The 72,089-nt window shown below is 38.4% G+C and overlaps 2 protein-coding genes and 1 long non-coding RNA gene across 3 annotated transcripts; 1 reads left to right on the forward strand and 2 right to left on the reverse strand.

The window, feature by feature from the left end:
• The first annotated feature begins 27,068 nt into the window (after positions 1-27,068).
• On the forward strand, positions 27,069-28,206 carry LOC132605246 (auxin-induced protein 15A-like). The gene has a single exon (XM_060318454.1). The coding sequence runs from the start codon at positions 27,655-27,657 to the stop codon at positions 27,979-27,981; it is 327 nt and encodes a 108-aa protein (XP_060174437.1). The 5' UTR covers positions 27,069-27,654; the 3' UTR covers positions 27,982-28,206.
• Positions 28,207-35,145: 6,939 nt separating this feature from the next.
• On the reverse strand, positions 35,146-39,209 carry LOC132606607 (uncharacterized). The gene is made up of 3 exons (XR_009569996.1): positions 39,022-39,209; positions 38,607-38,663; positions 35,146-37,534 (listed from the first exon to the last, which is right to left on the reverse strand). It is a non-coding gene; the product is annotated as an uncharacterized LOC132606607 (long non-coding RNA).
• A 5,407-nt stretch (positions 39,210-44,616) lies between these two features.
• LOC132606608 (probable carboxylesterase 18) lies at positions 44,617-50,994 on the reverse strand. Its single transcript, XM_060320182.1, has 4 exons — positions 50,499-50,994; positions 49,905-50,094; positions 45,428-45,563; positions 44,617-45,246 (listed from the first exon to the last, which is right to left on the reverse strand). Exons 1-4 carry the CDS (start codon positions 50,900-50,902, stop codon positions 44,957-44,959), a joined length of 1,020 nt encoding a protein of 339 aa, XP_060176165.1. The 5' UTR covers positions 50,903-50,994; the 3' UTR covers positions 44,617-44,956.
• Positions 50,995-72,089: the final 21,095 nt, after the last annotated feature.

Below are 72,089 nucleotides of genomic sequence, written 5' to 3' on the forward strand. Positions count from 1 at the left end.
ACAATGTTCCTAATTATTCCTGCTTTCTCATAGTAAATCCTGCTTTCTCATAGTAAATCCTGCTTCTGTACTAAAGTTAAATTGTCAGTCAGTAAAATATAGTTTAATATTTCTACACGGGTGTAGCAATGCATGGTCCTAGGACAAAGACCTGATTTGCTAAGTTGTGGAAGGTCATGACTCCTTTCGACAATACCATTTATCGGTACTTCAAAGACTTATCAAAACATTTCGATAACTATCAAAACCACATATTAACTGACTCAATATTGTGGTTGTATGACTCAGCAAGGGCTGAACACTGGCACAAAAGAAAGTAGAGAAGCAGCTGGGAAAAGCCTTGTTGCTTTCACCCACTACAACCAAACAAAAAAGCCCCCAGAAATGCCTCATGGGTCCATGTCGCCCCAAACATACCTCATGGGTCCATGTCCTTCACTTTGAAGACTGAAAAGATACAGTAGCAAACAGCAATAGATTATCAAATAGAAAAGAAATATTTATAGAAGAAACCGAGTCGACATTGGAGTACACTGTTTCGAGCTCATGGAAATTATGTGCTATTCCAATGTTCCATTAATGTGTTATTAATTAAAAAATTCTTCTATCTTACAGCAACAGGTTAGGGTGCAAATAGAGCTCTCTGCCACAATAATGTAAGGCAATAGATTCCACTATCATGCTTTGTTAGGGTTAAGTTTGGTCCCACGCTGTTGGGTTACTATGTATCAAGTAACTCCTCCAACCGATCCCTATTTATAAATATGTAAGTCAGAGAACTCATTTGCAAAAACCATAAGCCTCCTTCACGGTACATATCACTTACATCTTGTTTTCAATTTCTTGCAGCATTCTTACCAGCTAAAAGTTGAAAAGAAGTTCATCGATCATGAGGATTCATCAATCAAGACAATCTTTCATCATGCTAAACGCAATATTCTTCTCCATCAAAGATCAACTACAACCATGTCATCAGCATCAGCAAAATTAGCAGATGTTCCAAAGGGTCACATGGAAGTTTATGCTGGAGAGAGCATAATAACAAGCATATATTTGTGGTTCCGATCTTTTGCTTGAAGGATCCTTTGTTTCAAGACTTGTTGAGGCATGCAGAGGAGGAATACAGATTTGTTATCCAATGGGAGCCCTTACTATCCCATGCAGTGAGACTGCATTTCACTGTGTTGCTTCTCACTTGACTATTTTTTTTAAATCAATTACCCAGATAAGCTATGAGTCGTGTTGTATTAGCAAAAAATGAGCAGAGGGGGGCTAGATCTGACCTCGATACAACACAGCCAAAGGTGATTAATCACCCCAAGGAGACCAGAAGGCTTACAAAACAATATATTAGAGTGCCTTCTGGTATATCACTAATCAAACCAATTTAGCTAACAAAAAAATTGGTTTTGTCATATTTACACCTAAGACTGGGCAGTTGCCACTTATCTAACTGAAAAGAGCCTCTTCTTGTCTAGGAAAATGAAGGCGAGACTGAGTGAGGAGATTCTGAATAGATGTGGAAGCAATTTTGCTAAGAGATCTGCAACGTGATTCCCTTCTCTGAAGCAGTGGCTCACTTGAATCCCAACTCTGTTCTTGATACTTCGGATGGTGTCCAGAACTTGTTAGTATTGTTGTTGATTTGGCCGGGTAAAATTCCCGGATTGATGTTGTCGATTTGGGGCCGAGCCATATTCTCGGGAATGGTGTATTTACAGGGGAGATGCTGCCGAAATTTCGGCAGAATATAAATGAATGTGCTTGAGAGGTTAAGGCAAGTATATGACCAAGGATCTAAATGAATGCATGAACTCTTTTGAATGTAGACTAGCAAGTTTGGACGGGTGAGCGTAACAAGTTGGTCGCGGCACAGGTATGTTACATACACCACTATAGTGGGCAGCTTGTCCTATGTGCGTATGTATATGAAGAAACGCCCATATGATCTTATTCTACGTTCTCATAATGTTGTCCTTCGTTGATAGTCTCATCTTATAATGATTGTTCCTTCAAGGTGAGACAAGCGACCATGATTATTCCATAATGTAATCGGAGGTTACCGACCTTACGTCACTCCGATAGAGTCGTAGCTTTCACTTGGGCTCTCATGCATGCTTTATAATTATGTGTTTTTTTTAAAATATAACACCGTGCCGTCCAATGGGCGGCCGGGCAGACACACCACTATAGTGGGCAGTTTATACCCCGGACGCGGGAGGCCCGGAAGCGGGCTTATACACCGTTCCTATTTGGACGGGCAACATTACACCGTACCTATATGGTCGGGCAGTTTACTTACAGATATTTATATATTTTTATAGAAAGCTAGCATGCATGGTATCCGCCCTAAGGGGCACTCAGATGTACAGATTACTTTTATCTCACGATATGTTTAGGTAGCGTTACACCGTACCTATATGGTCGGGCATTTTACCTATAATTACTTATATGTTGTTTCAAAGGTAAAGTTAGCTTACATGATATCTGCCTTAAGAGGCAAATAGAGGTACAAATTATTTTCTTACTTTATGTCATGCTTTATGTCCCTTACCATGATCTTATGTTATTACTCTTGCCTTACATACTCAGTACATTGCTCGTACTGACCCCTCTTCTTCGGGGGCTGCGTTCCATGCCGCGCAGGTACACCCAGATGAGTTGAAGCTATTATAGAAGGTGTTCCAGCGAAGTTGGCGAGCTCCATTTGGCCCTGGAGTGTAGCCGAGTCAGCGTACTATGCTATGATGTCTTGTTCGAAGTTAGATACTTTGCAGACAGAGTTGTGGTTATGGGTTGTCAGTTCAGTAAGCGGCTCCACCGGCCGATGTGTCATACGTGTTATGAAATGAGTTTCATACAATTACAGATTTTGTTTGAATTGAGTACAAAAGATTTTTTTTTTTTGAAGGTTTTACTACGTTTTCATTTCTTATTAATGTAAGAGTCTAAGGAAATTAAGTACCTAATAAGAGTCAGCGGGTTCGCTCGGCTCCGGATATGGGGTCGGGTGCCCATCACACCCTAGTAAAGTCGGGGTGTGACAAATTGGTATCAGAGCAGGTCGGTCTAAGGGTTGTCTGCAAAGTCGTGTCCGGTAGAGTCCTGTTTATGGGTGTGAAGCCGGCCACATTTATAAACAGGAGGCTGCGGGGCATTTAGGAAATGTTGACCTTCTTTCTATCTTAAATCGTGCGATAGAGCCAAGTCATAGGAAATAAGATTCCGTAAACTAACCGTCAATCTTCGCAGACGCTTAGTGGTGACGAAAGAAGACAAGTGACGAGATGGCAAGTTACAAAGGTAAGCCTGGATAATTGTTCTGTTACCTGAACTGAAAGTACTGGATGGCGGGGATGTGCCATATAGTCGTATGTTCCGTGAGACATTGATGACATTGGCCGTGTACATATTTTGAATAATAGGGACGGTAAAGGAGGTTCTGCCAGAATGGGTACGCCCCACAAGGAGAAGCATGGAAAAGAAATATTGTGAATAGGTAATAAGTGAAATGCGTTGGTTCAGAAAGGTTATGGATTTGGGCGTGGCAACAAAGGTAAGGTCGCTACCATCGGGAATCTGGAAGCCCAAGATAGGAGGTAATCATACACACAGGTGAAAGGTGAACATCGGGAACCAAAAGGGTAAAACGGTAATTATAAAAGAAAGGACGTGTTATGAAAATGTTTCGGAGCCTGTAAGACTTCGACTTGCCCAGAACAGGTAATAAAGGTCATGAGAGGGAGCTGACGCAAAAATATCAGCATTAAGGCACCGAATTTCAGTGAAGCTTTTGGGTTAAGCGTGCTCAGCTGGGAGCAATTCCATGATGGGTGACCCCCTGGGAAGTTTATAAGGAATTTTACATATTCTGACATAAAAGATAAATGGAAAACTAGAATAGCCTACGTGAAACTATGGCATATAAGGTGGCTGGAGACCATAAGAAGACGCGTGAAACAGGGCAGACTAGCTCGGTAAAGAGACAGAAAATGCATCATAGCCCTGGAATTAGGATAGGCTTGAGCAACGCTTGGAAGTATTTTGTGAACCAGTTGATAGTGAATATGTATGTATATATGAATGTGTAAGATATCCCGTATATGATTGTATCGGTGGCGTGTGAGTTCCAGCAACCGAAGCTACGGTATAAAAGGCGGTAATAGAGTAAAGGTACCGAAGTCCAAGGGATAGCAAGAGTAAATGGTACAAGTGCTGCGAGTGAGCTGTTATTATTTTACTATAGGTTGAGGTTGGAAATTCTAGTATAACGATACTCGGAAAAGAAAGAGGGTGAGTAGATGAAAGATAGAAAGCCTAAATGTTGGAAAAAGGTGAGAGTTAAGAAAACCTTAGTGAGTGAAACCACCGCGAGAAATTGATGATAAAAGTACGAGACCACTAGGATGAAAATTCAAGTAGGCATGTGAGACGAGATAGAGTGAGGTAAAAGGAAACAAGGAGAAATGTGGAGAGGTTGAGAGTTGATTTCAACAAGTAGGTCTAAGAGAATGGTGACCAGGGTAGAGGAGTGTAAAGTAAGAGAAAGAATGCCCAGGATGGTGATGGTGTTGAGGTGAAAGATCTGAAAAAGGACAAGTATGTAGCTATGGTAATATGCTTAGAGGCTTGATAGACAGGGATAGGGAGAATGAAAGTTGTAAGGGTTCTGTGCTGAGAGCAAAACTAGCGGAACGCCTAAGAAATATGTACACACAGCTATAATATAAACACGTAGAAGGAATTACGAGCAAGAGAGCTAAGCAAGTGAAAGGACGAATAAAGGATAGAAAGGTATGGAAATGTGGACAAATGAGGACCTAGACAGGAAGAAAAAGAAAAGCTTAAGATAAGGAGTTTTCGATATGTTAGGCACAAAGCTGGAAAAGAAGGTGAGGGATAAAGGTACAAGCGAAGACTTCATAAAGGACTATGAGCATATAAGGAACCCCTTAAAGGGGGGGAGGCCATATTAGGTTTACAAGAAGTAACGATGAACGAAATGAGCACCAACACATGAGGTCAAAGACAAGTATGCCTGTATCGAGAGGTACGAGAGGAAAGATTAAAGAGAAGTGTGGTAAGGATCTAAAGATGTGCCTTTTGGTCATGAAACAGTAACAGAAAAGAGATGATCTGAGACAGACAGGGATAAAATGTTGGCCCAGTAGATTAGAAAACCCATGACACAGAATAAGGACCCATACGAGGACGGAAAGGCTCGACTATATGGAATGAGCATGGAGAAAACGGACAACTATAAAAGAAACCCCATCCCAAAACGTTACAAGACCCTATAAGGTCAGTTGAACATTCGAGGACGAATGTTCTAAAGGGGGGGAGGATGTTATAGCCCGCATATTGTACGTTTGGAAATTTCAAAGTCGACGTGGAAAGTTAAGCGCGAGGTTATTTCTTAAGAAATCATTTTCATGTACGGGTTGTTATGAGTATTATTTATGACTATTATTAGTATGAAAATGGTGTAGAAAGCTAAGGGCAAAATGGTAATATTGAGAAAAGTCGAGGGGCAAAACGGTGATCTCACAAGTTGTTCATTAAGGGGGCCATTTGGCCGTGCAAGTGTGTGTGTGTGTGGACATGTGGGTCCCACTCCTTTATGGCCATGTGATGCAAAATGGGAGAAGCTTGTAAAAGAAGACAAATGGTCTTCTTGATTTATTTTCAAGAAAAATAAAGAAAATAGAAGAGTTTTCTAGAGAGGGGCATGTGCCCCTCACATGCTTGGAGGTATATATATATATATATGCAAGTTCATCTTCTAGTTGAAGACAAACAAAAAAAAAAAAAAAAAAAGAAGGGAAAGAAGAAGGAGAGGTCACGGCCAAAGGGGAAAAAATTTAGCCCCTTGAAGTAGTGATCAAAAAAATTATTTCCTCCACTTTTCCTACCTAATGGAAGGTCTTCTACAACATGGAGTGGGTGTTGGAACTAGTAAAGCAATTGTTGTGCAAGTGTGGAGCCTAGTCAAGTAAGAAGAAGTTAAGAAAGAAAGGTATGTATCCAATCTTTTTTCATGTGTTATGGATGGGTGTGAGCATTGTTGTAATGTGTAAAAGTGAATGAAAAGTATGAAATTATGCATGTTGAAGTTGTAGTTGTATATGCATGGTATTGGCCGTAAGTATGAGGTGTTGTGTAAGAAAGAATGAATTAAATTTATGTGGTGTATTGGTTGTTGTTGTAATGTATGAAAATGGATGAAATTCATGTGTGATAGAAGCATGGTGGTGGCGGTGACTTGCATGGTTGTGGCCGTGTATGTTGTGTGTTGAGCCGTGTGTGTGTGGGTTGTGTTATGTCGTGTTGTGTTGTGTTGTATTGCATGGGGAAGAATGAAGGAATTTTATATAGTATGTTGTGTTGTTGTTGTGATATGTAAAGATGGATAAAAATGCATGAAAATATGTAAGAAAATGGTTGTGGTTGAATAGCGGGTGTTTTGGTAGGATAAGGTAAATTGATGTAATTTGATATTCTAGCCGTCGCCGTTATGAATTATGTGATATTGATTGAAGGGTCTCATCGAAGTTAATGTATACGAATGATAAGTAGATGTATGGTTGGGATTGACGTTGAAGGTTTCAGATGAAATAGTATGTTGATTAAGTTGTTGGAACATTGTGTGAATTAAATTGAATTGGATTGAGTTAAATCGAATTAAATTGAATGTTGGAATATTGCTAGAATAATGGTTAGTATTGTTGTTGATTTGGCCGGGTTAAATTCTCGGATTGATGTTGTCGATTTGGGGCCGAGCCATATTCTCGGGGTTGGTGTATTTACAGGGGAGATGCTGCCGAAATTTTGGCAGAATATAAATGAATGTGCTTGAGAGGTTAAGGCAAGTATATGACCAAGGATCTAAATGAATGCACGAACTCTTTTGAATGTAGACTAGCAAGTTTGGACGGGTGAGCGTAACAAGTTGGTCGCGGCACAGGTATGTTAAGGCTCGTCCCTTTCTTTCTATGGCATGATCCCGATGTTATAATTTTGTAATTGTTTCCATATCGTCCTTGTTATGAAAGTTAGATGTCTATGATTCTGAGGTATGCTTACTTCCCCGATAACCCGTCAATGCTTTCCAAAATGTTCGTATTTCTCCAAAATAAAGGTTATGGTGTCGTAAGCCCTTATGGCAATGACGATGGATATGTTTCACGATGACAATGATGATGTCAAGATTGAGAATGTTCTATGATGATTATGATAAGAATGATTTTCCAAGAATGACTTCTGAAATGTTCATAAAAGGGTTCTGAACTTCAAACGCTCCTAACTTTCTTATACTAACTCGGATTGACCCGAAATTCGTTTCTGAGCCTCCAGGTGTCGTAAGTATCTGTGTCCATTGAGTCTTCCATAATATATTTGGGGGCTACCGACCTTACGTTACCCCGATAAAGTACATTCATTCTTGTGTCTTTCTACATGTCCTATGCTAAACATATGATGATAGAATTACACCGCACCTATATGAGCGGGCAGTTATATACACCACTATAGTGGGCAGCATGTTCTATGTGCATATGTATATGAAGTGACGATGGTATTACACCGCACCTATACGGGCGGGCAGTTACATACACCACTATAGTGGGCAGCTTGTCCTATGTGCGTATGTATATGAAGAAACGCCCATATGATCTTATTCTACGTTCTCATAATGTTGTCCTTCGTTGATAGTCTCATCTTATAATGATTGTTCCTTCAAGGTGAGACAAGCGACCATGATTATTCCATAATGTAATCGGAGGTTACCGACCTTACGTCACTCCGATAGAGTCGTAGCTTTCACTTGGGCTCTCATGCATGCTTTATAATTATGTGTTTTTTTTTTAAATATAACACCGTGCCGTCCAATGGGCGTCCGGGCAGACACACCACTATAGTGGGCAGTTTATACCCCAGACGCGGGAGGCCCGGACGCGGGCTTATACACCGTTCCTATTTGGACGGGCAGCATTACACCGTACCTATATGGTCGGGCAGTTTACTTACAGATATTTATATATTTTTATAGAAAGCTAGCATGCATGGTATCCGCCCTAAGGGGCACTCAGATGTACAGATTACTTTTATCTCACGATATGTTTAGGTAGCGTTACACCGTACCTATATGGTCGGGCATTTTACCTATAATTACTTATATGTTGTTTCAAAGGTAAAGTTAGCTTACATGATATCTGCCTTAAGAGGCAAATAGAGGTACAGATTATTTTCTTACTCTATGTCATGCTTTATGTCCCTTACCATGATCTTATGTTATTACTCTTGCCTTACATACTCAGTACATTGCTCGTACTGACCCCTCTTCTTCGGGGGCTGCGTTTCATGCCGCGCAGGTACACCCAGATGAGTTGAAGCTATTATAGAAGGTGTTCCAGCGAAGTTGGCGAGCTCCATTTGGCCCTGGAGTGTAGCCGAGTCAGCGTACTATGCTATGATGTCTTGTTCGAAGTTAAAAACTTTGCAAATAGAGTTGTGGTTATGGGTTGTCAGTTCAGTAAGCGGCTCCACCGGCCGATGTGTCATACGTGTTATGAAATGAGTTTCATACAATTACAGATTTTGTTTGAATTGAGTACAAAAGAAAAAAAATTTCTGAAGGTTTTACTACGTTTTCATTTCTTATTAATGTAAGAGTCTAAGGAAATTAAGTACCTAATAAGAGTCAGCCGGTTCGCTCGGCTCCGGATATGGGGTTGGGTGCCCATCACACCCTAGTAAAGTCGGGGTGTGACATGCCTGCCCTGCCACTCTCATGTAAGTAAATACCATCTGTATTGATCTTGATGCTTCCAGGTTGAGAAAAGATCCAGGTAAATTGCTTCACCATATGCACTGGCCTAAGTTTCTCTATTATAAGACAGAAAGTAGGGCAGTGGTTGATATCTTGCAACTTCTGAAAATACTTGGTCAAAACAGCTTTGATATGACCAAAAGCTTGGTAAAACATCCTGCTTTAAAGGAAGTGTCTTTGGCCACCATGTTTGCAAGCACACCACTGCTTCCATAATTCCCAACAAATGAAGTTAGGGGTGATCTTTAGTAGAATCTTGTGAACAGTATTTTCAGATTTTCTACTCCACCAATTGTTGAAGATGTTGACAATAGGCTGATTTGCATGTTGTATTCCAAGGGGGTTTCCCATGTTATTCCACATGTATCTTGCTGCATCTCCTTCTCCAAAAACATGATGCATAGTATAATTTTGTGCAATCCTACAACAAAAGCAATCAGTTTGTGAGTTAATATTAAATCTGATAATAATATCATTAAAAGGCAGCCTCCTTTTAAATATCCTCCATGCCAAAAAGGAAATTTTAAAAGGAACTCTGTTATGCCAAAGATTGTTAAGGAAATTATTTTTTGGCCTATGATTTTTAACAATTTGCCAGGCAGAATCATTTGTAAAGATCCCATTGTCAGAGTGATTCCAGATGGGGTAATTGTTACACCCCGCACTTTCAAAGCAGGAGCATGACGCGTACATCACCGTAGTAATGGAGTATCAAAGACGTCCCATGATGTTTTGAAAGGTACAAGCCATGGGAAGTATGTAACAATGGAGTAAAGGATGAATTACGATTTCGTAAGTCGTAATCGGGAAAGACTATTTTGAAACACGAGAACATGGCCATTATCAAGTATAATAAATGATAAGTATCATGTATGGAGAGCTTTGGAATATTTCGAGATCAAGCAAATTGAAGAAAGTAAGTTTGACGAAAATTTGAGCAATGTTGGGCAGATTTTTTAGTCAACTTTGGAGGGGCATATCTCCTAGTATATTAGGAGTTTTAAGGTGAAACAAAAGCCTAAAATGAAGATCGTCGAGTCTAGTTTCTAATGCAACAAACCTCTCATCAATAGGACATCAGAGTAGAGAATTATAGACGGTACAAACTGAGCTGTCAACGCAGAAACAGGGCTGCTACAGTTCCGCTACAGTTCCGCTACAGTACTGACGACTTTGCCACTTATAAATCGGTCAAAAATCCCTATCTTTGGTAATAAAAACTTTTCAAAATTTCCAGAAAATTCAGAAACCTAGGGGAGCAAAAATACAACACAAATGTGAGAATTTTGAGCAAAATTCAAGCTACGGAATACTAATCGAAGTCCGGACAACGTGTAGACGTGATTATGATTTCAATTTGTGTGGAGTTAGCTTGGGAACAAGTATATATGGAAGATTTTGCTACCTTAGTAAAAATAAGGTATGAATCATTGAATATTTTCTTTATTAATATTGATTAAGGAATATTTGCAAGAATAGAGGTTATAGTTTGTTGTGTTGATGTTGTTGATTTACGGATTGAGTTTGAAGAGAATTTTGGGTGAAAATACATATAATTATCTTGTAGAATGTTAGAGGATATTGTTGTTGATGTTGTTGGTTGTTGAATTGGAATTTCGGGCTAGGCATATAAACAAAGGGAGATGCTGCCCAAATTTCGACAGAATGTAAAAGGATTTTAGTTAAGGGCTTAAGACGAGCGTATGATGATGATTCTAACAAAAGTATGAATGGCTGTATATGTAGATTACGAGGCTACGAATGATTTTAAGTGAATTGCAAGACAAAAAGTAAGTTGGAAGTCGAGAAATTGTCTTCCAGGTATGTTAAGGCTAGTCTCCTTCTTTCTAAAGGCATGATCCTTTCGTTATAAACCTTTGTGTCGTACCCATAATATCATTGGTTCCGCAAATGCTAGAAGCTCACGAATTTCGTGATCCTTATGATGTTATTGAGCTTCTAAAGGCATGATTCTTTTCCTACCAAACCATGCATGAATTCCATAAAAATTTCCATTATCTTTCAAGAATGTTAGAGATTCATGACCCTTAAAGTTTTTATGATGGTAAAGATGGATAATTTCTTTTATTATAACCATGATGATGATTATGAGGGATTTATTTATCCAAGCTCCAAGGCATACAGATTTCATGTTATTATGAGATAATTTTTATTCATAGAGATTTCCATGTACATGAGCTTTATATTATTATTATGAATATGATGAGAACGATTTTATGTTCAAAGGTTCCAAGTTTATGATTTCAATGACGATATGAGAATATTCAGCTATCTTTTGAGCATTCTTAATTTTATTCATTGTTGTTGGCCTCACCTTATAAAAATTGTTCCTTCAAGGTGAGACAAAGCAACGATGATTATTCCATAATATAATCGGAGGTTACCGACTTTACGTCACTCCGATGTACTCATAGCTTTTACTTGGCTCTCATGCATGCTTTATATATATATATATGTATGTATTTTCTCACACCGCGTCGCGCTATAGTCGGCCAGGCAGGCACGTAGATGTGCACACCACTGCAGTGGGCATGTTATGATATTGCCCCGGACGCGGGCTAACGATGATAACACCGAGCCTTAATGGCCGGGCATGATATTATATATATATGACACCGAGCCTTAATGGCCGGGCATGGTACTATGTATATGTATAGAATTTCTTTTTAATAGCTAAGCATGCATGACATCCGCCTTGCGAGGCATTCCGATGTATAGGTTATCTCTCTTATTCCTTATTACATTTCGTATCTATGTTATGTTGTTACTCATGCCTTACATACTCAGTACATTATTCGAACTGACGTCCCTTCTTGTGGACGCTGTGTTTCATGCCACGCAGGTGTATACAGATGAGTAGTGGATATTGCTAAAAGATGTTCCAGCTGGATTGGCGAGCTCCATTTCTTTCCGGAGTGTGCCAAGTCAGAGTTTCTATGTTATGGTATATTGATTTATGTTAGAGACTTTGCAGACAGAGTTACGTATGTAGCATGTCAGTCTTGCAAGCGGCTCTGCAAGTCGATGTATCATTATGCATTATGTTACAAATTTCATATGATTACAGAGTTTACTTGATTTGAGAAAGGAAAAAAGCATGTTTTCGAAAAGCTTCCGTTATGCATTTCATTTCATGACTTAAAAGTCCTGTGAGATTATGAGTATAACGAGGACCAGCGGGTTCGCTTGGCTCTAAGTAAGGGTTGGGTGCCCATCATGCCCTATCAGGATTGGGGTGTGACAGTAATCCGGTTCACTGTTATTACCAATTACAATATTGGAAATCCAATTCACAATGCGATTGGGTATAACAGTGTTTAATTTGTCAATATTCCAAGAATTATCATCAATAAAGGAATTGATAAGAATTTTAGGAGACTTACCTGGGCCTTGTCACAGCTTGTCCAAGACCCCTATACCTGTCCAGTTGTCCCACCAGAAGCTAGAGTTTCCTGCTTGAACTTTCCAGATGATATGAGGTTCAACTTGTGTTTTGATTTTCATCAAGCTTTTCCAAGTATGAGAGTCAGCAGATATGGGAACTTTGCCCACAGGATGTGATCTTTTGCAGTACTTCTTGGTTAAAAATTCTGCCCACAAAGATGGTTGAGTCCTGAACCTCCACCATCTCTTAAGGATCAAGGAATTAGTAATGTCATTCATGCTTCTTAAACCAATACCACCTTCATCTTTTGGAATACAAAGATTTTCCCACTTACTCTAGTGGTATTTTTTCTTACCATCGCTAGTTCCCCAAAGGAAATTAGCAAAATGTTTCTCCATGAGATCAATGATGCCCTTGGGAGGATTGAGAGCAGACAGAGTGTAAATAGGTATGGATTGAAGAACATGCTTAATGAGAGTGATCTTTCCCCGATAGACTAGATGGAGAGCCTGGTGCAAGGTGGGAAGACTGAGTGAGAACTATAAGAAAGCATATTACTTTGCCATCCATTAAGCCTCTTAACAATTTTGGCAAGCATGCCATCAAAGTAACTGATATTTTTCCTGCCACTATATATTGGACAACCCAAGTAAGTGAAGGGAAGACTTTTATCCATGTAGCCAGTCATCCTTCTCATTCTATTGATTCTATAGGGGGCAGTAATGAAAAAACTCTTATCATTATTCACTTTCTGCCTAGAAGCTTTTTCATATCTCCTAATCTGATACTTAATGAGCTTGATGGACTTATTTTTTCCCCCACTGACTATCACTATGTCATCAACATAAGCTAGATGGTTAATGATAGGACCATTGTGATTCATGCTGAAAGGGGTGAAGTTTTCATTGAAGTTGAGATAGTTTAGCATTATAGACAACAATTCAGATCCAATAATGAATAAAGACGGGGAAAGGGGATCACCTTGTTTTAGGCCATGAGAGGAACTAAAAAACCCAACTCTAGCGCCATTAACGAGAATAGAATACCAGACATTGGCAATAATTCTCCAGATCATATCAAGCCAGATACCAGAAAATCCAAACTTTTTCATAACACACATTAAAAATTTCCAAGACATTTTATCATATGCCAATTACAAAGGAGGATTACAAGTCTAGTTCTTCAAGTATATTGTAGGTTAAAAGTTTACTAGTTAATTGTCACACCCCAATCCTGAGAGGGCATGATGGGCACCCGACCCTTACTTAGAGCCAAGCGAACCCGGTGGTCCTCGTTATACTCATAATCTCACAGGACTTTTAAGTCATGAAATGAAATGCATAACAGAAGCTTTTCGAAAACATGCTTTTTGTCTTTCTCAAATCAAGTAAACTCTGTAATCATATGAAATTTGTAACATAATGCATAATGATACATCGACTTGCAGAGCCGCTTGCAAGACTGACATGCTACATACGTGACTCTGTCTGCAAAGTCTGTAACATAAATCAATATACCATAACATAGATACTTTGACTCAGCAACACTCCGGAAGAGAATGGAGCTCGCCAATCCAGCTGGAACATCTTCTAGCCATATCCTTTACTCATCTGTATACACCTGCGTGGCATGTAACACAGCGTCCACAAGAAGGGACATCAGTACGAATAATGTACTGAGTATGTAAGACATGAGTAACAACATAACATAGACATGAAAAGTAACAAGAAATAAGAGAGATAACATGTACATCTGAATGCCTCGTAAGGCGGATGTCATGCATGCTTAGCCTTTTAAAAAAACATTTATATACATATAAATAGTACCATGCCCGGCCATTAAGGCTCAGTGTCATATATGTAATATCATGCCCGGCCATTAAGGCTCGGTGTTATCATCATTAGCCCGCGTCGTGGCCTCCCGCGTCGTGGCCTCCCGCGTCCGGGGCAATATTATAACATGCCCACTGCAGTGGTGTGCACATCTACATGCCATGCCCGGCCGACTATAGCACGGCGCGGTGTGAGAAAATACATACATATATATAAAGCATGCATAAGAGCCCAATCAAAAGCCACAACTATATCGGAGTGACGTAAGGTCGGTAGCCTCCGATTGTATTATGGATCAATCATCATCGTTTATCCCACCTTGAAGGAACAAGGTCATAAGGTGAGAGTACCAACAATGAAAGAAATTAAGAAATTTCAAAATAAGCTCAATCACCTCATAATAATATAAAGCTCATGTACATAGAAATCTCTATGAATGAAAATCATTTCATAAAAGCATTGATCTCATAACTTGAAACTTTTAGCCATAAAATCATCATCATCATAATCATCATAGAAAATATCCTCATCATTGACATCATCATTATTATCGTAAAAACATGTTCATCGTTGTTATCATAAGAGCTTACAGAATCATAAATCTCTGGTTTAGAAAATACGGCATTTTGGGAAAACAACTATGAATTATTAGGAAAGGGATTCTTCCTTAGAGTCATAAACATTTAACTTCAGAAAACGAGGAAGATATGGAAACATTTATGAAGCCATAACATCGAAATCATGCCTTTAGAAGCTCAATAACATTATAAGGATCACGAAATTCGTGGACTTCTAGCATTTGCGGAACCAATGAAATTATGAGTACGACACAAAGGTTTATAACGAAAGGATCATGCCTTTAGAAAGAAGGGGACTAGCCTTAACATACCTGGAAGATAATTTCTCGACTTCCAACTTACTTCCTGTCTTGCAATTCACTTAAGATTATTCGTCGCCTCGTAATCTACATATATAATCATTCATACCATTGTTAGGCTCGTCATCATGCTCATCTCAAAACTTTAATTAAAATCCTTTTAGATTCTGTTGAAATTCGGGTAGCATCTCCCCTGTTTATATGCCTAGACCGAAATCATAATATCAATAACCAATCAACAACAACAATACCAACATCATCAATACCATTATCCATGCCAATATATCTCCTAAAACATCCCACACGATGTTTTCTAAATTTCTCAACTAACCAATTTGTGATACAACTATTTAATAACTTTATTTCCGTAAAGAAGCCGAAATTAATACCAACAACATCAACAACAACATCCTCAACATCCTACAAGATAAATATATGTATTTTCATCCAAAATTCTCTTCAACCCTCAATCCATAAATCAACAACATCAACACAACAAACTATAACCTCTATTCTTGCAAATATTCCTTAATCAAAGTCGATAAAGAAAAGATTCAATGATTCATACCTTATTTTTATGAAGGTAGCAAAATATTCATCATTTTCTTGTCCCCAAGCTAACTTCAACACCAAACGAAATTATAATCGCGTCTACGCGTTGCCCGAACCTCGATTGATATTCCGTAGCTTGAAATTAAGAGCCCTTTTGATGGCTGAAAATTCTGGAACAATGGAGCATTTTTTTGATGATGAAAAATGGGGTTTTAGCCCCTTTAATATTAAGTTGGGTCGGCAGTACTGTAGCGACCTGTTTCTGCGTCGACAACTCAGTTTGTAACGCTCATAATTCTCTATTCTGATGTCCTATCAACGCGAGGTTTGTTGCATTATAAACTAGACTCGACGTAATTCATTTTAGGCTTTTGTTTCACCTTAAAACTCCTAATATGCTAGGAGATATGCCCCTTCAAAGTTGACTAAAAATCTGCCCAACATTTCTCAAATTTTCGTCAAACTTATTTTCTTCAATTTGCTTGATCTCGAAATCTTCCGAAACTCTCCATACATGATATTTATCATTTATTATACATGATAATGGTCATGTTATTGCATTTCAAAATAGTCTTTCCTGATTACGACTTACGAGATCATAATCATCCTTTACTTCATTGTTACATACTTTCCATGACTTGTACCTTCCAAAACATCATGGGACATCTCAGATACTTTATTACTATGATGATGTACGTGGCATGCCCGTGCTCTGAAAGTGCGGGGTGTAACATTAATATATTACAGAAGTCCACTTTACCTAATCATTGAATATATTAACTCTAATATCAATGTTAATACAAATGCGTTCTTGCATTTATTGACTCCTGAAATAAGAAACAGAACCTCTAGACTGCCTTGCTACTATAATGATGTCTATGCATGGTAATTAGGAATGTAGTGTTGAAGCTCTATTGTGAAGTTGATGGAAAAGAACGGAAGAAAAGCCTATATATCATGTACTAAAAAGAATCTGTTGTTTCTTAATAATAAGGAATTGAGGATAGTGAGATGCTATTGACGCAAGAAAGACATGAGAAGGAAGTTAGAAATAAATTGTTTCGTAAGAACTTCACCCTACTGAACAGAAACCAAAGTAAAAATCCTATAGAAGCCTAATTCTGCAGATGTAAACATTAATCAACTGTGTAGGCAGACACTACCTTTTTTGCTTCAATCTTGCAGAGTGTCTCGAACTATCTGAAGCATATAGTTGTTCTTGTTAATAGTGTATGTAATGGCTTTACATTTCCAAGTCATTTCCATGGGATCTGCAACAAAAATCCTGCAGAGTGAAAATGTCACACCCCGACAAGGAGTATGACAGGCTCCGACTCATAAGCCGAAGTCACATGACTTAAATGTTACTTGGACATCACATACCATAACTCAAGAACGTCTACTCGCGGAAAAGGAGACAACATAAAGGTATTCGATAAATCAATACATATATACTGTTACGCGGCGCCTTCCTAAGACTTCTTGGAAGGGCGACGTAAGGCTAAGCAACCGATGATTCCAAGGTTACTGTCCGCCAACCGGGGTTCCCTCCGCACGCTAGACGAGACTGTTAGTGCCGTGCGGGAAAACCAATGTCAAGAGCAATTGAGAGAATAGAAAAGTGAATTGAGAATGAGAAAGAAAGAGAGCTTGTTTGCATTAATGAAAATGATTACAATGAGGGCAAGCGGTGTCGAGGGGGAGAGACACCAGTACAAAGAATTGATTGCTTGCTTGAATGTTTTGATTGCTTGATCCCCCCTAATAATGCTTTAAAAATAAAAACCCAAAGTCATAGAACTAGACATGGATTTGCTAGAGAAACACAACCAAAAATACATAAAGTAAACTACTCTATAATTACAACAAAAGAGACCTAACTAGAGCAGGTCCATGTGCACCCTCGGTCGGGGCACTGTCATGCGCGCAGGGCATGGTGCGCGCGCGCGCTGGGGGCGGGCACTGTAGCAGGGCTACATTGACACTGGGCGCTGGGCACACGTTGGGGCACGGCCAGCGCAGGGGCGCGCACGAGGGACATTGATGGGGTGACATAGGCAGAAGCAAGCTTGTCACTTGGGGCGTCCGAGACCACGGGGCCGTCCATGGCGCTAGGCGCTGAGAGGCTTGCCATGGCGCTATGGGGCGCGCCCAAGGGGTCATGGGGCCTGGCTGGAAAGCCACCCATGACATTCTCCCCCACCTGAGTTGGCGATGTCCTCGGCGCCTTGCTTGCAAGATAGTCATCGATCAGGTGCTTGTAGGCTTTGAGGCTGGTGCCCCTCTCCCATGTATTCTCTTCGGCATCACAACCCAGCCATTTCACTAGGAACTCTTGGTGATCTTTTCTTGAGGCATGTATGACTCGGTCGTTGAGGATGGCTTCTACTACCCTTTTCCCATTTGCTTATAGGCCTCGAATACTGGGTATTGTGAGCTGGCTGCGTGAAGGGTCTTCTGTGTCTTCTCGAAAAGTCTTCAAAAGACTGACATGGAACACAGGATGAATCTTCCACCAAGCTGGGGTATCCACCCGGTATGCTACCTTCCCAATGCGCCTCTCAATGGACAGAGGGCCAATGTATTTTTGCAACAGGCGGGGGTCATGGACCCCTGCAAATAGGTATCTTTTTGGGATCTTCACCATCACCTTGTCCCCAACCTGATATTCCACAAAGCGACGATTCTGATCAGCATGTCTCTTCATCCCCTTTTGTGCCTTCACTAGATAGCTCTGCACTATCTCTAAATTCTGCTTCCATTCTTTCGAGAAGCTAGCTGCTCGTGGAGATTTGGCCATGTTTGGCGCATTCACAGTGTGTGGGAGTAGCGGTTGCTGCCCGCTAACAATTTCAAAAGCGCTCTTGTTTGTGTTAGAGCTCTTTTGAGTTGAAACACAGTTGGGCCGCATCCAATAGCTTCACCCAATTCTTCTGCGAGCCAGTAACAAAGTGCCGCAAGTATTCCTCCAACATGCCATTGAACCGCTCCGTCTGACCATCGGATTGCGGGTGAAAACTCGAGCTGTGACTCAATTTAGACCCCAAGCACTTAAAGAGCTGGGTCCAAAAGTTGCTGGTGAAGCGAGAGTCGCGGTCACTAACAATATCCTTGGGCAGACCCCAATATTTGACAACATGGGTGAAGAAGAGTCGAGCTGTATCCTCTGCTGATATATACTTGGGTGCTGCAATAAAAGTAGCATACTTAGAAAATCGATCAACCACGACCAAGATAGTCGTGAGATCTCCAACCTTGGGCAAGTCGGTGATGAAATCCAATGAGACGTTTTCCCAAGGCCTCTTTGGGACAGGTAATGGCTCCAACAGGCCCGCTTGTGTCAAGCGGCCAGACTTATCATTCTGGCATACTAGGCAAGTCTTCACATACTGAGCGACATCATCTGCCATCTAGGGCCAATAATATGTACGGCGTAGCAATGCCATGGTACGTTCTTCTCCTGGGTGGCCTGCCCATAGAGTATCGTGACATTCCACCAGGAGAGTTTTCCTTAAATCTCCTCCTTTAGGAATGTAAAGGCGGTTTCCTTTTGCCTTCAGGAACCCATCCTCCATGTAGAACTGGCGAGTTTTTCCTTGACCTGCTAAGTCGACCAAATACTGTGCCGAAGGGTCCTTGGTGAGAAGATCCTGGATTTGATCTTTTATGGTGGTAGCCACCTCGCTCCCCCTAAGGGTGGCAAGCAGGCATACCGATGCTAGATCGGCCCTGCGGCTCAGTGCATCCGCAACATGGTTAGTCTTCCCACTTCGGTATTCCAGATTGAAGTGAAATTCCGCTAGAAGTTCTTGCCATCTGGCCTGGCGGCCATTTAGGTTTGGCTGGGTCATGAAATGACTGACAGCCGTGTTATCCGTCTTCACCATGAATGGGGACCCCAGAAGATAGTGCCTCCAAAGGCGCAAGCAATGGACGACAACCAATAATTCTTTCTCGTGAGCCGCATAGCGCTGTTCCGCATCCTTCAATTTTCGACTCTCGTAGGCCACCGGGTGCCCCTCTTGTAGCAAGACTCCGCCTAAGGCGTAATCAGAAGCATCTGTCTCTACTTCGAAGGGTTTGGTCAAGTCGGGCAAGGCCAAAACAAGGCTACTAGACATAGCCACTTTTAGTGAGTTGAAAGCGTCTGCTCTCTTTGGCGACCAGTCCCAAGGTGTGATCTTCTTGAGGAGTTCTATCAGTGGTAATGCAATGAGAGAGTAGTTCTTGACGAACCGTCGATAAAAGTTGCATAGGCGAAGGAACACCCTCAAGGCGTGGATATCCTTGGGTGGTGGCCAATCTGTGACAACCTTGATCTTTTGTTGGTCCATCTTGATGCGACCTTTTTCAACAACATGCCCGAGAAAGTCGATCTGCTTTTGGCCAAAGGAGCATTTGGACAGCTTTACATACAGTTTATGCTCTCGCAACCGAGTTAGGACCTTCCTCAGGTGCTCCAGGTGTTCGCCCAACGTTTTGCTGTACACCACAATGTCATCCAGGTATACTACCACAAATTAGTCAATGTATTCTCGAAAGACCTGGTTCATTAGAGTGTAAAACGTGGTCGGAGCATTGGTCAAGCCGAACGACATGACCAGGAAGTCGAACGAGCCATATCTTGTCACACATGTCGTCTTGGACTCGTCTCCTTCAGCAATGCGGACTTGCCAATAACCTGTCTTCAGGTCTATTTTGGTGAACACTGTGGCACTGTCCAGTCTATCAAACAAGTCCGCCATTAGTGGTATGGGGTACTTGTTCTTCACGGTGATCTTGTTGAGGGCCCGATAGTCAACACAGAGCCTTAGGGTACCATCATGTTTCTTTTGGAATAGCACAGGCGACCCATAAGGTGACTTGGAGGGCACGATGATCCCCGTGTCTAGCATCTCCGCCAATTGTCTCCGAAGCTCGGTGAGTTCGGGTTGTGACATTCTGTAGGGTGCTCAGGCAGGTGGCTTCGCACCCGGCACCAATTCAATTTCATGATTGACCGTCCCCCTAGGCGGGAGTCATTTCGGCATATCTTGCAGCATGACATCTTCATACTCCTTCATGAGCTCTTTCACAGGAAATGGAATGGGGCCTGAAGAACGCTCAATTTCTTCAATGCAAAGAGTAGCTAGGAATGTAGGCTCTTGTCGATGGACTCCCTTCTTCAACTGCAATGCAGAGATATTTCCTGAGGCCATCTTTATGGTTGTGCATGGGATAATGCAGGGTTTGGCCCCGTTTGCTCCCATCATCAGAAGCATATCCGCATAGGGTATGGGAATGATGTTAGTTTGTCTCATGAATTCCAACCCCACTATCAAGTCGAAGTCGTCAATGATCACTACTCGCAAGTCGAACTTGCTTTCATAAGGACCCATCTTTACCGGCACTCCTTTGGCTATCCCACCCACCAATTGGGGTGGAGAGTTGATAGCCTTGACGCGACCCTTACCCTTTCCAACAACTAGGCCAAGGTGTTCTGCTTCTGTGGTAGCCAGATAGTTGTGCGTATCACCCGTGTCTATCATGGCCCTAATAGGTTTGCCATTTACTCTCAAGTCGACAAACATCAAGGTCTTCTCCTTTCTGGGAGGAGGCCCGTTGCCTGCCTTTGTCTTTCCCTTCGTGGCAGTTGAGCTTGGGTCTTTCTTTTTGCATAGGCCGGCACTGGTGCTCTCTGTGGCATTGGAAATGGAACAAACAAGTGCATTGAAGGCACCTATTGGTTCTGTCTGATCCGCATCATCCTCATCATCGTCCGTCCCATCATCCAGAATTTGATGGGCGTTCATCTGTGCCTGTGGGAATTCATTGTTCCAATGTGGTCCGCCGCAATGACGACATCCTGAGGGGGGCTTCCGCCCCCGATCATTATTATGAGACGCAACACTATTGCTGCCTGAGGAGGAACCTTTAGATTTGGTTGCACTACGATCTCCCCCACTTCTGCTGGGCCCAGTAGTATAGGTTTGGCCCCCTTTGAATCCCCCACGGGATGGGGGTTGAGGTCTATCCTTTCGAGCATCCACTTGGTAGTCATTGAGGCATTCCGCCGCTTGGATGGCTTTGGGCAAAGAATCCACCCTTTGTCTTTGTATTTCCATGCGGGCATAGGGTTTCAAACCTTCCATGAACGTGAAAAGTTTGTCCTTGTCGCCCATGTCCCTTATGTTCAGCATGAGTGCAGAGAACTCGCGGACATAATCTCGGACTGACTTCGTTTGCCTGAGTTCCCGAAGTTTCCTCCGTGCATTATACTCGACGTTCTCGGGGAAGAACTGTAAACGAATGGCTGCTTTTAGTTCTTCCCATGTCTCAAGAGCATCCTCACCTGCCTTGATAGCTTCATATTTCACACACCACCAGATTTTGGCGTCACCTTGTAAATACATGGCAACAGTTGCTACCTTCTTGGGCTCTTCCAGTTCTCCCACAGCATCGAAGTACTGCTCGATGTCAAAGATAAAATTTTCCACTTCTTTTGGCGTTTCGAGCACCCTGATAGGGTTTTGGTTCAGGAATCTTGAGTTTCTGGGGTGCCGGGGCAATGTTTGCCGCGCCCCCAATAGGATTGCCCCCTCCTCGGAGTAGGCCTTGTAAGGCAGCATTGACAACATTGAGCTGGTTAGTCAAATTGTCGATGGTTACTTGCATGGCAGTCATTCGATCTGCCTCCTGAGTCCTATGGGCTAGGTCCTCATCTCTTTGTGTGGCAGCCATCTGCGCGGCTACATCAGTGTCAGTAGCAATATTTACAATGTCTTGTTCGGCCTGCCGCATCCTGCGGTCCAGGTCCTCCACTCTCTCAGTCACTGGTCGAAGTCTGTTAACCGTCGTTTCCAAAATCAAGAGGCGGTCTCCATGGTTCACCATGGTCAGAAAATGATGACAATAGCAACGTGTTCCCTCGTCCGATTTCGAGCCTAAGCTCTGATACCAACTGTTACGCGGCGCCTTCCTAAGACTTCTTGGAAGGGCGACGTAAGGCTAAGCAACCGATGATTCCAAGGTTACTGTCCACCAACCGGGGTTCCCTCCGCACGCTAGACGAGACTATAAGTGCCGTACGGGAAAACCAATGTCAAGAGCAATTGAGAGAACAGAAAAGTGAATTGAGAATGAGAAAGAAAGAGAGCTTGTTTGCATTAATGAAAATGATTACAATGAGAGCAAGCGGTGTCGAGGGGGAGAGACACCACTACAGAGAATTGATTGCTTGCTTGAAAGTTTTGATTGCTTGATCCCCCCTAATAATGCTTTAAAAATAAAAACCCCAGTCATAGAACTAGACATGGATTTGCTAGAGAAACACAACCAAAAATACATAAAGTAAACTACTCTATAATTACAACAAAAGAGACCTAACTAGAGCAGGTCCATGTGCACCCTCGGTCGGGGCACTGTCATGCGCGCAGGGCACGGTGCGCGGGCACTGGGCGCTGGGCGCGGGCACTGTAGCAGGGCTGCATTGACACTGGGCGCTGGGCACGCGTTGGGTCACGGCCAGCGCAGGGGCGCGCACGAGGGACATTGATGGGGTGACATAGGCAGAAGCAACCTTGTCACTTGGGGCGTCCGAGACCACGGGGCCGTCCATGGCGCTAGGCGCTGAGAGTCTTGCCATGGCGCCATGGGGCGCGCCAAGGGGTCATAGGGCATGGCTGGAAAGCCGCCCATGACAATACACATGCGGGCCGACAAGGTCGCTACAACATCAAGTATATCTCAAAGCCGACAAGGCCATCAAAACATATCAAGAAGTCAAAACAAGGACGACAAGGCCATACATAATATTTACATATCCCACAATGTCCATGAGCCTCTAGGAGTATACCTATGAACATATATTACACCAAAAGAAAAAATACCAAAAGATAGCAAGCCCGGAGTAGAGGTACTTGCTAGCACCGCTGAAGCTGGGAAATCCTACTGTGGTTGCTCTTCAACAAATCTGTCAGGACTTGCAGCACGAAATGCAGCATCCCGTGCAAAGGGACGTCAGTACGGATAAATGTACTAAGTATGTAAGGCAGGAGGATAACAACACAATTAAGATAAAATGGACATTAGTATAGGCAAAAGAAAAATCCAACATCTGGAAGTAGCACAAAATGCAATGCATGATAAAATCATTTGTATGCTCATATGTATATATATATATATATATATATATATATATATATATATATATATATATATATCTGTATCTAATAAATAGTATCCATGCCCGGCCGTAAGGCTTGGTGTCATATATGTAAAATCATGCCAGGCCATAAAGGCTCGGTGTTATCATCATTAGCCCGCGTCCGGGCCTCCCACGTCCGGGACAATATCATAACATGCCCACTGCAGTGGTGTGCGCATCTACGCGCCATGCCCGGCCGACTATAGCGCGGCACGGTGTAGTAAAATAGTGCAATACATGTATATATAGGTATATACCATTATTGGGCTGAACTGAAAAAAAAAAAAAAAGGACTGCGCAGAGTTCCGCTTTCCTTCCGCGATGCGGAAGGAAAGCACATAGTTCTGAGGGCTTCCGCTTTTCTTCCGCGATGCGGAAGGAAAGCGCAATTCCCTGGAGTTTTCTGCACAGAACTCTGTTTTCCTTCCGTAGCACTGTTCTGAGGCTGGTTTTGAATGAGAAAACCAAGGATCTGATTCCTGGCCTTTCAGGGTGACATAAGGTCGTTAACCCCCGAATAGTTTATGGAATTCATCTCGAGTCCAAAGGAATAATCGATAACGACGAATGAAATAATGTCTTAAAACCAATCAAACAACAAGACCTTGAGATTGAAAATACAAGCATAGGAATGAAGTGGCATTTGTTATGGAACGCTCATAATTATGTACTAATTGGATTTGTGCCAAAGAAAGAGGGAACGAACACCTTACATACCTTATCCGTCGAGCCACCACTTAAGAATTCCTTATATCGACGCTTGCCCTTCACCCGAGCCTATATATATATCGAGAAAGATATCATTAATCACACCTTCATCATAAATCCATCAACTTATAAGTATTAATTGTGGAAGACTAATTTTCCTATTTCCCTCAACTCATAAGCACCCATTTATGGAAGTCCAATTTGGGGTTACAAAAATTTGGACAACATTTCCCCTATATCGTCGACTTCTTCCAAATACCCAAAACAACTCCCAAACAATACCAACAACATCAACAACAACATTCTTAACATTCTACAAGACAAATATATGTATTTTCACTCAAAATCTTCTTCAAACCTCAATCCATAAGCCAACAACATCAATACAAACTACAACTCTTATTCTTGTAACTATTCCTTAATCAAAGTTAATAAGAAAAAGATTCAATGATTCATACCTTATTTTTCACTAAAGTGGCAAGATCTTCAATACCCACTTGTTTCCATTCTAGCTTTAACACAAAACGATATGATACTCGCGACTATACATTGTCCGGACTCCGATTAGCACTCTAGAGCTTAAAGTTTTGCTCAAATCTTCACTTCTATGTGAGATTTAAGAGCCTTTTTGGAGCTGAAATTTCTAGAACATTTTAGAGATTTTTGGATGAGAAAAGTGAGGGTTTGACCCTTTTTATAGGGGCTGGGCCGCAGACTGTAGCAGTGTTGTTTTTGCTTGTTGGCTCAGTTTGTAACGTCTATAATTCTCTACTCCGATGTCCTATCAACGAGTGGTTTGTTGCATTAGAAACTAGACTCGACGAACTTCATCTTAGAATCTTGAAACACCTTAAAACTCCTAATATTCATGGAGATATACCCCTCCAAAGTTGACTAAAAATCCTGTTTCAAATTTTTTCGACACATTTAATTTTCTTAATTTGCTTGGTCCCCGAGTCTTCCATATATTATTATATGAACTCAAACCCTCGTAACCATGAGATGAATGTGCCACGTCTAGACTTAACCAACTAACGCCCAATAGATTCCACGTTCGTGTTTACGAGGTGTAACAGAAAAGCTTGTAAGTAATCATGCAGCATTCACACCAAAAGGAAAAAATATAACAGGAGTTAAATAGTTAAAAAAAAATTACTTCACTCGCCAAATAGTGACTTCATCTCAAGGCGCCTACTCATGCTAACAGAATCGTTGCCTATTTTAAATTTGCCATACCATTGTCTGACTTGGTCAAAACTCAGCCTTTTATGGCCCGTCATCACTACAATCACCTCATTTATATTAATTTACCTACTCTGTAGTACCTGCATAGCACTTAACCAGTTTTACAATTTAAGGTATCGGTGGATTGAAGCTTAAAAGTTTACTATTAATTCTTATTGGTTGTAATTTTTCAAGACAAACATACCATTCTCAGAACTCTAGGCAAGTACATATGTGATTGCACTATAAAATCTAACTATTTGTATACTTGAGAATTTAGTATAATATTGTTCAATAAACTCCAAGCCCGTACATCAGAAAAGCTTAGAAGTAACAGAAGCCTATCTACAGTTAAGTATGGAGGTCAGATGGTGTTTGCATGGTCATTTTGATAGTCGGGTACTCTCATCATATAGTACTGTTATGAATTTATTGTACAGCCAGCTATTTCCGTGACATTAATAATAGTATTAGAATGAGCCATGCAACAACTTTATAGGGATGGGTGATATTATATGCCACTTGACCACTTCTTACTGATACATTCAGACGGAATAGAAAAAGACTGCAATTTTTAAAAAGCTATATGATCAAAGCCATGTGAGACTCCCCCTCCCTCTCCCACCTCACAAGACCCATAGTCCATAACAACAGCAGTAGTTAAACTAGCTCAACCACATAACAGCAAATTAAGGCATCAAGATCTGATGTTTAATCTTAAGACACATTGAAGAATATCTGCTTATTACATTTTTAGTACATAGCAAATCTTTATCACTAAATACAAGATTAAATGATGAATAACAGGTCTTTGAAGTCACATGAGGACATTTAAAAACTTGTTATCAATGGTTGAATAATGAATGCATATAGCAACCTGCACCAGACAGTATCTGGATAAGTAAAAATGACATCATAATCACATGTAGTTGTACCTATGGGACATACCCAAATTGGTAGGGTGGATATGTCAGCATGAACAACTAATAAGTCGTTGTGACAACAGGTAAAGAATCACTCTTGATTTAATCATTGAGGGCCAAGAAGAAACTACTGGCTTCATCGCCAATGTATTCTGAAAGATTAGTCAGGTTCTAGTACAGATTGCGGATGATAGATCAGTAATTTGCAGTTCTGAAGCTACATATATAGACATTTTTGCACATAGTAAAGAGGCGAATGGAAATCCAACCGGGGAGCAGTAACCTCTTATCTACTAAATAGTCCGTTGAGAATGAATCCCCGGTATAATTGAGTGAGCAAAAACAGATTGACTGAAAATGAAATAATTCTTTTCTAAATTTATGGCCTGGGAAATTTTTCTAAATTTATGGCCTGGGAAATTTTTTCTCTAGAAGGCATGTAATAACCATGTTCCTAATTATTACTGCTTTCTCATATTAGTTTAATATTTCAGCAAATGTAGTTTAATGATTCAGCGTGTGGGTTATGATTGTCCCAGGACCAAGATAACTACTGTTGGATTTGCCAAAGATTTATGGAAGGTCAGTATTCCAGTAATCTCATGTGGTTGACTTCCTAAGTCTTTTGGTAACTTTCACAACCCCGTATTAACTTATCAGTAGTTGAGTACATGTATCTTCAGTCTGAACACTGAAAAGATAAGATTAACAAAAACAATGTATTATCAAATACAAAAGAAATAATTTATTAAAAAAAAAAAAAACTTGGTCTACGTAGATGTGGTTTTAAGCAGGAAACTATGTGTTGTGCCATCAATGTATTGCTAAATCAAAAGAAACTTCCTCCATCTTACAGCAACAAGTTGGGGAGCAAATAGATATAGCTGCCACAATAATGTAAAGCAATCAAGTCCACCGGCATGCTTTCTTAGACTGAAATTCGGTCCCACACTGTTGGGATGCTACTACAAATAAATAAACGTACTTCTCTGGCGAATCACTATATATATAAGTCAGAGAACTCATTTACAAAAGCAAGTTTCTTTCTTCACGCTACATTTCACTTGAAGCTTGTTTCAATTACTTGTAGCTCTAAAAGTTGAAGAGAAGTCCATCGATCATGAGGAATCATCTCAAGACAATCTTTCATCATGCTAAACACAATATTCTTCTCCGCCAAGGATCAACTGCAACCACTTCATCAGCATCAACAAAGTTAACAGATGTTCCCAAGGGTCACATGGCAGTTTATGTTGGAGAGAACCACAATAATAAGCATAGGTTTGTGGTTCCGGTCTCTTGCTTGAAGCATCCTTCGTTTCAAGACTTGTTGAGGCATGCAGAAGAGGAATACCGATTTGATTATCCAATGGGAGCACTTACTATCCCATGTAGTGAGACTGCATTTCTCTGTGTCACTTCTCACTTGCATGTCATTACCAATTAATAAAGGCGGAGCAGAAGTATAGTTCTTCACTCTGTAACATCCAGTGGCGGAGCCACACTATGCCGAGGGTGCTAGGTGTGGAATTGGCCAAACAAGTCAATTCTTTTGTTCACATAGTCGTGATGTAAGCGCTTACCTCATCATAGGAAATTCATTCCTATAAATAGGTAGCTTATGGTTCATTTGTAAGATATCATTAAGATCATTTGCTATACACATCCCAAGAGAGAAACAATCTAAGAGAAATACTCTTAGTGAAAGGCCTAAGTAAGAGAAGGTCTTTGAGAGAATTTTCTGTGGTAAAATTCTTGAGTGTAATTGGGATTGGGGTTGTGAGGTTGAGTGTTGTAAACACTTGTAATATTTCTTCTTTAATAAGATCTGCAGCAGCAACGTGGACGTAGCTCTCACATTGAGGGTGAACCACTATAAATTTGTGTGTGCTATTTATTCTTCGCTTACATCACGGCGTAAGTAGGTTCTGTCTAAGGAGGTTGGTATTTAAGTGGTCCAGCTGTGACCCTCCAATCTTTCCTGGGAACCTGCTTACAAAGGTCGGATTTGGGATTTAAATCCTAACAACTGGTATCAGAGCAACAGGTTGTGTTGTGATTTAGAAACGATGAGAGGCGAAGATGGTACGACGCACGGCATCGGTAAATTCGATGGTACAGATTTTGCGTTCTGGAGAATGCAAATTGAAGATTATTTATATGGCAGAAAGCTTCATGAACCTCTGAGTCCGAAACCAGAGGAGATGAAGCAAGCAGATTGGGATCTCCTCGACAGACAAGTTCTGGGAGTCATTCGACTGACGCTGTCGAAGAACGTTGCTCACAACGTGGCAAAGGAGAAGACCACCGCAGATATGATGAAGGTATTGTCTGACATGTATGAAAAACCTTCGGCAAATAATAAGGTATTTCTCATGAAGAAACTATTTCATCTAAAGATGATGGAAAATGCTCATGTTGCTGCACACATAAATGAATTCAATACCATTGTAAATCAATTGTCATCGGTAAAAATTGATTTCGATGATGAAGTACAAGCTCTAATTTTGTTGGCATCCCTACCAAATAGTTGGGAGCCAATGAGAGCAGCGGTTAGTAATTCTGTCGGCAGTGACAAACTAAAGTTCAACGATGTTAGGGATCGTATCCTTGCCGAGGAGGTGCGCAGGACAGATTCGGGAGAGGCATCGACGAGTTCTGCTTTTAATGTTGAAAACAGAAGCAGAAATTATGACAGAAACTACAACCGAAATAGGGGCAGATCGAAGTCAAGGAATGGCAGGGGTCAATCCAGACCAGGACGAACACATGAGTGTTGGAACTGTGGAAAACCAGGTCACTTCAAGAAGAACTGCAGGGCGCCAAAGAAGGAGGACAACAAGGGGGCTGGAATCAACGCTGCTACGGAAGACATTGGCGATGCGTTGTTGCTATCGGTTGACAGCCCGATAGACTCTTGCGTGCTTGACTCAGGAGCGTCCTTTCATACCACCCCACATCATGATATAATGACAAACTACGTGGCTGGGAATCTCGGCAAAGTTTATTTAGCCGATGGAGAGCCGCTAGATGTTGTTGGCACGGGAGACATTAATTTGAAGATGTCAAATGGATCCTCGTGGAAGATTACAAAAGTTAGACATGTTCCAAAGCTGATGCGAAACCTGATCTCAGTAGGTCAGCTTGATGATGAGGGATATGATCTCAATTTTGGTAATGGGTCTTGGAAGGTGGCGAAAGGTGCTATGGTAGTTGGCCGAGGAAAGAAGATTGGCACTCTCTACATGACGACTAGCTGTCGTGATACTGTTGCTGTGGTTGACAACACAAAGAAGACAGATTTGTGGCATTGTCGGCTGGGGCATATCAGCCAGAAGGGGATGAAGCTGTTGGTGACAAATGGCTTAATTCCGGAGCTGAAGACGGTGGACCTTCATACGTGTGAGAGCTGCATTCTCGGAAAACAAAAGCGAGTAAGCTTCTCAAGTGCAGGCAGAGAGTTGAAGGTCGAAAAGCTGGAATTGGTGCACACAGACGTGTGGGGACCTACCACTGTACCCTCCCTTGGAGGATCACACTACTACGTGACCTTCATTGATGATTCAACCAGGAAGGTATGGGTTTATTTTATGAAAAATAAATCCGATGTGTTTAGTGTATTCAAAATATGGAAAGCCATGGTCGAGAATAAAACAAACCTCAAGTTGAAGTGTTTGAGGTCCGACAACGGCGAAGAATACACTGATGGTGATTTCAAACGGTACTGTGCCGATAATGGGATCAAGATGATGAAGACTATTCCTGGAACGCCGCAACAGAATGGAGTAGCCGAAAGAATGAACCGAACGTTGAACGAGCGTGCTCGGAGTATGAGAATACACTCTGGACTGCCCAAGACATTCTGGGCAGATGAAGTCAATACCGCGACCTTCTTAATTAACCGAGGACCGTCAGTTCCCTTGGATTTCAGAATTCCAGAAGAAGTCTGGAGTGGCAAGAAGGTAAATCTTTCATTTCTGAAAGTGTTCGGTTGCTTATCATATGTTCATAATGATGATACGGCTAGAAGCAAGCTTGATCCAAAATCAAAGAAGTGTTACTTTATTGGCTATGGTGACACCGAGCTTGGGTACCGATTTTGGGATGAACAAAATCGGAAGATCATCCGAAGCAGGAATGTTGTCTTTAACGAAGAGGTACTGTACAAAGACAAGCTGCAAAAGAATTCAGAATGTCAGGACAAGGAATCGGAAATAGTCGATTTGAGGGACTTTCCGGCACCTGAGCCGCAGCCAGGTACAACCGAGGCAGAGGAACAAACAATCCGAGAAGGTGCTGATGAAAGTGCTGATTCTGAAACAAATGAACAGACGCCAATCACAGAGCTGCGTAGATCATCCAGGATCAGGAAGCCGCTTCACAGGTACTCTCCATCCCTCAACTACATTCTACTCACTGATAGAGGGGAGCCGGAATGTTATGAAGAAGCAATGCAAGTCGATGAATCGACTAAGTGGGAGCTGGCAATGAAGGATGAAATGGATTCACTATCGGCAAATCATACATGGGAATTATCCGAGTTGCCAAAGGATAAAAAGGCATTGCAAAACAAATGGGTTTATCGGATAAAGGAAGAACCCAATGGAAGCAAGCGTTATAAAGCAAGGCTGGTTGCAAAGGGATTTCAACAGAAAGAAGGCATTGACTATACGGAGATCTTCTCTCCCGTAGTCAAGATGGTGACTATCAGAACTGTTCTTGGGCTGGTAGCAAAGGAAAATCTACATCTGCAACAGATGGACATGAAAACTGCATTTCTTCACGGTGATCTAGACGAGGAAATCTACATGCGACAGCCGGAGGGATTCAAAATCAAAGGAAAGGAGAATCTGGTGTGCAAACTTCAAAAGAGTCTGTACGGAATAAAACAGGCTCCAAGACAGTGGTATTTAAAGTTTGACAGCTTTATGAAGAAAGCTGATTTTTCAAGGTGCGAGGCAGATCACTGTTGTTACTTCAAAAAATTTGAAGACTCGTACATGATACTGCTACTCTATGTCGACGACATGCTAATCGTAGGAGCAAACCTACAGGAGATTGATCGGTTGAAAAAAGGGTTATCGGAAGAGTTTGCAATGAAGGATTTGGGAGCTGCAAAGCAAATCCTTGGGATGAGAATCGACCGAAGCAAGGAGGGCATCAAACTCTCACAAGAAGAATATGTGAGGAAAGTTATCAAAAGGTTTAACATGCATGATGCCAAGCCAGTCAGCACTCCCTTGGCTGGACACTTTCGGTTGTCAAAGGATCAGTCGCCGACAACCGAGGATGAGAAGAAGCAGATGGACAAGATACCTTATACATCTGCAATCGGTAGTCTTATGTATGCAATGATATGTACAAGGCCAGACATTGCACATGCAGTGGGAGTTGTCAGCCGATTTATGAGCAATCCGGGAAAGCAACACTGGGAGGCTGTGAAGTGGATATTCAGATATCTGAAAGGCAGCTCGAGTTCAGCTCTGTATTTCCGAAAATCAAAAACAGGATTGCAAGGGTATGTTGATGTTGACAACGGTGGTGATATTGATAGCAGAAAGAGCACATCCGGGTATGTTTACACCTTCGGAGGTACTGCAATCTCTTGGGTTTCCAAGTTGCAAAAGATAGTAGCTCTCTCTAGTTGTGAGGCTGAGTACGTTGCTGTGACGGAGGCCACAAAGGAAATGATGTGGCTACAATCTTTTCTGCGGGAATTGGATCAGGACCACGAGGGAAGTGTGCTATATTGTGATAGCCAAAGCGCCATTCATTTGGCAAAGAACCCGGTTTACCATGCTCGAACGAAGCACATACAACTCCGGTACCATTTCATTAGATCGGCTTTGGAAGATGGAGCGCTGGTGCTTGAGAAGATCGCAGGGAGTCAGAATCCAGCAGACATGCTGACAAAGGCAGTGACGATAGACAAACTGAAGTTATGCTCAACTTCAGTTGGCCTGCACGAAGTATGAAAGTAGGAAAGAGCTGCTGCATCGATCAAAGTGTGAAGACAAATTAAAATTAGTCTTCAAGTGGGAGATTTGTTAGGTGTGGAATTGGCCAAACAAGTCAATTCTTTTGTTCACATAGTCGTGATGTAAGCGCTTACCTCATAATAGTCGTGATGTAAGCGCTTACCTCATCATAGGAAATTCATTCCTATAAATAGGTAGCTTATGGTTCATTTGTAAGATATCATTAAGATCATTTGCTATACACATCCCAAGAGAGAAACAATCTAAGAGAAATACTCTTAGTGAAAGGCCTAAGTAAGAGAAGGTCTTTGAGAGAATTTTCTGTGGTAAAATTCTTGAGTGTAATTGGGATTGGGGTTGTGAGGTTGAGTGTTGTAAACACTTGTAATATTTCTTCTTTAATAAGATCTGCAGCAGCAACGTGGACGTAGCTCTCACATTGAGGGTGAACCACTATAAATCTGTGTGTGCTATTTATTCTTCGCTTACATCACGGCGTAAGTAGGTTCTGTCTAAGGAGGTTGGTATTTAAGTGGTCCAGCTGTGACCCTCCAATCTTTCCTGGAAACCTGCTTACAAAGGTCGGATTTGGGATTTAAATCCTAACAGAGGCTGTTCATCCGAACCCCCTCGGCGGAAAAAAATACTGTTTTTACAAGGTTAAAATTATTTTTTATGTATATATAGTAGATGTTGAACCCCCTTAGGCTTCTTCGTATGTTTACTTTTTTATATTTTGAACCCCCTCGGCAGAAATTCTGGCTCCGCCACTAGTAACATCATGTATAATTGTAGGTTAGAAGTTTACTATTTCATAGATTACTGCAATCCTTACTTTCCCTGGATCTTGGATATATTTTCTTGCAACTCTATGTCCAATTCAATATAACAATGCAAGAGTTGTTTATGCCAATACATCAGCGTGTCATTAACCTCTTTTTTATGGTTTCCCACCCGGTGCTCGATACCTGCACTGGGGCCGACTAAATTCAGATTCATGCCATGAAGTCCACAATGGAGGAGAAAACCTCTCCCTAACAAAGGCGACTCCATACCTGGGGATAGAACCCGAGACCTAAATTCTCTAATATTGAGGTTGAAAAAGAATCCCTAATATTGATAAATAACAGATTCTGTTGTAGTACATGATATATAGGCCTTTCTTCCATTTCATTTTAGCAACAAGGCAGTGTGGAGACAGGAAAGAGTTGAATAACATTGCTAAACCATATAACAGCAAATTAAGGCATCAAAATCTGATGTTTTATCTTACGACACATCAAAGAATATCTGCTTATTACATTTTTATTAGAAAGCAAATATTTATCACTAAATACAAGATTAAATAATGAATAACAGGTCTTTGCAGTCACATGAGGACAAATTAACAACTTGTTATCCATGGTTGAGTATTGAATGCATATAGCAACCTGCACCAGACAGTATCTGGATAAGTAAAAATGACCTCATAATCACATGTAGTTGTACCTATGGGACATACCCAAATTGGTAGGGTGGATATGTCAGCATGAACAACTAATAAGTCGTTGTGACAACAGGTAAAGAATCACTCTTGATTTAATCATTGAGGGCCAAGAAGAAACTACCGGCTTCATCGCCAATGTATTCTGAAAGATTAGTCAGGTTCTAGTACAGATTGCGGATGATAGATCAGTAATTTGCAGTTCTGAAGCTAGATATATAGACATTTTTGCACATAGTTAAGAGGCGAACGGAAATCCGACCGGGAAGCAGTATCCTCTTATCTACTAAATTGTCCGTTGGGAATGAATCCCCCATATAATTGATTGAACTAACTGAAAATGAAATAATTTCTTTTCTAAATTTATGGCCCTTCTCTAGAAGGCATGTAATAACAATGTTCCTAATGATTACTGCTTTCTCATAGTACTTTAATATTTCAGCAAATGTAGTTTAATATTTCAGCATGGTGGGTTAGCATTGTCCCAGGACCAAGAGAATTACTGTTTGATTCGCTAAGATGTTATAGAATGTAAGTGTTCCAGTCAATAATTTCATGTGTTGACTTCTATGTCTTTTGGAAATCTTTTGATAAATATCATAACCCCATATGAAGTTATCAGTATTTAGTACATGTATAAAAGAATGGAGTAATTTATAATAGAATGGGTCTACGTAGAAGTACGCGGTTTTGAGCAAGAAACTATGTCCTATGCCGTCAATGTGTTGTTAAATCAAAGAAACTTTCTCTATCTTACAGCAGCAAGTTGAGGAGCAAACATATCTCTGCCCCAGTAATGTAAAGCAATCGAGTATGCTGGCATACATTCTTAGTGATAATTTTGGTCCCACACTGTTGGGATGCAACTACAGATGATTAATGCTACTACAGATAATTAATCAACAAACTTCTCTGACGAATCCCCATATATATAAGTCAGAGAACTCATTTGCAAAAACCATAAGCCTCTTTCTTCACACTACATATCAATTAAAGTTTGTTTTCAATTTCTTCCAGCACTCTTACCACATAAAAGTTGAAGAGAAGTTCATCGATCATGAGGAATCATCTCAAGACAATCTTTCATCATGCTAAACACAATATTCTTCTGCGGCGAGGATCAACTGCAACCACTTCATCAACATCGACAAAGTTAACAGATGTTCCGAAGGGTCACATGGCAGTTTATGTTGGAGAAAACCATAATAATAAGCATAGATTTGTGGTTCCTGTCTCTTGCTTGAAGCATCCTTCGTTTCAAGACTTGTTGAGGCATGCAGAGGAGGAATACCTATTTGATTATCCAAGGGGGGGCCTTACTATCCCATGTAGCGAGACTGAATTTCTCTATATCACTTCTCACTTAAATGTCATCACCAATTAATAAAGGAGTGCAGAAGTATAGTTCTTCAATCTGTACCATCATGTATATTTGTAGGTTAGAAGTTTACTAGTTCATAGATTACTGCAATCCTAACTTCCCCGGATTTTTTGGATATATTTTCTTGTCACTCTATGTCCAATTCAGTATAACAATGCAAGACTTGTTTAAGCCAATATATCAGCATTTCACTAACCTCTTTTTTATGGTTTTCCACCCGGTGCTCGGTACCCGCATTGGAGCCCAACTAAATCCAGATTCGCGCGAAGAAGTCCCACATCGGAGGGGTAAAGCGCTCCCTAACAAAAGCGACTCCATACCCAGGGCTTGAACGAGACCTCAATTCCCTACTATTGAGAAACAACAGATTCTGCTGTAGTACATGATATATAGGCTTTTCTTCCAATTCATTTTTGCAACAAGGCAGTGTAGTGTGGAGACAAGAAAGAGTTGAATAAGACACTCAAATACCAGTAAGAATGAAACATTTTGACTGAACAGAATGTAAATCCTTCTGTTAATTCACATCTTAGGGAAAGTTCAAGAAAATATCAGCATTTAAAACGTGCTTACAATTTCTAACTTTTGTTTGACTGTCGAAAGCATCTTAGTAATTTGTAGTTTTAAATCAGAGTCTACTGAACGGCGGAATATGCATTTCAATGTTTTATCTAATATACAAAATAAACTTGTGCTATTAATATTTAGCTTAAAGGAAGGCACAGCTTCTTTTCGTCTTCCATATTGCTTCTGCATAACTTTTAAAAAACAGTCACTCTCAAACTTATTGTTGGAATATCTCAAGTTATATTCTGCCTGCAGATACAGAAATGAGGCGGAATATAAGAAGTAGAACTAGCTTAACCTCATACAACAAATGAAGACAAAAATGTCTGATGCCTTATCTTAAAACTAGCTGAATCAAATCTGTTTAGTACTTGTTTGGTACAACAAATCTTCATTACTTAAGATTACAAGAGTAAATGCATGAATAACTTGTCTAAAAGAAGCAACAGCAATGGCAACTTATGATCAATGATTGATTAAATATTAGAATTTAGATGCATATAGCAATATGCACCAAATAATACTCAGATAATCCAACATGCATGTGCTCTTGATGAAGGGTAGATAAAGACATATCCAAAATGGTAGGGCAGCTATGGAGATCAAAATAAACTACTATTATTGTGAAAACAGGAAAGAATCAATCTTGATTGAATCATCGAGGGACCCAAAACATAGATATGTCACAATTCTTAAATAAAGAGCTGTTGAATGGACTAGTAAAACTAATAATTTGAGGGGCACTAATTGACAAAGCAGTGATCTTTTCCTATATTCACTTGCAACTAACTGACATAACCTTTTTCTTTTTACAATGGTGGTGTTCAGGGCAGCTTGGGCACATACTAATTGGTAGAATATTACCAAATGGAAGCAAATAGTAACTAATTAATCAACTAAGTTCCATTTATTCACCAAATCTGTTACACCTCGGATTTTCGCACGTTAAAGTCGCATCATGAGTTAGTCGACGTAAGTTCAAAAAGAAATTTTGTTGAGGATAAAAGGGATTGATTTTATTAATAAAAATGGTTACAAGAGTCTATAAATAATATTAGTAAGTGGCGGAAGATTTGGAGGGTGAATGTGTCACACCCCAACCTTGGGGGGTGTGGCCGGCACCCGGCACCCGAAGGGCCGAGCGAACCAACTGTGATTTCTGAATTCTGTAACGTGAATCATAGGCCGACAAGGCTGCTGAATAACAATTGTAAGAAGTATATCATAACAACCTGCAAGCAGAAAAGGCCTAACAACACATATATGCATAATCAGGGCCGACAAGGCCACAACTAAGAAAGACAACTAGTCAAAAGGCCGGCAAGGCCAAACACAATACCTGTACACTGACTGATAGTCTGTAAGCCTCTAAGAGCACTAATACGCATCAACTAGTCGGGACAGTGGCCCCGACGTACCCATAGCCATAGTCTGTATATATATATATATATATATATATATATATATATATATGTATATGCACGCATCCTATTTAATGACTCTGACCAGCAACTCCGGAGAATGGAGTGCGAACATCCCTGCTGAACTTAGGTATCCTACTGAGAAAGGTACACCAATCTGTCTCCCGTACCTGTGGGCATGATCACAGCGCACAAAATGCGTCAGTACGAAATATGTACCGAGTATGTAAGGCGGTAAGCGTAAACATAACATAAGCATAAGAGATACGGATAATCATGGAAAGAGATCTAGAGACAACCTGAAACTCTGAACGAGGCCACTGAGGGCGACCATAATCATAACATAAATGTAAATGCATGCCCGTAAAATCATTTCTCACTGTGGAGGCATATATCATATCATATAACAATAATAAATCCCTCTGTGGGGTGAGCTCATCATCATAACATCATCTCTGCCCAACTGATCAGTGGCAATGCACAGCTACGTGCCTACCCGGCCTCCTACAACACGGCTCGATAAAGAAAGAAACATGTCTAGGTGCACATATAAGTGCCTACCCGGCCGACTATAGCGCGGCTCGGTAATGAAAATAAATACATATATATAGGTGCAATGAAAGACTGACCTCAGAAGAAATATCATGGAAAGAGTCGGGGTGACCTATCGTCGTTATCCTCCGACTATCATTATTGTCGCTACGTTTATCATTATTTGATCATTAGGCCAAAGAAGTAAAAGTACAAGGAAACATCTTGTTATGAATTATTCACGAAGCCAAAGTCTCTTATGAAATATGATCGACACAACTTTTATCGGAAAGAGTGTGCCAACGAGAGGTTCGTCACCTTGGAGCAATAGACAAGAAGAGAAGGATTAACTTAATTAAAGGAAGTACAATCAACTCAACTTTGATGTGAAGAGTACCATAACTAATATCATTCTTTGTTCGATAAACAAGAGGGATACGAAATGTGAAAGGTACTTCAATACAAGCTATTCATGAGAAAAGGGAAAGCTTAACCATTTTGGGACATAATCGACGCAAGTTGAACGGAAAGTCTTTTAATCGATAGCCAAAAGGAGATGTGGACCATAATTTGGTACAAGTCATAGATGAGTATGTATCAGCTCAATTATCATGGAACGCGATCGATCCAAGTTAGCGGAACAATTTTTTTTCAATGAAAGGTCATTTGAAATCTAGTCATGCCACAAAGAGAATAGAAAGCCCTACATACCTCGTAGATGGAGTTATATATGTTTCCCGAGTCCTCGAACGCCTTACGAACGATCTCCTACATAATACGGACTATTCAAGATCAAAACCAAGGTCATAGCTTATAGAAATCTTCATTTAGATATTTAATCGAGCAACTCATGGGCATGAATTTATAGGCCCTTTTTGTAGCAAAATTTTCCCGTAAAACGCTACCAAATTCTACTTTTCTACTTCTCCTCTTCAATATGATCTCATCCATATCACCATAACTCCAAACAACGCAACAAAACCATATAAAACAGCCCAACAAATAAGCTAAGTTCATGAAAGTTTCATAAGAATATAGAAGAGCTTGTTCTATGGGGTTTTTCACTAATTTCTATAATCAATTACTTGTAGAAGTTCAAAGAGATCAAAAGGAAGTTAAAATATACCTTACATCATGAAAATCACTTTAAACCCCAAGTTACTTCAAAGCAAGATTTTCCTCCAAAAGGTGAAATAGTGAAGAAATCACAATTTCGAAGTTGACATGTTGTTCTTCATGTTAAAGTTGATATATTTGCTCTTGGTTTGGATTGAGATTGATGGAGAATTAATTGGAGAGGGTTTGAGGGTTTTCCAAGTCGTGGATGGTGAAAAAATGAAGAAACAATTCGTGAAGAGGGTGTTTTATATAACTTAAATGAGCAGCCACCGACCTAGAGCACTGTTCCCGCGACAGTTTATGTCCCTGGACGGAAATGTGAATTTCTCTCTACTTCGATGTCATATCGATAAACGGTAAAATGCGCTGGAAACTAGACTCGTAGACCTTCGATTTGGTAGGTGGATCACCCCGTAACTCCAAGTAGATTGAGAGAAAAGCTCCGAGACATCTGACCCAAATTTCAGTGAAATTTACAAACTTAACTTGCGACGCCCTTTGTCAACTTCCGTATTACAACTCGATTGACTTCCAAACTTAACAAACGACCATTATACGATTAAAAACTTCACATTATTATTTTCTTAGCATGTGAAGAACTCCTAATCTCACCCAAAAGTACAAGTTATCATATTCCCAACTTGCCGACTTTTGACGAAACTCATGCTTCTTTGATTCATTCGCCCTCCAAATCTTCCGCCACTTACTAATATTATTTAGAGACTCCTGTAACCATTTTTATTAATAAAATCAATCCCTTTTATCCACAACATAATTTCTTTTGAACTTGCGTCGACTAACTCATGATGCGACTTTAACGTGCAAAAAAAAATCCGGGGTGTAACATAATGAATCACAGAAGCATGAGTTTCGTCAAAAGTCGGCAAGTTGGGAATACGATAACTTGTACTTTTGGGTGAGATTAGGAGTGCTCCACATGCTAATCAAGTAATGATATTAAGTATTTGAATTGTATAATGGTCTCTTGTTAAGTTTGGAAGTCAAACGAGTTGTAATACGAAAGTCGACAAAGGGCGTCGCAAGTTAAGTTTGTAAATTTCATTGAAATTTGGGTCAGATTTCTCGGAGCTTTTCTCTCAATCTACTTGGAGTTACGGGGTGATCCACCTACCAATCGAAGGTCTACGAGTCCAGTTTCCAGAGCATTTTTTCGTTCGTCGATATGACATCGGAGTAGAGAGATATTCGCATTTCTGTCCAGGGACATAAACTGTCGCGGGAACAATGCTCTAGGTCGGTGGCAGCTTATTCCTTTTTATATAAAAGACCCACAAATCAGATTGGAACCTCATTTCTCTTCAAAGAACAAACCCTAAACACTTCCTATACTCTCTCAAACATTTCTTCATCAATCATAAGCAAATCCAAAGGCTAATCAAGTAACTTTAACATAAGGAATCACGTGGTAATCGTAGAATCGTCGTTTCTTTGTTGTTTCGCTTTTCGAAAGAAATCTTCAACTTGAAGAAATCTCTGTTTTGGATTGACTCTGGGAATCTAAGGTATGTTTTATCCTCTAAATCATCTCCTTATGATTCTCCAAGTGTTTAATCTAAGAAATTTGGAGGAAATCCCATGTATATGAACCATACAAACTAGTATGGATGAAATTGATTGGTTGAGCTGATTTATGTGGTTTAAATGTATTTTCTTGGAGTTGTGAAGGTATGGATGGATTGATAAGGAAGAGTAGGAGTAAAGGAGAAGAAATATGGTAGTCTTGAATGAAGGAATTGAACTACAAATGACCCTACGAACTTACGCCCACAAGTTGTTTGACGAAATGTCTCATTGAGTATTTCCATAAGCTATGAACTTGGAATTGATCCCATATTGGTCGTATGATGTAGGAAATCATTCGTAAGACGTTCAAGGACTCGAGAAAATGTATATAACTCCATCGACGAGATATGTAGGGCTTTCTATTCTCTTTGTGGCATGACCAGATTTCAAATGACCTTTCATTGAAAAATTATTCCGCTAACTTGGATCGATCACGTTCTATGATAATTGAGCTGACACATACTCATCTATGACTTGTACTAAATTATGGTCCACATCTCCTTTTGGCTATCGATTAAAATACTTTCCGTTCAACTTGTATCGATTATGTCCAAAATGGTTAAGCTTACCCTTTTCTCATGAATAACTTGTATTGAAGCACCTTTCACATTTCGTATCCCTCTTGTTTATCGAATGAAGAATGATATTAGTTATGGTACTCTTCACATCAAATTTGAGTTGATTGTACTTCCCTTAATTGAGTTAATCTTTATCTTCTTGTGTATTGCTCCAAGGTGACGAACCTCTCGTTAGCACACTCTTTCCGATAAAAGTTGTGTCGATCATATTTCATAAGAGTTTGGCTAACTTTGGCTTCGTGAATAATTCATAACAAGATATTTCCTTGTACTTTTACTTCTTTGTCCTAATGATCAAATAATGATAAACGTAGCGACAATAATGATAGTCGGAGGATAACGATGATAGGTCACCCTGACTCTTTCCATGATATTTCTTCTGAGGTCAGTCTTTCATTGGACTTATATCTATGTATTTATTTTCATTACCGAGCCGCGCTATAGTCGGCCGGGTAGGCACTTATATGTGCACCTAGACATGTTTCTTTCTTTACCGAGTCGTGTTGTAAGCGGCCGGGTAGGCACGTAGCTGTGCACCTAGATGTATTTCTTTCTTTACCGAGCCGTGTTGTAGGCAGCCGGGTAGGCACGTAGATGTGCATTGCCACTGATCAGTTGGGCAGAGATGATGTTATGATGATGAGCTCACCCCATAGAGGGATTTATTATTGTTATATGATATGATATATGCCTCCACAGAGAGGAATGATTTTACGGGCATGCATTTACATTTATGTCATGGTTATGGTCGCCCTCAGTGGCCTCGTTCAGAGTTTCAGGTTGCCTCTATATCTTCACTCTTGTTATTTATATCTCTTATGCTTATGTTAGGTTTATGCTTATCGCCTTACATACTCGGTACATATTTCGTACTGACGCATTTTGTGCGCTGTGATCATGCCCACAGGTACAGGCAGACGGATTGGTGTACCTTTCTCAGTAGGATACCAGAGTTCAGCAGGGATGTTCGCACTCCATTCTCCAGAGTTGCTGGTCAGAGTCATCAAATAGGATGCACGTGTGTATATATATATTATGAGTATGGCTATGGGTACGTCGGGGCCACTGTCCCGACCAGTTGATGCATATTAGTGTTCTTAGAGGCTTACAGACTATCGGTCAGTGTACAGGTGTTGTGTTTGGCCTTGTTAGCCTTCTGACTATTTGTCTTTCTTGGTTGTGGCCTTGTTAGCCCTTATAATGTGTATATGTGTTATTGGGTCTTTTTCTTTTGCAGGTTGTTATGATATACTTTTTACTATTGTTATTCAGCGGCCTCGTCGTCCTATGATTCACGTTACAGAGTTTAGATATCACAGTTGGTTCGCTCGGCCCTTCGGGTGCCGGGTGCCGGCCACACCCCCAAGGTTGGGGTGTGACAAAATCCATTGTCCCTCTCTGATCTTTAGGAAAATTCTTTACCTCAGTAGATTTCCATAACTCTTATTTACGCTCCTTCATCAATTGGCTTAGTTCCTATATATAAGAAATGCCATACTTAACTCGTACCATAATTGCTTATATAAAGCTTATATTAATGAGCAGCAATTGCTGCTGCAAATACAATGAAATTAGTGCAGCACCCGCGGAAATATGAACTTGCATTACAACCAAACAAAAAGGGCCCATGTGTATCATCTTAAGTATTGAGTACATGTATCTTCATCTCAAGGCTGAAAAGATCAAGAGCAGCAAAAGCAATAAACTATTTTCGAAAAAAAGAAAAAATAAAGTTGAAAAGAAAAGACTTAAGTCTACGTAGAGTACACGGTTATGAACTAAGAAAAATGTGCTACGTCAGAAATGTATTGTTAAATCCAATTTTATCCTATCTTTGTGCAGCTACAAGTTGGGAGGGAAAAAAAAGCAACTGAGACCACTGCTGGGATACTACAAACAATTCAAGTAACTTCTCCAAAACTCCAACTAATCTCTATATATATCAGAGAAATCATTCGCAAAAAGCATAAGATTATTTTTTTCTCAAGACATATATCACTTGAAGCTTGTTAAAGTTGGAAGAGAGATCCATCTATCATGAGAATTCAACTCAAGACACTCTTTCATCATGCTAAACACAATATTCTTCTCCGCCAAACATTAACTACAACCACCTCATCAGCATCAACAAAGTTAGCAGATGTTCCCAAGGATCATGTGGCAGTTTATGTTGGAGAGAGCCATAATAATAAGCATCGATTCGTGGTTCCAATCTCTTGCTTGAAGCATCCATTGTTTCAAGACTTGTTGAGGCATGCAGAGGAAGAAAAAAGATTTGATTATCCAAGAGGGGGCCTTACTATCCCATGCAGTGAGACTGCATTTCTATGTATCACTTCTCACTTGAATGACATTACCAATTAACAAAGGAGGATTACAAGTCTTGTTCTTCAAGTTGTAACACCACGTATATTGTAGGATAGAAGCTTACTAGTTACTTAATAGATTACAACAGTCCTAACTTTACCAGGACATTGGATATATTTTCTTGTAATATCTCAGTTGTTTAAGCTAATACATTGCTGTAAGGCATCACACTATCCTCAATTCCCTATTATTAGAAAACATATCCAATAGGTGGAAGGAGGACACTTTTGAACAATTTCTAATAAATTAAGGGTATTTTTACCCTTTTCCTATTTGATTTGCTTCTATCTCCTGGCTGTCTCAAACTATCTGATGCAAATAGTTATCATTACTAGTAGCGTAACAGATTTATACATTGCCAATTCACTTGCAAAATTCCTTCAGAGTGAAAAACTTGTAAGCAATCATTTCGACACTGAAATCATGGCTTTGAACCTCATGTCATCGCATGCAATGCATTTTTCATTAAAACGAAACCAATAACGTGATCTGCATTACCCCTAATTTGTGGCTTCTTGCATAACTCTTTCCAACCTATATCATGTTCTCTGTGCCTGTCTTTGGTATTAGTCCCTTTGTACCGCATGATTCTGTTTTGTTTTTGCTTTGGAAAAATTGTTTACAATTTCGACGTTTCCCTTTCCACAAGTAAGCGCTAAGAAAAGTCTTAAAAGTTTTTCATTCAAGAAGTTGAGCCCTGAGCAAAGATACAATCATTTTTATTGTATCCCGTTTTATGTTAGACTAATTTGGTGTGTCTCAGCCAGATTAACAGCTTTTCTCATTCTATTTTTATTAACATGCTCTATTGGGATTTCATTTGATAAATAAGTTGATCTTTTATTAGGAGATAGAGAGATGAAGGAACATGCGGAACTCCTATTATTTCTCATTTTCTTATTAATAATGAGCCCAATTTTAATAGTTTGCATAAAATTAAGGGATTTTTACACAAAAAGTCCCACCGAATTCACCATATTTTTTTCTAGCCGATATACATAAATTATTTATTGATTGTATACTTCTATACACATATAATAAATACAACTAGTAAATTTATGTAAGTAATCAAATATGCAATTAGGATAGTACTCATTCAAATTGGATTTACCAATCTTTGCTACCTAACATTGATCTACACACCTCTCCACCAAACCGGAAAAAAAAAAAAAGTAATATATATATACATATAACTTATAGATTTTTCCAAAGGAGCCCCATAAGGCTAGGGGATCTGGAGGAAATAACTTAGCAACAATTAAATTAAAATAGGGGTAACTATAGAAAGTACCAACAATTTGTTACTAAAACAGCACCACATACTGGTTTAAGCTCCATGAGAACCGTATAATTAGCACATATGATTTAATGTCTTGGTTGGTGAAGAAGCAATATATATGACACATCAATTCTTCACAACCTAGAGCATTGCTTATAAATGAAGTCTTTAATCTCAAGAATTACTTGTGTAGATTTAGGAAGCTCAGGGAAAATGTAGAAAGCATGCACCATGGTTGGGTACTCTGATAGGTAAACTTCTTTGCCAGACTTCTTTAACCACTCATAATACCTCCTTTGCCAATCTTGAAGGGAATCAAAACCACTCACCACCACCATTGTTGCCGGAAAGTCCAGCTTTGATATATCAATAGCTCTTGGACCGCTAACATTAATAACCTCATGGTCCCGGTCTATCCCTTCACCTGCAGGGGCATATCCCACGTATTAGTTATGAGTTCGTGTGAACTCATAGATTTTGTCTTAGGCGTATGTGATAAAAAAATTCATTAATTTTGTACAAATAATAGATTTTGAACCCAATAAATTTGATGAAAGTGGTCGAATTACGGATTCAAATGCATAAAATTTAAATTCTAGATTCACCTGAAGGCAAGAACGCCTTCCACGTCCAATCTGTCCGAGACGATGATATCAATGGGTCAATTTCTGCTAGTCTTATTTCTGCCTCGGTTCGTTCTTCCCCTCCGAAAAACGGTTGTATAGCCACCAGTCCAATCACCTTTTAGATTCAGATGATTTTTCAATACTTACATCATAAAAAGTAAATTATTTTTAAAAGGCTGATGATATTTAAACTAGAATACTGAAGCACAAAATACAGTAAATGGCAAATCCAGAATCAAGGAAAATTGTCTCTTCAATTTGATTAGTTTAACATGCTTAGATTTTGGGCAAATAGGGCATATACATTTTTAAAAGTACCACTATTTCATACTAGTTCCCAAGTCTAAGGAGCTGTTTGGATTTTTTTTTCTTTTTTCTTTTTTCAAAACAGATAGAGTAATTTTCAAAAAAAAAAATTGAAGATGAGTTTCAGGTTTGAAAGCAATTTGGATTAGTTTTTCACTCAAAAATTTGTTACTTTTTTTTTTTTTGAGGTTAAATGTATGTCCCAACACAACTACAATTTTCACTAGGGGCAGAGCGACGGTGGTCAACAGAACACCCTTCACCGGAAAATTAAACTATATATAGTCAAATATTACTTTATATGCGTATATAGAGAAGCTTGAACGCCGTTTGACACAATAGAGAGCAGTAGCTCAACGGCAGAGCGCATGCATAAAGTTGTAGGACGTCCAGGTTCGATCACTTGTGTGTCATTTGCACAATCGACCTTCAAAGGCACTGGTCTTTAATTTTTGCGGTGGTTTTTAATTTTTTCCCTTCGCTAAAAATCTCTTGATTTCGGATTCGAACCCCCGCTCAGTCAAAAAAAAAAACAAATCGCAAGATAGAGTTTGAATTCGCAAGGCAAAAAAGACAGAGTTTTGCAAGACTCTACCTTAGGCAGGATTTCAAACTCTACCTTAAGGTAAAGGTTGGCCTTCACCGGAAGACAAAATGCTTTCAGGCAACCTTTTTTTTTTTTTTTTTTTTACTTAGTTGGAATTATACAAACCTCTGCCTTAAGGCTAACTTTTGTTCGAATAGACCTAACTTTGCTACAAACCTCTACCTTGCGAAATTACTTCTTTTTTTTTCTTTTTTTTTCACATTTTATTTTTTTGCGCAGATTGCTCTTCTTTAGGGTGGTCTTTAATTTTTGCCCCTCAAATTGGTGGTCTTTAATATTTGCCCTTCGCTTAACACCCAGAGAACCGAGGTTCGAATCCAGGCTCAGTTAAAAAAAAAATGCAAGGCATAAGTTGTGATTCCCAAGGTAGAATTTGGGATCTGCAAGGCATAAGTTAGACCCAACTTATGCCTTAAGGCAAAAAATTTACCCAAAATTAGGCCTTAAGGCAGAGGTTTGTAAAATTCCAGGAAAATATTTTTTTTTTCTTTTTTTACCTTAAGGCAGAGTGTGAAACCCAATTTATGTCTTACAGAATAATTTCAGGTCCAACTTATGCCTTGCGAATTTTTTAAAATTTTTGACTGAGCAGGGTTCGAATCCGAAACCAAGAGACTTTTAACGAAGGACAAAAATTAAAGACCACTGATTTGAGGGACAAAAATTAAAGACCACCCCAGCGAAGACCAATCCTGCAAATTGCACATTTTGCCATATAATTTTGTGGGCCTGCCTTTTTTCTATAAACTGGGCCTAAGCTCCGGTAAATATTGCGTAGTTTGATTTTAATTCTTTTTTTTTAGGTGCACTTAATCATAGAAAAAAAAAATTATTTACTATCTAAAGGTTGAACACCCCTCTCGAAATTCCTCGCTCCGCCACTATTTTCACATATCCTGTTTATACTTTTCTCACATACCATATTCTTAAAAGAAAATATCACATATTTTATGTCCAAACACTTAATCCCTCTGTTTCAATTTATGTGAATTCATTTTCTTATTAGTCCGTGTCAAAAAGAATGCCCTCTTTGTATATTTGGAAATAATTTACCTTTATGCAATGATTTATAACCACACAAAATATGTGTGACTCATTTCACACCACGAGTTTAAAAATCTTCTCTACTTTCTTAAACTCCGTGCCCGATCAAATGGGTTCATATAAATTGAAACGGAGAGAGTATTAATTAATTTGACCGACACTATTATTAAATTATGGAAAGAATATGGAGACGGAAGGAATATATCAGAATAAAAAATATAAATATTCTTTACTTAATGGACCCAAATTCGTGTAATTGGTACACGTGGCAAGAGGCATCTAATTAGAATCAAGCACGCATCTAACTATGACGTGAAAAAGTGAGGAGAAGGTAAAAGTTTAATCATCAAGGGAGAAAATCTGTACTAGAATGTAGAGCAACTGATGAGATTTGTTCAATTCCTCTCATTTTGTTCAAAAGAAGTTGAAAAAAGTGGAGACTTGTAATGCAGTGTTTCCACAGTTCGACCAAAATAAAACTAACGACTTGATTAACAAATGGAGAGGCATAAAAGCAAAGAAATACGTACAAGCAATCTACAAGAGATAAAATATGAAACATTAAAAATTATTTATTACTTGATATAAAATATGTATTTCTTAAATTATATTAAATAATTAAAAATTGGTAACTAATATGGTAAAAAATAATCAATATTTTCCATTCATGTGAATGTAGTATAAACTTCATACTTTGTTGCATTTTTCAAATAACTGAAAAGATAGATATGAGTTTAGGAAGTATTTTTTTTAATGACAATCCAAATTCATTTATCTATTAAATAATAGAGAATACGAGACAAAATGAAACTTAAATATACATACATATGTGGCATGCAACACATACATGCATAAATATATACATAACTTTATTCATGTAATATTAAAATAATAATTAGCGGTATTGGAGATCATGAAGTGGTGGCGTGGGGTGGGGGTAAGGGTTATGTAACGTGGACGTTAAAAACAACTGCATAGTATTTATTTATTAAGGATAATAAAGGTCTGCCTTAAATAAAGCCTAAAAAGAAGGAAAATGCTGGTTTACAGCTACTTGTACACTAGTTAGTCCTATTCCCTAAATTCTAGGCCTAAATAATGGTTCTCTAAGTATTTGATTAAGGAGCCGTTTGGACATCAAATCATGAGATGAAATCGTGTTTGGACATGTAATTTGAATTTCTTAAGTTGTATTTTTAGTTATTGGCATAAAAACTCCACAAGTTGTAAAACTCATCAAAACTTTCTCAATTATTATACAATCTTACCAAATGAGCAAGTCATAGTTCATAATAAAATTAATACGCTACTAGAAGACCTTTCTAAAAAATACAACATCAATTGATCAAACTTTAGTTCAGTAAAAAATAAACTTTAACATGAATAATAATGTAACTACTTTTAATATAATCCTCTCACATGGTACGAATAATCTCTTCAAGCCGAGCATGCATTTCCCGATCAGACGACCGAGAAGACGAACCAACATTGTTACAGTTAAAAAATTTATGGGTTTTTTTTTTTTACAAAATATAAACGTATTGGTCAAATTTTATATTTATATTTTTAGAAATCATGATTTCAAATCTCAAATCATGCCTTTTTGGATGATTTGGGATTTCATCTCATGAGATGAAATCAGAGATGAAATCGCATGTCCAAACGCCTACTAATAAGCTAGCGAACGTTTAAAGCGGGTAAAACAATTAAATAGGTTTATTTTATGTTTAATTATTCAAAAATATTAATTGGTTAAATTATTAACCTAATTTGAACTCTTTTTTTTTTTTTTTTTTTTTTGCGTGGATTGCCTTTCATTTGGGGTGGTCTTTAATTTTTGCCCTTCAAATTGGTGGTCTTTAAATTTTGCCCTTCGCCTAATACTTCAAGGTTGTGGGTTCGAATCCAAGTTCAGTTAAAAAAAATGCAAGGCAAAATTGCAGCAGCAATTTGCAAATTCTATTCATATTTTCGCTAAAATTCTGCATGAAGAACAAAAGTTAAAGACCACCATTTTGAGGGATAAAAATTAAAGACCACCCCCAGTGAAGGACAATCCTGCAACACAATGAACTTTTCGAATTATACTTCAGCTTTCAAAATTTATTACTATAATTTCCTTTTTTCCAAAACCATTAATAAAAAAGACAGTATATACTTAGTGCCACGTGTGCATTTTTGCTTTCAATGCATGCAAAACAAAAAAGAAAAGGAAATAAGAAGATATTTTGGAAGGGATTTTTGCCTTTTTAAATAACTGACACGATAATTCCGCAATAATAATTGTGGTCTGTGATAAATAAAAGAAATATACGAATAAATGGTACTCCATAATTTTGTCCGAGTAAAATATACTTGTACTCTTTTTAATTAATTCAATTTTGTGATCAGTCAAACACTGTCGTAACAACGGGACAAAGAGAGTATTTATATGTATGACGTGGCATATGTATGGGCATGGCATATCATCATTATGAGAAAATGGAGAGAGGGGCCTACCTTAAGTGAATTGAAGTCCGACTTCAATTCACATGCACGTTTAGCCACATGATGAGCGATGTTACCTCCGGCACTATCTCCGGCAACAAAGCAACAAGACAAATCAACCTTTTGCGGCAATGTCCCCCTGTTCTTCTCGTTATCGAGAAACTTCAACACATCAAATCCATCATCATACTGTGCTGGATACCTGTAGAAACGAATTCAGAATTTAAGCCTCATGAGTTCAGGTTTTAGCATTGAATCATTATATTTTTAAGTAATGGATTTATATTTACTAATTATTATTGCATCTGTCACAAATTATGTGATACAGTTTGAATTTTGAAAGTTAAACTTATTTATTTGATATTGAATTCAGACATAGAAGATTTTTAAAAAGACTTACATATTTAAAAATTACATAAAAAATATTATAAGTCACAATAATTAATAATTTAAAATATTTAACGGACATAAAATAAATCTCGATCTAAGAATTTTCTTGTTTGGCACTTGAAATTTGATATGAGTATAGTTCTAGTAAATGTTTAGACATAAATTTATGATTTGCGCCGAAATTACTGGTTACAAATTACATCCGCCTCTGAATACCTGTGTTCCGGAGCCAGCCGATAATTAACGGAGACAACAACAGCCGGCAATTTCCTCGCGAAACGGCGGCAAACAGCATCGTACACAATCGTATCAGCGCTGAGACAAATGAATCCACCGCCGTGAAAGAATACAATTATGGGAAGTGAAATCAAGTTCCGAGATTCATCTGTTGTTGGGATGAATAGACGGAACCAGAGATCACGGGAAGAATCAACGGTTATGTCAAAGGATTTAACGTTATTGATTGGATTAGGATTGGATGATGTTTTGAGACCGCAGATTGAGAGAAGACAGCGGTTAACTGTGCCGTTTGGACGTCGTGAATAGTCTGTAACGGTAGAGACTAAGTATAACGCGACACGTATCTTCCAAGGAAGTGCCGGCGATGATTTCTTCGCCATATATGCAAACACAAAAAGCGAGAGAGAAAAACGGAAAGAAACTGTGATGTGTGGAAATTACTACTATTAAGAAAAGTGAGTCCAATTCACTTTGGTCGTCCGTTTCCAATTTAATTTAAAAGAAAATATTATGGGCCCCACCCATATATATTAAACAGCCCCACCCATATATATTAAACAAAACAATTAATATAAAAAAAATGTGGGCTCCATAATTCTATGGTATATATATATCCGTTCCAATTTTTTTTTAAAAGTTGTGGGCCCCATATATATTAAACAACAACTAATATTAAAAAAATAGTATAAATTAATAATGTAAAAAAAAAAGTGCACCCCATATTAAAAAATCAAACAATATTTATGTAATTTTCAAAGTATCTCATTAAGTCAATAATGATGGATTCATTGTCATGTGCGTATTCGTAGCAAACACTGATATAATAAAGTTTTAAATACGGAGCACAAACTACAATAAGAAAAGTGAGTCCAACTCACTTTCGTCGTCCGTTTCCAATTTAATTTTTTTTAAAAATTGTGGGCCCCACCCATATATATTAAACAAAACAACTAATATAAAAAAAAATATGAGCCCATAATTCTATGGTATATATATATCTGTTCCAAAAAAAAAATTAAAAGTTATGGGCCCCATATATATTAAACAACAACTAATATTAAAAAAATAGTCCAAATTAATAATGTAAAAAAAAAAGTGCACCCCGTATTAAAAAAATCAAACAATATTCATGTAATTTTCAAAGTATCTCATTAAGTCAATAATGATGGATTCATTGCCACGTGCGTATTCGTAGCAAACACTAATATAATAAAGTTTTAAATACACAGCACAAACTACAATGTTATATTAATCGTGTTTTGAACAAAAAAAAAAATTGTGGACCCCATAATTCTATGGTATATATATATATCCGTTCCAATTTTAAAAAAAAAAGTTGTGGGCCCCATATATATTAAACAACAACTAATATTAAGAAAATAGTGCAAATTAATAATGTCCAAAAAAAAAAGTGCACCCCATATTAAAAAATCAAACAATATTCATGTAATTTTCAAAGTATCTCATTAAGTCAATAATGATGGATTCATTGCCACGTGCGTATTCGTAGCAAACACTTAAATAATAAAGTTTTAAATACGGAGCACAAACTACAATGTTATATTAATCGTGTTTCATGTAATTTCCAAAGTATCTCATTAAGTCAATAATGATGGATTCATTGTCACGTGCATATTCGTAGCAAACACTAATATAATAAAATTTTAAATACGAAGCACAAACTACAATGTTATATTAATCGTGTTTTGAACATAGTATCCCATGTGTGTGTGTGTGTGTATATATATATATATATATATATATATATTATATGCATAAAAATAGTGCAAACTAATAATGTCCAAAAGGGTGGTCCCATACTAAACAACATCAAGCAATATAAAAAATAAAAATAAAAAAAGAAGAAACTATATAAAGCATGGGTTTAGACCCATGCTTCGTCGTCCGCTGTCCCTTTAAAAAAAGGGTGGGCCCCATACTAAATAACACCGAGCAATAAAAAAAAAGTGGAACTCACCATCTCCAAACTCATGGGAAAAAAAAAGTGGACCCTATATTATCAAAATCAAGCAATATAAAAAAAATAAAGGTGAACCCCATATTAAAAAAAAAATAAAGGTGAACCCCATATTAAAAAAAAAATACTGTTAGAAAAAAAAAGTACTGGCTTTGTATTTGTAGCAAACACTAATATAATAAAGTTTTAGATACGGAGCACAAACTACAATGTTATATTAATCGTGTTTTGAACATAGTATATGTATATATATTATATGCATAAAAATAGTACAAACTAATAATGTCAAAAAAAAAAATGCATTCCATAAAGGGTGGACATCATACTAAACAACATCAAGGAATATAAAAAAAAATAAAAAAAATAAATTGGAACCCACCATCTCCAAACTCACTGTAAAAAAAAAAAAAAAAAAAAAAAAAGTGGATCACATATTAACAAAATCAAACAATATCAAAAAAAAAAAAGTGAACCCCATATTAAAAAAAATAATGTAAAAAAAAAAGTGCAGACTTTGTATTTGTAGTAAACACTAATATACTAAAGTTTTAGATACAAAGTACAAACTACAATGTTATATTAATCGTGTTTTGAACATAGTGTGTGTGTATATATATATATATATATATGCATAAAAATAGTGCAAATTAATAATGTCAAAAAAAAAAGTGCACTCCATATTAAAAAATCAAACAATATTCATGTAATTTCCAAAGTATCTCATTAAGTCAATAATGATGGATTCATTGTCACGTGCGTATCAATCCATTAGTGGGAGCAAATAAAATTGTTTTTCTTCAAAAAGTTAAGTAGTCAAACCATACAGTTTTCTTTCTTTTTTTATATTAGCCTGAGATCTAATCTAGATATTAAACTGTTGTATTTGCTATTCCGACATGTCATTTATTTGTTATGTTCACTAAAATAAATATACTTAAAATATTTATATTTTAAAATAACATAGAATTTAATTATTTTTTTATTTTGATCAAATAATGAATAAGGTAAATTAGTCAAATTATAATTCTAATCAACGTTTTCTTAAAAAACCATGCAAAAGACAACATGACAAGTAAAATGAGCTAAACCGAGAATTTGAATTAGAATTATCCAAATCAAAATTTGATAAAAAATAATAAGTATTTTACACCTTTAAATTAATTGAATTAAAATTAAAAGTATCAACTGATGCTTAAATATTGCTATTGTTTTATCTCAAAGAGAGGAAAAATAGTTTCCTTTTAAACAAGTCTTCTCTTTTAAAAAATATTAATAAATTTGCCGATTTTGTATTCGTAACAAACATTAATATATTAAAATTTTAGATACGGAGCACAAACTACAATGTTATATTAATCGTGTTTTAAACATATATATATAATCACTATTCAAAGATAACTATATATACATAAATGCATTATAATCTAAAGTGTTGGGTCCGTGCACAACACGGGCATAGACCGTCTAGTTGAAATAAGAAAGTTGAGCGGAAATGTAGTTGATTACTACTCTTAGTAAGAGGGAATAGATGAGATTCCCGTTCATGTGAATTGACGGGAAAGCCCTCCTATTCCCTGTTACATCAATTGCTTTATCAGGGGTTATTATGTAAACACGTACTGTAGCTCTTCTATTCTGTACGGTGGGTCCCATCATATTTGGGACATCTTTGATTTTCGCTGCGTTTGTTTGGATTCTCCTTTTAATGTGCGGGTCCCATTACACCTTTATGGAATACATATTTTAGACTTCCAATGAGGTTCTAACAATTAAAATATACTCTCCGTTTTGAATTTATGTGAATCCATTTAACTGAGCACGATATTTAAGAAAGAATGAACACTTTTGAATTTGGTGGTTTAAAATAAATCTTGAATATTTGTATGACTGTAAATCATTTCATAAAGTGAATTTATTTCTAAATTGGGAAAGAGGTAATTTATTTTGATACAAATTAAAAAAGAAATAGGTTCACATAAATTGAAACAGAGGAAGTATAATTTTATGTGCACCCCATTATCATCATTTTTTTTTTTGCGCTCGATTACTCTTCTTTTGCAGTGGTCTTTAATTTTACCCTTCGCTTAATACTTCAAGGTTCTGAGTTCAAATTTCAGCTCAATAAAAAAAAAATCGCAAGGAAGAGGTTTGGATTCGCAAGACAGAATTTTATCATCAAAACTCTGCCTTAAGGCAAAACTCAAAACTCTACCTTAACTCTGCTTGAAGGTAGAGTTTTGCATGTTTTGCCTTGCGAATTTTTTTAAATTTTTTGACTGAATAGTGATTCAAATCCAAAACTAAAGGAAAAAATTAAAGACCACCCCAAAATAAGGGCATTCGTGCGAATTGCCCTTAAGATCGACAAAGTGCTGACTTACAACATTTAGTAGGCATTTGGCCATAGATACCAAAAATAAATTCATTTTTTTTGGATTTTTGAAGTTGGAGTTGGAGTTGTGTTTGGCCATAGTTTTTGAAATTGTAGTTTTTGGTGAAATGTAGTTGTAAAAAGTGAAAAAAAAATAAAAAAAAAGTTTTTTTTTGTTTTTGGTATTCCGGAATACAACTTGAAGTTGTATTCCGAATATTTATGGTCAAACGCCCAAAAGTAAAAAAAAGTGAAAAAAAAATCCGAAAAAAACTGAATAATTTTTATGGCCAAACGGCACCTTAATCAATTTAGAAATCATGCTGAGGGAGTTTAAAAAAAAAAAATTGTTGCTTTCATGCACTGTTATTTGTACCAAAGAATTTTATGAAAATTAAATCGCTACATCTTTTATATAACTTAAACTTTAAAATTTACAACTATTTCATTTTAAATATTAAATTTATTATCAAATTTCATTTAAATACTCTAATTACAATTTATTTTAACTGAGCAGCCGAACACATGATAAATTTTTTAAATAAAATTAAATATGTATAAGAGGTCGGAGTTGTCCATAGGCATGATGTCCTATTACTTAGTGATATTCCATCAAATCTTATATCTTGTGCTGATCAAATCTTGACTTTTGATCGTTGTACGTATTGTCACTACAAATTTGTATATAAGGTATTGATGATAAAATAATAATAGTATCATTTTGTTCATGTTGGGCCCGGGTTTTTTTGACTTTTGATAGTTATACGCATTGTCACTACAAATTTATATAATCTATCATTTTTTTGCGCAGATTGCCCTTCGTTAAATTTTGCCCCTCATATCTGTGGTCTTTAAATTATGCCCCTCATATTGCTGGTCCTTAATTTTTGCCTTTCGCGTTGCAACCCTGAGCGTTCACGCAGAAATCATGAGGTTCTGGGTTCGAACCCCCGCTCAATTATAAATTAAAAAAAAATTGCAAGGCAAGGTTTGAGTCGCGTGTATGCCGGACCAGGCATACACTTGTTAAGGAATTACCAAAGTTATGCCGGACTCGGCATACTCATGCCTTATGGGCAAACTTGGCATAAGTATGTCGAGTCCAGCATAACTTTAGTAATTACTTCACAAGTTTATGCCAGGTCCGGCATACTTATGGGCAAACTTTTAGTTAAGCCTTAACTAAAAGACTTTTCCTAGTTATGCCTTATGGGCAGATTTTTAGTTAAGGTACAACTAAAAGTATGCCCCATAAGGCATAACTAAAAGCATGCCCTATAAGGCGAAACTTTTCCTTAAGGCATAACTAAAAATTTGCCTTATAAGACAAAGTTTATGTCTTAAGGAAAAGTTATGCCTTATGGGGCATACTTTTAGTTATGCCTTAATTAAAAGTCTGCCCCATAAAACATAACTAGGAAAAGACTTTTAGTTAAGGCTTAACTAAAAGTTTGCCCATAAGTATGCCGGACCCAGCATAAACTTGTGAAGGAATTACCAAAGTTATGTCGGACCCGGCATACTTATGCCAAGTCTGTCCATAAGGCATAAGGATGCCAAGTCCGGCATAACTTTGGTAATTCCTTAACAAGTGTACGTCGGTGGGGGCATAGCGAAATTTAAACTCTGTCTTGCGATTTTTTTTAAAATTTTTGACTGAGTGGGGATTTGAACCTGGAACCCATGAGTTTTAGCCGAAGAGCAAAATTTAAAGATTTCAAATATGAGGGGCAAAATTTAAAGACCACCCCAAAAGAAGGGCAATTCTGCGAATTGCCCATAATGTATTGATGATAAAATAATAATAGTATCATTTTGTTCATGTTAGGCCCGGGCTATCGTCACTAGTGAACAGAATAAGTGAGACTTGTTGGTGTGATGAAGGGTATTTATGGAATTTCAGACTTGTCCAGTTGTTATTCTCACTTTTTCCTCACGTCAGAAAGGGTGGCAAAGGGGCGGGTCGGATATAAGTTAAACCAAAACAGATCAATTATCCACCCGCTCATATTGTATATGGATAAAAAATGGGTTAAACCACATATAGTATGGCAAGAATAGTTAGATGAGAAGATAAGCTAAAAACCAAAATAAGCTTAGATTCTAAGACAAAATTAATAAAAGTAAAAAATCAATTTTTTTTAAATTAATTAAAAAAATCTAGACTCCCATAAACTTCTATGATGTACTAAATACTACTAATATATACCCCAATTAGCTTGAGGGGAGTGTAGTTGGTGCCTCGGTGGATAACCCATGGGTTTACCCATATTTTAAGTGGAGGGGAGTGTAGTTGGTGCCTTGGTGGATAACCCATGGCATATTTTAAGTGGATAATATGGTTTGATTCATATTGGATCCATTTTAAATGAGTTGGATATTCAACCCATTTTGCATGGGTTGGGTCGGGTGGATAACCATAAGTTTTACCCATTTTGCCACCCCACTTGTCCTTTTCCGCAAAATGGGCCTTTTTTGCTTCTCTTCTTGTTCTTTGTTACTCCATGTGAATCGTATTCTCTCTCACTTACGTTCCATTCTTGTTTGGATGGTTGTTTAACATATCGTATTATATTATATTGTGTTGTATTATATAGTATTGTATTGTATTATTTTGATGAGGACAACGTTTGAATAGATTTAAGGCTAAAGTCATCGACAGATCCCCTGAACTTGTCCTGATATTCCATTTAGACCCCTCAACTGAGACGTTAACCATCTGGACCCTCGAACACAAGCTAAACTGTGTCATTTGAACTAGGGGTGGGCGCTCGGGCCATTGGATTGGATATAAAATTTTCGGTTTGGATATTCGGTTTTCGGATTGAAGAAATTACAAACCAAATCCAATCCAAATAAGTTCAGATTGGATTGGATATTTTAAGTTCGATTTCGGATTATTCGGTTTGGATATTTTGGGTTTTCGGATTTGACTCTTGAGACTTAAGGCAAACTTATTAGGAATGAAATTCATGTATTAGTTTCACAGAGGTAAATCTAAATCTTAATTGCTCAGTAAAAAAAGCATTCCAGTTCAAATTAGGATTAACAAATCCAAGTCATGTCCAACATAGTAAATCTATACCAAATAAAAGCATTCTGGAAAAGTGGAAATGAACAAAATAAAATCTAAGTAGTCATCTGGAAATATAACAAAGAACTCTGTCGTGGGTGACACTAACGTGAGACTTTTGAGACTTGAGAAGTAAGAAAACCCTATATTATATTTGATTTAGTAGAGAATTGTATATTGAATTTAATATTTTAATAGGTAGGGCCTTAGGTACTAATCTATTGGACCTTTAGAAACTAGACTTATTAATACTGGGCACATACGATATAGGTGGTTTAGATAAAAGGTATAAAAATCTCGGATTTTCGGATATCCAAAAATCCATCATACTAAATCCATATCCAATCTGAAATCCATAAATTTTAAAAATAAAATACAAAGTTCAATCCATAATCCAAAAATCCAAACCAAATATTTAAAAAGTTTGGATTTTAGTTTGGATTTCGGATTGGCCCAAACTGTGCCCACCCCTAATTTGAACACAGTCCAGATCAAGTGTGGTGCGTGAGCTACACTTGCTGTGACATGGAAAAATAGACCAATAAAAATAAATCATGTCAACAAATAAAAAATTTAAGAAAAAATAATTTTAAAATCTATTTAAATAATTAAAAAGAACCTGAAAAAACCCAACCCATCCTCTCCGATCTGAAAACCTAGCCCACTTTGCCGCCGCCGCCGCTTCAAAAAAATTAAAAAAGGTGCACTTTTTTGTCGGAGATTTGTTTAAATAGATTTTGAAGTGGAGCGGCGGCGGCAGCAGCAGAGGTAGCGGCGCGGTGGCGGCGGCAAAGTGGGCTATCGGAGAGAATGGGTTGGGTTTTCTGTTTTTTTTTTTAATTATTTAAATAGATTTTAAAATAGAGTTTTTCTTAAAATTAATTTTTAATGATTAAAAATTTGGTCTCTCACGCTCTTTGTAAAGCAGTGTATTTCACACATGTGCCAAGATGGCACGATGTGTTCAAATGACACAGTTTAGCTTATGTTCGAGGGTCCAGATGGTCAACATTTTAGTTGGGGGGTCAAAATGGAATATCAGGACAAATTCAGGGGTATGTCGATGACTTTACCCTAGATTTAATTGTTTTCCATTGTTACATAATACAACACACAAAGGCGGACTCATGTTGATCCGAGGGGTGTCAAGTGACACCGCTACGTCAGAAATATATATATATATATATATATAAGAGGGAATGAGAGATTTTTATAGTCCTCACAGAACTATATTTGTCATTTACTAAAGTTCAAAACAGGAATTTCAATATTTCTATGTTCACACATGATTGCAACAAGATTCCGGAACCAAAGTGACCCAAAAAAAAAAAATTGAACCAAAATACCCCAACAAAAAAAAGAGGTTAAATAACTACCTTTAGCGCAGTAAAATACTACGCTAAAGCACTTAACCGTGACGGAGCCGTTAAGTGCTTTAGCGCAGTATTTTACTGCGCTAAACCAAAGTTTCTCTCACCTATAGCGTAGTAAAATACTGCGCTATAGGAGTCCACCATTTTCCAAAAACAACCTCTTATTAAATTTTCACTCTTTTTTACGTAGTTTATCCGTATATTAATCATGCTTTGAGACTCCGGAACTTCAATATTTTATATAGAACCGTACTTATATTTGTACAATTAATAAGGTAGGCTCAATACATCAAGGATACACAAAAGTTTGGATTGTCGTTTTAGTCGTTGAAAAGTGCTCGAAGTCCTTTTTTGTTTGAAGACTTGTAGTCATTAGCTTTACGTTATTTATCTTTTAGGGTTTCGTGTTATTTTTTAATTAATGCTTAACTTTATTTCGAATGAGTCACGTTTTTTTTTATATTATTAATTTAGGATGTGAAACTATAAACAATAATAAAGACTAAGATAATATTTATAAATATGCAAAAAATATATAATATTTACTATAAACTGTACAACACTAATGTATATACACTATCGTGGATGGGTCCCACATGTGGTATGCCTGAGACTATCCTTAGGCCTAAGGCTCATACCATCCCCACCGCCCTCGCCATCGTCTCCATCGCCCTTTTTTCTCTTAATAACCTGGAGCTCCATGTCATGATCATCTCCTCTTCCCCTGTCCCGTGCGTCCTTGACTAGAATGTGCTTCTTCTTGGGATCTGGTCCCGCTAGCACGGGCAGAACCTCATGTTGACCTGGGTCTGGAAACTCGACCTCTTCCTCGTTGGGAGTCGCCACCGCAGGCACCGAAGGATGAACCTGAAAAGTATATAATAATTAGTACTATTTCTTATTTATATTGAATACATTAACGTTTGTTGAATAATCAAACCCGTGTGTCAACAGGCGCCTGAGTAGGCTCCTGAGATGGGTCTGGTGGTGAATATGAGGTAATCTCCTGGACGAGATGCTGTTCGAAGTCCAAAGAAAGGTTATAAAAATTAAATAAATATTTATCTTATATTGAATAAAATTAATTTTAAGTAAAAATCTTACCTGCGCCTCGGTAGTCTCATGAGAAGACACCTCTGCCTCGGCAGGCTGATGAGAATGCTCCTGAATGGGTCGGTTCTGTGGAACCACTGGCGCCGAATCCTAAAATATGAAAAAAATGAAATAATAAGTAACATACATATTTAAAATAAGTACTTTAAATAATCAAATATGTATATTAAATATTGACCTTATATTGAATAAAACTAATTTTAATAAAAAAACTTACCTGTGGCTCGACAGTCACATGGGAAGACACCGCTGGCTTGGCAGGCCCATGAGAAAACACCTGAGTGGGTGGCTCTGGTGGACCCGTTGGCGCCGAATCCTAAAATATAAAATATTACTAAATAATGAGTAACATATATATTTAAAATAAGTAATTTAAGTGAACAAATAAGTATTTTAAATACTTACCGGGATCAAAAACTCATCGAAGTCAAGAATCCTGTCTCCTCTAAATTCCTCACAGGCCGCTCATCAGCTAATGAAGCGCGTAACTCTGCCCAATCGACGTTTTCATGCTCCTCCATGTATGCATTCTGGCTCGGCTGTGATGAAGACCCAGGTATCTCAGCAAGTAGGAGCGCCGGCGTAAACGTAGGTGAGTCCCCAGGTGAGTTGCCACCGGCCTGGAATGGCTGCAGATAGACTAGACCGGGAACGTCCTCTGGAATGGAATCAGCCTCATCTGCCTTATCTACCAGATGGTGTCCTCCACCACCAGGTCCTCTAACAGCAGCACCGCGTCCTCTGGCAGCAGGGCGTCCTCTGGCAGCACGACCTCCTCCTCTGGGAGCACCCGGTCCTCCTCCTAGGACTGGCTGATACTCAGCCTCCGGAACAGGCTCCTCCATGCGCCTAATCTCTCCTGCCTGTCGGATATCATCCTCGGATATCCGTACCATCTCCGACGCAAGCCCCGTAAGCCCGGGGTAAGGCATATGCTCTAACCCTAAGATGCGTAATCGTTGTATGGCCACCAGATGCATTTGTGTTCAACAATTAAAAAAAAGTTATTTTTTAAAACGTTACAATTAATGCAATTAAATAAATATAAATACGATAAACTTACCAATGCCTCGTACTGCCCCGTGAGTGTTGAGTATCCTACATCCCTAGCTGGACGCAAAGCTGGGTTGCCGATCAATCGGCGTGTGATCTGATGATACCAACGCATGTAATCCTCAATGGGAGTCAAATGGCCGACCACTACTAAAGTGCCCAACTTGTTCTCCTAACGGTGGAGCTGGACAGCCATGAAAGCTAGAAAATCATCATCAACGGCAGACCGATCGTCCCGCTGATAGTGTCGGAGCTCATGACGGATGTTAGGGGGTATGCTCTGTGTATGCCCAAACTGTCGTAAGACACGCTCGAGCATGTGGTCCTCTACGATGTTCAGGTGTATCAATGGACACCGCGACCTCCAAACCCCCTGACCTGTCCTGCAAAAGGCCAGCAAACCATCTAATATAGCAGCGTATGACGTCCATATAAATAGCTGCATAACACACATATATATAAATCAGTGATCACCAAGTAGAAAAGACGTTTAATTAAATTAATAATGTAAAGTTAAATAGTTTTACCGCATCGTCCGTCATGTGATCAAGCTGGTCCCGGAATGGAAGAATACTGTGGTGCGTATCCACATCCCAGTCAAAACCCGATGTCCACCTCATGGCATAAGGCATGTCAATCTCGAGGTGACGCCTAGGTACGGGCTGAAAAGGCAGCATCCTCTCCCACGCTCATAACTGTAAGCGATATTAGAAAATACGATTTTTTAGTCGTCGTTTCAAGAGGTTTGTTTACATTAAAGGAATGCACACTTAAAATATTACCTGGAGAAGAGCAAAAAATCCACACACATCTCTGACAGCACTAATAGACGCTCGGCACAGGCATCTGTAAAGATACGCCAAAACAGCACCGCCCCAGCTGTAGTCTCCCAAGCAGTCCAAATGCTCCAAGAAAACCAAATAACGTAAACTGACAAAGGCACCCGATGAGTTCGGGAACAAAATGCCCCTGAATATAATAAGCAGGTACAAATGGGCATGACGATCAACATCATCCTGATGGGTGCCGTCCACAACCGGATCCAGACCCTCCAAATAAGTGCAGAGTGCACTAAGCTGAACCCGACTCTGTCCCGATATCTGGGCCACGGCATCAGGCACTAAGTGGGTGAGCCTAGTCAACTCTATCACCCATGTCTAACCAGGAGGAGGCTCATACCGAGTGTATAGTGGCTCTCCATCTACCCGCAATCCAAAGAGGACCTCCACATCCTGAAGTGTAATTGTGGCCTCGCCAGTGCGAAGATGGATGGTATGTGTCTCCGGCCTCCACCGCTCAACCATGGCCGTAATGAGCGCCCAATCATGTTGTACCCGACCAACGGACACGCAACGATAGATGTCACCCCGAAACAATATCTCTAAGACCCCGGCACTTTGTGCTTCACTTGCCATGTCATTGTCCCTGTCAAACTCAAAAGCACAACTAGCATTTTCGTTAGAACAACTTGGGGGAGGGGAAACAAAATAATTGGGACAATCACCCCAATGTCCACCTTGACCACCACATATATTACAAATATTCCCATCATAGGATTGAAACGGTGCACACATCTCTCTCCCGGGAGCATTTTCACAATTTTGCCAAAAGTGGGGTCCTCCACAATATGGAGATGGGTCATCAAAATATGGATTGCAACCATCAAACTCATTTTCATTCCAAGATGCCATAGGGACAAAAGTAAAAACAAAATAAAAACTAAACACAAAACACACAAAAAAAAAAAAAAAAACACAAACACATTTTCACAAATATTCATAAGTTTGGACCAAAGCAAGTAAGGTAAAATCCCAAACTAACCCAAATACGTCAAATTGTTCCTCGGCAACGGCGCCAAAATTGATAACGTCCAAATCTAATCCTTAAAGAGAAAGTGTATACGGTCGTCGCAATATAATTTACCCAACTATGAGTCGGGGTCGATCCCACAGGAAACAATATACTAGGCGATTTAAACAAGTAAGGAATTATCACCAACTAAGCTAAGCCAAACACTTTTTCAATAATTGGTTTTTGATTTAAAAACTAACTAGAAAACGGGTAAAATGATCAATGGCCACAAGTTTGGATACAAAGGAAATTACACTCAAGTAACGATCCAATGTATTTCATGATTTTACAACTAAGAGCAGGTTTATGTTAATAGATAATGGTTTCTACAATCTCATTGAAAGTCTTCCAACCAAATCAATGAATTTCACTCTAAGCTTTTTCAAGCCTTAGAGTGTGATATCAAGCACAACCAATTGAATCTCAAGTAACTTTCCTATTCCTAGCTCAAGTTATTAGATGGGTTTAATGACCCAAATTCTTATTAATTAATCTTTCCCAACCTAGATTTCCTCTTCCGAGCTCAATCAAAGTAAATGGGCGAGTCTTAGGGTTAGCTAATCCCTTAAGAAACATTAAAGAACAAGATTAATTAAATCAATAAAGACCCACTTCAATAGCAATAAAAATCATTCAATACATAAGCAAAACAAGAGTTTCATCCAACACTTTAATCATAGAATATTTCCATAAACAAGATTCAAGTGAAGAAAATAAATACTACACACTTAGATATATAATACAAAGCAAGGAATTGAATAAATGAATTAAAGGTTTAAGAAATGCTCAACCAAATCTTCAACCCCAAAGTGTGGTGTAGGAACATAGTCTCCAAAACTTGTATGAAATGGCCAAAGATGAGTTTTACAAACCCTAGCATTCTATTTATAGAAGTGCCAAAACGGGAACAAAATCTGGACAAAAATACCCTGCGTGCACAACATGCTGCTCGCATCTTGTGTCGCATGTGCAACATGCCAGTCGCATGTTGTGCCAAACTGTAGCATGTTGTGCAAATATCTCTGTCAGCACATGCTGCAGCAAGTGCTGCTCGCATGTACAACATGCTGCTCGCATGCACGACATGCTGCAGCAAGTGCTACTAACATGTGCTGTCAGAAAGTGCTGCTTGTTCTATTTTTGCTCTATTTTGCTCCGTTATGCTTTCCGGGCATCTTATCCTACAAAACGACATAAATACACAAAAAGTAACAACAAAAGTGCTTGAAGAGTTACAAAAGCTTAAGAAAGTAGCATCGAATATCCCGTAATTTCACGGCACATCAACACCCCCAACTTAAAGTCTTTGCTTGTCCTCAAGCAAATCAAAACAAAATCTCAATGAGGATCCACTTTAAGCACAAAAACATGACTTTGGTTGGTACCAACAATTAGGCTACAAACATGTGAAACTTCAACCAAATAACTCCCTCATTTCAAAATACACTTTCAATAATGCAATAGAGATTTAAAACCATCAAGTAACAACACTCAAGCCTCAATAAGTGACTCAAAACCACTAGCTTACTAGATATGCTCAGTTGACTCAACTTGGAATTTTTCAACATTGCCAATCTATCGTAATTCATATGCCCTCACAAGAAAGAAAGTCCCAAAATCACTATATTCATAACAACAACGCAAGGGACAAATACACAAAGTCACTCACGCTCAACAAAGAAATTCTAGTGCTAACAAATATCACACCATAAGCTTGCCCTTATTTTCATTCATCACTAACTCAAGAACATTCGGTTGGAGATCACATAGGGACTTTTTAAGCTTGTAATGTAGGCTTAGGGATGGGTAGGATAAGTATTTGGGATACAAGTGACTACACCCTCCTTGAGCACTACACAATACCTTCTTTTTCCGCTTTCCGCTTTCCTCTTCATTTCAAAACATCACTCCTTCCTTTGCATACTAGTTTTCCCAATTATTCTAACTTCTTTTTGTGCAACCATTTTCTTGATTTCTAATGTTTTTGTTCTTTTCCAATTCCATTTTCACAAAGATACATGTTTTTGCACAAAAGGTTTACAACCTTTTTGTATTTTTCAAATTTTCTTCCTTTCTTTTGACTTTTCCACAACACCAACCTTCACCACTTTTCAAGAAACACTAACACCCCCAACTTAGACTTTTGGCCTCAAATTCACAATTTCATGTTCAAGGAGGGAAAGGTTCACAAAAAAGAGAATTTCATCAAGAAGGGTAAAGGCTTATAATGTGGCAATCAAAGAAAAGGCCATAGGATCAAATGGGGTTACTAGTGATATTATTATGCAATGGTAGGCTAGAAAGGCTAAAGTGGCTTTTTCAAAAATCACAAAGATAGCCCAAGGTCATCTCTCCAACCAACATAATCAAAATTAGCATTGAACGACTAACCGGGCAAGTTCTAGATGATAAAAATAAACACAAGAATTATTCAAAAAACACTCACCACACATGGCATATGAACTAGTCAAGATGGATCAATTTTACTTCCTAAACAAGAACAAATAGAGCAATATCTCATCATCCCAAGTAAAACTCATCTAGTAGGTAAAGAGTCACAAAATGAGCCAAAAGTTGTCACAAAAATCATTCCTTCTATGCATCTTGCTTCTCTTTTCACTTAAAATTCCACTTGGAGGGGTATGCTCAATTAAACGCTTCACATGCAAGAGACTAACTCTATTAGTACCAAACAAGCCTAGAGTTTCCACAATTTTTCCTCAAAGGACCACCTACACCTAAACTACAAGACTAATTAAAGAAGATAAGAAAGAAAATAAAATAATAAAAGTGACTAATCCACAACATGCCAAAAGAACGAAATTTTTAAAAATTTGAGCAAGTTCCATAATATAATGTGCTACCACATGCCACCCCCAACTACAAACATTACAGTGTCCTCGCTGCACATAATCAAAACAAAACATAAAATAGTTTGAGGGCAATTATTTTTTTTTACTGTCACGACCTGCGAGCAGTACCTGCGACTCGTAAGCATGACCTGCGATTCGCAGGTGATGTCACCTGAATTGAATTTTTTTTACTGTCAGCACTTGTGACTCGCAGGCATGACCTGCGAATCGCAGGTGATGTCACTTGATATTTTTTTTTGGGGCAACTGGAACTATATTTTAGCAGCAGCTACTGGTTTGTGGCTGCTCTGAAAACCCGACCTTCTCAAAACAATTTCAAAAATTCTAAAACTTTGCAGATTAGTCAAAAACAATAAAATAAACTATTCAAAAAAATAAAATTTAAAAAACGAGTTAAAATTTGAAAACGATGGGTTGCCTCCCACAAAGCGCTTAAGTTAACGTCACGGCACGACGGTTACCTTTACCACTTTTCCCTCCAATTGGAGGATATGAATTTTTGCCCCAACTTTGAATCAAGATTATGATGACGCTCATGGGGCGGTGGTAGAAAAGCAAAGAGGCTAACTCTCGGGTGTCGCATTTTGCACTTCTTGGCCCGTAAGTGAGGCATGCCATTTTGTCTTCTTGGCATAGCAAACTTCAAAATGAAAACGCTTTGATCTTCATCTCCAAAATTCTCTATAGGCTTGGTTGGTTCAACTTCCATATCATTCACCAAGCACAACGTTGAAAAATGGCTAGAATGAGGTCCAACGCGCTCAAATTTCAAATTTGCATGAATTTTGACATCCTCACCCAAAAATGAACTAGAGTCTTCAAAAATTATTTTATGAACTTTTTTATACAACTATAGTATCATTTCTTCAACTTCGGCATCATTCACTATTTTTGGGTTGGTAGGCTGGCAGTTTACCATTAGTTTATGAAAATTAATCTTGACCTCTTCTTCATTGGAAACCAACTCAAAACTACAATCCATGGCCCTTTGATATTGAGCATCACATGCCTCAATCTTTGCATTCAATTCGGCCCTCCAATTGTTGGATAGCAATTTCAAGTAGCTCCACTTCTTGACTTTGCTCAACATGCATTTTTAGAAATTCTTCCATCATCCGTGAAATGCCTTCACGGTGATTCCCATAGGCTTCAAGTTGTTGAGCTTGATTCATTAGCCAATCTTGGCTCAAAATTTCCATCTTGTCAAGTTTTTCTTCATTGTGAGAGTCGTCCAACTCTTGTAAAAATTCATCCATGGTGAGATATACCTTTTGGATAGTTTCATCATCTCCATGTTGAACTTCTTCCGACAATTTGGTCAAGACTTGTCCATAGTTTTTATTCCTCACCATTATGCTTTTCAAGATTTCCTCAACTTCTTCTTTTTGAGAATTGGAGATTTCTTCATCAATATTTTGCTCTTCTTCTTCAAGTTGAACCACTTCCTCACTTTCACAACTTTCGTTGTGGTCACAAGAATTGTCGGGCTCATCTTTCAAATTTGAAATCTCTTCTTCAACCAATTCATTTTGAGGAGTAGACACTTCCATGACAATTGAGGAATTGACATCCTCAAATGAATCATTCATTCTTTTCATAGCCTCTCCATTTTCTAAAATGGATTGTTGGACGAGCTTTCGCTCTTCCTCCATTTTAGCTTCTCGATCTAAGTATGTTTAGAGCATTGCCATGATGCCTTCAAATCCGGCACTTTGTCCTTCACTTGCCATGTCATTGTCCCTGTCAAACTCAAAAGCACAACTAGCATTTTCGTTAGAACAACTTGGGGGAGGGGAAGCAAAATAATTAGGATAATCACCCCAATGTCCATCTTGTCCACCACATATATTACAAATATACCCATCATAGGATTGAGACGGTGCACACATCTCTCTCCGGGAGCATTTTCACAATTTTACCAAAAGTGGGGTCCTCCACAATATAGACATGGCTCATCAAAATATGGATTGCACCTATCAAACCCATTTTCATTCCAAGATGCCATAGAGACAAAAGTAAAAACAAAATAAAAACTAAACACAAAAAAAAATAAAAAATCACAAACACATTTTCACAAATATTCACAAGTTTGGACCAAAGCAAGTAAGCTAAAATCCCAAACTAACCCAAAAACGCCAAATTGTTCCCCGACAATGGTGCCAAAATTGATAACGTCCAAATCTACTCTGTCACACCCCTATCCTGATAGGGCATGATGGGCACCCGACCTTTACTTAGAGCCGAGCGAACCCGCTGGTTCTCGTTATACTCATAATCTCACAGGACTCGTAAGTCATGAAATGAAATGCATAATGGAAGCTTTTCGAAAACATTCTTTTCGTCTTTCTCAAATCAAGTAAAATTTGTAGTCATATGAAATTTGTAACATAATGCATAATGATACATCGGCTTGCAGAGCCGCTTGCCAGACTGACATGCTATATACGTGACTCTGTCTGCAAAGTCTCTAACGTAAATCAATATACCATAACACAGATACTCTGACTCGGCAACGCTCCGGAAGGAAATGGAGCTTGCCAATCCAACTGGAACACCTTCTAGCCATATCCTCTACTCATCTGTATACACCTGCGTGGCATGAAACGCAACATCCACAAGAAGGGACGTCAGTACGAATAATGTACTGAGTATGTAAGGCATGAATAACAACATAATATAGATATGAAAAGTAACAAGGAATAAGAAAGATAACCTGTACATCTGAAGGCCTCGTAAGGCGAGTGTCATGCATGCTTAGCCTTTTAAAAAAATATTTTTATACATATACATAGTACCATGACCGGTCATTAAGGCTCGGTGTCATATATATAGTATCATGCCCGGCCATTAAGGCTCGGTGTTATCATCATTAGCCCGTGTCCGGGGCAATATCATAACATGCCCACTGTAGTGGTGTGCACATCTACGTGCCATGCCCAGCCGACTATAGCGCGACGCGGTGTGAGAAAATACATATATATATATATATATATATATATATATATATATATATATATATAAAGCATGCATGAGAGCCAAATAAAAGCTATGAGTACATCAGAGTGACGTAAGGTCGGTAACCTCCGATTATATTATGGAATAATCATCGTCGCTTTGTCTCACCTTGAAGGAACAATTATTATAAGGTGAGATCAACAACAATGAATTAAGAAAGGTCAAAGGATAGCTCAATATTCTCATGTCGTCATTGAAATCATAAACTTGGAACCTTTGAACAAAAAATTATTCTCATCATAGTCATCATAATAATATAAAGCTCATGTCCATGGAAATCTCTATGAATAAAAATTATCTCATAATAACATGAAATCCGTATGCCTTAGAGCTTGAATAAATAAATCCCTCATAATCATCATCATGGTTATCATAGAAGAAATTATTCATCTTTGCCATCATAAAACTTTAAGAGTCATGAATCTCTAACATTCTTGGAAATGAAATTTTTTATGGAATTCATGCACGGTTTCGTGGACTTCTAGCATTTGTGAAACCAAGGATATTATGGGTATGACACAAAGGTTTATAACAAAAGGATCATGCCTTTAGAAAGAAAGGGACTAGCCTTAACATACCTGGAAGATAATTTCTCGACTCCCAACTTACTTCCTGTCTCGCAATTCACTTAAGATTATTCGTAGCCTCGTAATCTACACATACAACCATTCATACCATTGTTAGGCTCGTCATCATGCTCGTCTCAAAACTTTAATTAAAATCCTTTTAGATTCTGTCAAAATTCGGGCAGCATCTCCCCTGTTTATATGCCTAGCCCGAAATCATAATATCAACAACCAATCAACAACAACAATACCAACATCCTCAATACCATTATCCATGCCAATATATTTCCTAAAACATCCCACACGATGTTTTCTAAATTTCCCAACTAACCAACTTGTGATACGACCATTTAATAACTTTATTTCCGTAAAGAAGCCGAAATTAATACCAATAATAACAACAACAATACCCTCAACATTCTACAAGATAATTATATATATTTTCATCCAAAATTCTCTTCAAACTCAATCCATAAATCAACAACATCAACACAACAAATTATAACCTCTATTCTTGCCAATATTCCTTAATCAAAGTTGATAAGGAGAGAGATTCAATGACTCATACCTTGTATTCACTAAAGTAACAAGATCTTCCATATTTGCTAGTTCCCAAGCTACTCCAACACCAAACAAAATTATAATCGCGTCTACGCGTTGTCCGGACTTCGATTAGTATTTCGTAGCTTGAAATTTTGCTCAAAATCTTCACTTTTATGTGGCACCAAAGCCCTCTTGTTTGCTGAAAATTCTGGAACATTTGGAGGATTTTTGATGAAGAAAATGGGGGGGGTTTATCCCTTTTATAGTGGGTTGGGTCGGCAGTACTGTAGTAGTACTGTAGCAGTACTATAGCAGTACTGTAGCGCCATGTTTCTACGTTGACAGCTCAGTTTGTAACGTCCATACTTCTCTACTCCGATGTCCTATCGATGAGCGGTTTGTTGTATTAGAAACTAGACTCGACGAACTTCATTTTAGGATTTTGAAACACCTTAAAACTCCTAATATGCTAGGATATATTCCCCTCCAAAGTTGACTAAAAATCTGCCCAACATTTCTCAAATTTTCGTCAAACTTATTTTCTTCAATTTGCTTGACCTCGAAACCTTCCGAAACTTTCCATACATGATATTTATCATTTATTACATATGATAATGGCCATGTTCTTGTGTTTCAAAATAGTCTTTCCCGATTACGACTTACGAGATCATAATCATCCTTTACTTCATTGTTACATACTTTCCATGACTTGTACCTTCCAAAACATCATGGGACATCTCCGATACTTCGTTACTACGGTGATGTACGTGGCATGCTCATGCTCTGAAAGTGCGGGGTGTAACATACTCCTCAAAGAGAAAGTGTACACGGTCGTCGCAATATAATTTACCCAACTATGAGTCGGGGTCGATCCCATAGGAAACAATATACTAGGCAATTTAAACAAGTAAGGAATTATCACCAACTAAGCTAAGCCAAACACTTTTTCAATAATTGGTTTTTGATTTAAAAACTAACTAGAAAGCGGGTAAAATGATCAATGGCCACAAGTTTGGATACAAAGGAAATTACACTCAAGTAACGATCCAATGTATTTCATGATTTTACAACTAAGAGCAGGTTTATGTTAATAGATAATGGTTTCTACAATCTCATCGAAAGTCTTCCAACCAAATCAATGAATTTCACTCTAAGCTTTTCCAAGCCTTAGAGTGTGATATCAAGCACAACCAATTGAATCTCAAGTAACTTTCCTATTCCTAGCTCAAGTTATTAGATGGGTTTAATGACCCAAATTCTTATTAATTAATCTTTCCCAACCTAGATTTCCTCTTCCGAGCTCAATCAAAGTAAATGGGCGAGTCTTAGGGTTAGCTAATCCCTTAAGAAACATTAAAGAACAAGATTAATTAAATCAACAAAGACCCACTTCAACAGCAATAAAAATCATTCAATACATAAGCAAAACAAGAGTTTCATCCAACACTTTAATCATAGAATATTTCCATAAACAAGATTCAAGTGAAGAAAATAAATACTACACACTTAGATATATAATACAAAGCAAGGAATTGAATAAATGAATTAAAGGTTTAAGAAATGCGCAACCAAATCTTCAAATCTTCAACCCCAAAGTGTGGTGTAGGAACATAGTCTCCAAAACTTGTATGAAATGTCCAAAGATGAGTTTTACAAACCCTAGCATTCTATTTATAGAAGTGCCAAAACGGGAACAAAATCTGGACAAAAATACCCTGCGTGCACAACATGCTGCTCGCATCTTGTGTCGCATGTGCA

Source organism: Lycium barbarum, chromosome 8 (genome assembly GCF_019175385.1).
Source record: "Lycium barbarum isolate Lr01 chromosome 8, ASM1917538v2, whole genome shotgun sequence".
In the NCBI taxonomy this organism is placed as follows: Eukaryota; Viridiplantae; Streptophyta; class Magnoliopsida; order Solanales; family Solanaceae; genus Lycium; species Lycium barbarum.

What these genes read in the sequence shown, in the direction of transcription:
- LOC132605246 (XM_060318454.1), top strand. Translation starts at nt 27,655, where the DNA reads ATGAGGAATCATCTCAAGACAATCTTTCATCATGCTAAACACAATATT.
- LOC132606608 (XM_060320182.1), bottom strand. Translation starts at nt 50,902, where the DNA reads ATGGCGAAGAAATCATCGCCGGCACTTCCTTGGAAGATACGTGTCGCG. An exon ending in CGGCTGGCTCCGGAACACAG is followed by an intron (nt 50,095 to 50,498) that starts GTATTCAGAGGC and finishes TCGTTTCTACAG; the next exon opens with GTATCCAGCACAGTATGATG. An exon ending in CGGACTTCAATTCACTTAAG is followed by an intron (nt 45,564 to 49,904) that starts GTAGGCCCCTCT and finishes TGAATCTAAAAG; the next exon opens with GTGATTGGACTGGTGGCTAT.